At 41.1% G+C, this 72,089-nt stretch overlaps 1 protein-coding gene across 2 annotated transcripts; it reads left to right on the top strand.

The window, feature by feature from the left end:
- The first annotated feature begins 12,803 nt into the window (after nt 1–12,803).
- On the top strand, nt 12,804–58,330 carry Lrrn1 (leucine rich repeat neuronal 1). 2 transcript variants are annotated; one of them, XM_032905997.1, is made up of 2 exons: nt 12,804–13,273; nt 55,096–58,330. In XM_032905997.1, exon 2 carries the CDS (start codon nt 55,352–55,354, stop codon nt 57,500–57,502), a length of 2,151 nt encoding a protein of 716 aa, XP_032761888.1. In that variant the 5' UTR covers nt 12,804–13,273; nt 55,096–55,351; the 3' UTR covers nt 57,503–58,330. The 2 variants fall into 2 exon arrangements, with proteins under 2 accessions (XP_032761888.1, XP_032761889.1); XM_032905998.1 differs by lacking the exon at nt 12,804–13,273 and adding an exon at nt 42,618–43,533.
- Nucleotides 58,331–72,089: the final 13,759 nt, after the last annotated feature.

Genomic DNA, 72,089 nt, shown 5'->3' with positions numbered 1-72,089 from the left:
CTGTGAGCACTACCAAGCCCTTTTAGTTAAGCCACACACTTCCTGGCTTCAATATCAAAATACTGTATTCTGGGAAATCACTCAGACTTGGTTTGAAAGAAACAAAAAATTTTATGTCTCAGATAACCCCTTGGTCCCAAGAAATCTAACACAATCAATTCTACTATATGTGTTTTATTTTTTTTTACTGTATTTGTGAGCACAGCTGAGCCTAATGCATACTTCTTAAAAATCATTTCCTATTGTCCTAGCTGATGCCAAGAGCCAAAAGAAGTCCTTAGAACAGAATACAACTTTAACAAAACTTTTTTGAAATTTGTGCCTTTACTGGCCTAGCTTTCCATTTCACATATGTGAATTTTACATATTATTGATACTCCTCAATGTTTAATGAATCAACTGTGGTAGACGAAAACCACTCATAAAAAACAGCAGGGCAGATGTTTCAAAGTCAAGGAAGACTCAAAGGGAAAAACATAGTATGTCTTGTTGGTGGCCAAGAATAGGAGGTTGAGGGAAAGCAACATGTGTCTTCTCTCAAAGGACAAGGGTGTGGTTATTTTCCTCTCCTCAGCAGTAGCTTTCTAAAACCTCTACTCATCTGACAACATCATTTGGGTCCCCAAAGGACCAGAAATCAAAAAAGACTTCTTCTAGAATTTGGACTCCCCCAAAAGTCCATATAAAAAAAGGTTGATGCTCAGAAAAATGTTCCGGGAGGTGGAAGAACTTGTAAGAGGTGTGCCGTGGTATCTTCAAGCTACAGAAAGCATGCCCTAGAGGGGAACAGAAGAAGCCCAGACCCATGCCATTTCTTTTTCTTCCTGGCCAACAGATGAGTCATTTTGTCTTTCCATTATAAAGTCCTGACTTGCCCCAGTCCTACCAGCAACAAGGTCCATCGATGGTGAGCTGGAACCTCCTCTAAAACTGAGACCCAAAACTAATTTTTCTTTTTACAAATTGATCACATTAGACATTTGTGGTAGCATAACATGACTGACAGGGTGCCAAGTGACTATTACATATCAGCTGTCATGTCTTGGCATGCACTGTCATGACTTATCCTTGCAGAAACATGATACAGTTACCATTGCATGATTATTCCCATTTTATACATACGTTATCAAAGCCTCCTAGAAATCAAGTGATTGAATCTAGAGCCCAAGGTTGTGAGCATAGGAGCATAGCTTATCTCAATTTATAAAATAACTGACAGATATGCCATGCCTATGATACCTTGGGACTACTGAATTGCTCAATCTGTAAAATGCTTTCTGTGAAGGTTGGATGGCCTGAGTTGGATCCCTGGAACCCAGATGAAGGTAAAAGGAGAGAATCAACTCCAAAACATTGTCATCTATCTCCATGTCTATGTATGCATGTGCCCCAATACAATAATAATAAGCAAAGTTTGGGGCCAATGAGATGGCTCAGTGGGCAGTGTGCTGGCTTGCTGTACACTTCCTGGCACACCAATGTGCTTCCTGGTGACAGGAACCCATGTGAAAGTGGAAAGAGAGAACTGACTCCCCAGAGTTGTTCTCTGATCTCCACACATACATCATACACACATATGCAATAATAATAAATAATTTAAGTATCTTGAATGTTTTAATATTATGTGTATAGGTGTTTCACCTGCATGTACATCAGCGCATCTCCTGCATGCCTGGTGCCCAATGGAGGTGAGAAGAGGATTCAGTTTCCCAGGAAGTGGAGTTAGAAATGACTTAAAGATGTCATGTGGGTACTGAGATTTGAACCCCAGGTCCTCTGGAACAACAGTCAGTACTCTGAACCACTGAGCCAGCTCTCTAGCCCCAACGATGACTATTCTAAATTTACAAGATGGAGGACTAGAGAGATGGTTTGGTGTGTAAGAGCACTGGCTCCACTTCCAGCAGTTCTGGGTTCGATTTCCGGCATCCATCCGGTGGCTCACAACTAACTGTAACTCCAGTTCCAGGGGATCTGAGCTCTCCTTTGGCCTCGATGTGCACCAGATTCGCAGATGGTGCTCAGACATACATTCAGGTAAAAATACCTGTACGCATAATTAATACATAAATAAAGATAGAAAATAGAACGTTGCTGCTTTCTGATGTTTTTGTGCCTTGATGATAACTTCAATTATTATTATTTGACGATTCAGAGACATTAAAGAGTGAGAGATTATATAAACTTATCTGTATAACTCAAGGTAGCTTACATTTGCCTACTCTTTCTTTTGATCTTGAAGCTTTGTGTTTGGAGCTTATAAACTTGAATCTCTGCCAAACCCTGTGAGCAGTTTTCTTTTAACTACATCTGCAAGTATGCTCGCCTCAAAAAAACGCTTCTCTTGAAAGGCCAAGATACAAGCTTCAGAAAACGATAGCCTATTCAACATCTTTGTTAAGTGTTCCTTCCACCTCTTCCCCTACCCTACATTCTCTTTCCTGTAGTTTGAGTTGGGTCTTCTACATTGATATACGGAAATAAAGATTTCAACTAAAATGTAGATGTAGATAAAGCCCGTGACATTTATGAATACTGAAAATTTCAGGGGATGTATTGGAATTAGCCAAAATCTATAGGGAAATATTCATTTAAAAACACCTCAACTTTAACCTTGGAAATGCACAGCATAGAATCAATGGATGTTAGCATCAAAGAGAACTTTAAAATTTATCTAGTTTGATGATTTTCTAACTTGATCTTATAAGCCTATTCAGGGAGTGATGAGCTACCCCACTGAGACATGATCAACACTCAAAGAGCCAGGAAAGAACCAAGTAAGGGCTACTGCTTTGAGCTCTTTCAGTTAACATAGAAGGGGGACTGTGGGTCAACCCCACCCAGTGCTGCTTAAATATCTTTGTGTCCAGCTCTGCTCCTTCCTAACCGGATTGACTCCGAGCAGAGAGGCTAGGTGTGATCAAGTAATACAAAAGGACAGGTGAGCTGCAGTAGCAGATGTCTACAAGGACAATGGCAGCATCTGTTTGGTGACCTGGGCACAGTTTCTGTCTACCTAGTGTGATAAGCACAATGTCATGGTCAACAAGTGTACCTGGTGCAGCAGTTTGCTTTCTCGCTGCTGGTACAGCTTGAATGTTGCTTAACATAGCCTGGTATTTCCTTATGAGTTAATGTAACCAATGAGACACCGGGGAAAGAATAACGAATGAACCCCACAAGAGTTTATGCCTTATTTTATGCCTAGTTTTGGGGACAAAAAAATGAAGCTATTAACTGTAAGGGTAAGTCTGGCGTCCAGTTCTTATAGTTCCACAGATAATGCTCCAAAACATGGCCTTGGCCAAGCAAGTGCATGCACAAGCTTATCTCTGAAGAATTAAACAGGCTGTAGATGACTGGCCCTTCATACATGCTAGTGTCACAAACTGAAACTGTGCTGCCTCTAAATTAGAAATTTCTCCAAATCCCATGCTGCTGACTTTCAAATCTTGCTATTTTTGTAAATGTCACCATTATTGTGATAAAATATGACTGCAATTCCTTGAAGAAAGAATTCAGGTACCTGGGGACAGCTTCTAGGGTACTAATTCAGTCTGTTTTGGTTTTTGAGTTTATAAGTTATTTCCTCACCAAATGCAGTATCTATGTCTACATAAGCAAATGGCACGGGATTTCCAGATGATAGCACTAAAGCAGAAAGCACCAGAGACTGTAGATTACATCATGGTTAAGTGACTAGGATCTTGAAGGGATCAGACTGGTGACCTGTGTCAAGTCCTCACTCAGATCTCTGTTAGCTCATCTGATCTATGAGGGTGATAATAATACCCAGTTCATGGGATTGTTGTGAGAATTATGTGAAACCTATAAAAAAAAGTACATGATTAGCACACACTGAATACATGTTGTTAAATTGTGGTCATTTTTGTCATCATTATTAACATGAAACTTGATCTATGGTGGGGAAAAAATGCCATAGGCAATTGCTTCCAGCGCTCTACTCCTATACTCCTTTCGGGCATCTGAGTCTACAGAGCACTTGGTCATTTTCCCTAGGCTCTTTGGTAGTTTTATGCCCAGGAACTCAGGTGAAATGGAGTAGGCAGCGTTGACCAGTACAGACTCTGTTAGCCATCATCCCCACGCTGTAGGTGGTCAGAACCCTTAACAACCTCATTCTGGAAGCCCACTGCTAGGACAATTCAAAAATTTCCTGACATTATAAAAAATTTCATCTTCAGATTCCGTCATTTGTATAGTGCTTCCTTAGCCTGTTAAAAATTGTGGGTACAGGCTGAGCAGATATTCATTCTGACTTTTCAGGGGGCCTGTGTGAGCAAGAGGTAACTGCCTGATCAAAGACATCTTGGTCCCTGACTCTAAACATTTGTGCACAATACAAAGTGTGTAAACTGTGTTGGCTAGCTTCTTGTTACTGTAACAAACACATGAGAAATTTAATTTTTAATGAGAAAGTGGTTGTTTGAACTCATACTTCTTAAGGATTCAGTCCATGAATGTGCCATGTTGCTGCAGGCCTGGGGGAGGCAGCACATCGCGACAGATCTTGTGGTTGAGCAAAGCCATTTACCTCATGGACAAGAAAGAAGAGGTTGGAAGAGGCTAAATCCTGCTCCCTGAGGCTGGGTCCTATTCCTCCTCTTGCCTTTGATGACCAGAAGACCTCTCACTGACCCCATCTTATAAAGCATTTCCTTTTAACATATGTGCCATTGGAGAGACATTTAAGATCGCACCTTTAGCAATAACATATTTGGACCATCACTCCTAAACACTTTATATGACAGAGACTGTACGTTCAAACACCCTTGAAGGTGACTGCCTTTACAAACAGAATTACCTTCTGTTTATACACTCATTGGCCCCATTGCTGAATCATATGTTTTTCTTTTTTCTTTTTTCTTTATCTTTATTAACTTGAGTATTTCTTATTTACATTTCAAGTGTTATTCCCTTTCCCAGTTTCCAGGCCAACATGCCCCTAACACCTCCCCCTCCCCTTCTATATTGGTGTTCCCCTCCCCATCCTCCCCCCATCACCACCCTCCCGCCAACAATCACGTTCACTGGGGGTTCAGTCTTGGCAGGACCAAGGGCTTCCCCTTCCACTGGTGCTCTTACTAGGCTATTCATTGCTACCTATGTGGTTGGAGCCCAGGGTCAGTCCATGTATAGTCTTTGGGTAGTGGCTTAGTCCCTGGAAGCTCTGGTTGCTTGGCATTGTTGGTCATATGGGGTCTCGAGCCCCTTCAAGCTCTTCCAGTCCTTTCTCTGATTCCTTCAACAGGGGTCCGTTCTCAGTTCAGTGGTTTGCTGCTGGCATTCGCCTATGTATTTGCTGTATTCTGGCTGTGTCTCTCAGGAGAGATCTACATCCAGTTCCTGTCGGCCTGCACTTCTTTGCTTCATCCATCTTGTCTAATTGGGTGGCCGTATATGTATGGGCCACATGTGGGGCAGGCTCTGAATGGGTGTTCCTTCTGCCTCTGTTTTAATCTTTGCCTCTCTATTCCCTGCCAAGGGTATTCTTGTTCCCCTTTTAAAGAAGGAGTGAAGCATTCACATTTTGGTCATCCCTCTTGAGTTTCATGTGTTCTGTGCATCTAGGGCAATTCAAGCATTTGGGCTAATAGCCACTTATCAATGAGTGCATACCATGTGTGTTTTTCTGTGATTGGGTTCATATGTTTTTCTATTGTTAACTTTTTGAGGGATTTCCGTACCTGCTTCCCATAATGGTTGTAACAATTTAAATCCTATCTGTGATGTATAAGGGTTCCATTTTCTTTGCACTCTCATTTATTTGGATTTTCCCTCATAATTAAAAAAAATTCCATTTATTTATGGGGTCAAGCATACCACCTCATGCTTGTGGAAGTCAGAGAACAGCTTAAAGGACTTGATTTTCACTTTCCATCACGTGGGTCTGTAGAAGTTAGGTCTGATTCTTCCTCCTAGTCACATGCTCCCAGAAATAAGACTCAGGTGTCTCAACTTCTATTTTCTGCCTAAGCCATAGGACATAGACCTTTTTATTAACAGGTGATGCATCCGTACATATTCTCTCTACATGGGTCCAAGGATTGAATTTGAGTTCTCTCTCAATCTCAATCTCTGTCTCTGTCTCTGTCTCTCTCCCTCCCCCCTCTGTCTGTCTGTCTGTCTCTGTCTCTGTCTGTCTGTCTCTCTCTCTCTCTCTCTCTCTCTCTCTCTCTCTCTCTCTCTCTCTCTCTCTCTGTGTGTGTGTGTGTGTGTGTGTGTGTGTGTGTGTGTGTGTGTGTGTATGGATGTTTTGCCTGCATGTATGTCTGTCTAGCACATGCTTATCTACTGCCAGTAGAGGTCAGAAGAGGGCATTAATTTACCCCGAAACTGGAGTTACAGAGAGGGTACTGGGAATCAAACCCAGATCCTTTTAAAGAGACCCTAGCACTCTTAACTACTGAACCATTCCTCCAGCCCCCTTACCAACTCTTCCTTATTTATAGCCATTCTAATAGCCAGAAAGATAGGTCATTATGGTTTTAATTAATCTTTCTTCAATAGTCATATACTTTTGGCCATTACATATCTTTTTAAAAACACAAATTCAGATCCTTTATTCATTTTCTTATTATTAAAATCATAGCTCCTTGTATAGATTAGATCTTAACCTCATCATATGTATGGTGTATATCAGATGTGTCTTTGTTCCCATTCCTTTTGTGTCCCTTTACTCAGTTGTTTGCTTGGCTATGTGTAGTACTTTATAATTTGGAATAGTCCGATTTGTTTGAGGTTGTTGCCTAATGTATTGAGTTCACATATAGCAATTTAGCAGACTATATGTATAGTATGAGAATTTTTAAATATTGGGAAAAAACTTAAAATATAACAATTATGGGGTAAATTTTTAAGCCAAGAGGGTTGAGGTTATATGTATGAACATTAAAAAGAGTTAAGGATCTAGTCAAAGTTCTGGAAATAAGCCAGAAAGATCTCCAATCTGAAACTTCAGTCTCAGGCCTGGCTCTGCTACGAACAGACTTATAGAAAGGTTAAGTACAGCCGAGTTTCCTAAATCCTCTGAGATCACAAACGCAGGAACTTCCTGAAAGCTTCAGTTGTCCAAGTATAAAACAAATGGGTCAAGGTGGACAATATCTTAGGTTCTTTTTAGATTCCAAATCCTATGGTACTTGCTGAATTGAAATACAATAACCTTGCTTCTTTTTCTTAATTGGATATATTTCTTTATTTACATTTCAAATATTATTTATTCCCTTTCCTGGTTTCTTATCCATAAGCCCATAAGCCCCCTATCCCCTCCCCTTCCCTATAAGGGTGTCCGCCCCACTGTCTACCCCCCTTACCAACACCCACATTCCCCTGCACTGGGGGTCCAACCTTGGCAGGACCAAGAGCTTCCCCTTCCACTGAATAACCTTGCTTCTAAATCTAGCTAAGTTACGATTTATACATTGCATGTCTACTCGGAGCTTTTCTTCATATTCATAAAACTCAAGTACTAAGTCTTGGTTCTACATGACAACTTGCACATAAAGGCAAGGTTTGAGCAGGGACAGTCAAGGGTAGAATGTGAAGTGAAGTCAGGAGAGGGAGGATTTCCACAGATGAGGTATTGGTTATTTATGACATGGAATGCGGTTAGTGACTTTTCAGAAGACACTGTTCAAGTGCTCACAAGTGTTTTAAAAAAGCATGAGAGTCCTTTTTCATAAAAAGAAAATGAGGTCCAGGAAAAATGGGGACAAACTTGGCAGACAAACTACATGAAATAAAGAGGAAATTTTGTGAGCATGTTTATAAAACTTACATAAAACAAGTTGTCTGCTCTACCTACCTGGCAGTCTTTCTGTTATAGCCTCATAGGCTCCAGGTCTCAAACTAAACATGGATGTTTGGTTTATGAAATTAGGGGGAGTGAATTTCAGTGCAGTGATTTCGAAGCATTTTCTTAGAGGAACTAATGTGAACTGAAACCAAAAAACCTAAATGAAAGTGTACAATGGTGATGTCGGTACCAGAACACAGGTATGTTCAAGTAAATAGAGATATTCTCAGAGGCCAGAAGAAGGCATGAGATCCATTAGTGCTGGAGTTACAGACGGCTGTGAGTACTCTAATATGGGTACTAGGAACTGAACTCAGGTCATCAGCTTAACCACTGAGCATCTCTTAAGGCTCAAGAACAGTTTTAAGAGAAATCCTGCGTGGTAAAGCCTAAGCCAATTTGTGTTCTATCCATGCCATCATTGCCACAAAGGCATTGCTTTATTTGCTGTTGATTTGAACTATCGCTCTTTCTCTTCCCAAACTTACTCTGGGGACTAAGTAAGCTAATGAGCTGTCTTAGAAGTGTTTACATTTATGATATATCCTGTTATATTTCTAGTATAGATTACTATATGTTGTAAAAAAAAATCTCTTAACTTCTAGACACATTACCTAGTGAACATTTCCTTTTCTTTATCATCGAGTGTGGCCATTTAAATGATAATTTGCCAATGGAATCCACATAGAGGAGCTTGGAGTCATTTCTTACTGCAGACCACAGAATTTCCTCGATGATTCTTTATTTATTCTTTCCCCTTCCTCTGTGTGAAGGTGAAGGATTCTGAAGACTTAAAAGAAAGTTACAATGTGGAAATCTCTTGTGCCTGGATTGACCGTGAGGAAGTCACCAAGACAGGGACACAGTTAAAAGGAGGGTGAAATAAACCTACCTTATTTAAGCCACTAAGATTCCTTCATTTATTTGTTCTAGTAGTTAGAATTACATTAATGAATATCTCAGTATTTAATGAAGTTCTACTATACGCTAGGCACACACAAACCTCTTCAGTCCCCACAAACTCCACAGTGTAAGTGTTGTGACAGGCACAGAGGCTTAATCACCAATGCAAATGCATACTGGCTCTGGGTCTTAACCATCTTGCTTTACCACCTCTCTCCATACAGAGCGTACTTCTAGGTGTACTGCCTGGCAGAAATTACTTCTTAATTTTTGATAGCCATCCTTATACAGCTGAAAGATAATACTAATGAAAACCAAGAAATATGTTTCTAAAATCCTAACTAAAACTTACAAATGTAAAGACAAACTTTTACTTTTTTTTAACTAAGAGATAAAAGGTAAAAAAAAATTTTAAATTAGTCTTAAATTGGTAATCTAAATCATCATTAATTTTAGCTCATTACCAAAAAAAATGGGGTTTCCAGTTGAGAATGTGTGTTGTAACACGGGTCATAGAAAATAATTGACAAAGCTGTTATTTCTCACCAAGAGAAGACTTGTGGAAGTCTCCAATCGTTAAATATCCAATCATGGAAAATGTTCTAATGACATGAAGAAAATGCCCATGATACAATGAGATTCAATTATATAACTACACAGGTTTATTAATTAATGCAAATCAAGTATTCAAAAGTGTTTGCTGGGTACCAATTACATGCTAGGTATAAGCCTAGCATCTGGCCATATGGTCCTTGCCTCCCTGGGTATATGGTGTGGCTTTCCAGTATAGGCATTCTCAAAAGACTGACAAAATTGCTTTCCTGGGGCTTGGGTTCTTTATGTACATAATAAGGATGTTAGTAGAGACCATGGCTATAGTCTCTAAGGCAATTATATATTCTGCATGTGGAACTAGAATCTTCTATAAAATGGAGCATAAGATTCCAAATGGTAAATATACAAGCTTTTGACTTAACTGAACCTGTAATCATCACCATAAATCCTTTAATTCTAGTTTTACTTCAAGTGATTAACTATCTTCATTTAACCAAGATGAAGGGGATTTCTTGAAAGGTAAGACTCTCAGATCTAATACAAAGAGAGTTCTGAGCAAACTGTAGATGGTCAGACTCCATAGCTTCATGTCAAATAATTATCCTTAAATGCTAAAACTAATTATAATCATACAAATTTCAATTAGTGACTTTTATGTATTAGAATGACTTCATAAGCAGTTTATAAAAACAAAAGAACAAGGGTTGTGTATGTGTAGCAAAAAAAAAAAAGAACTCACTCAATTGTCCAAAGTTTTTAGACAAATAATACACCTGTCATGAAAGTTAATGATGATCACAAGAATTACATACTTCGAAGTTTCACATGCATAAAACTCTGAAAACTTAGTGGTAGTCATCTTAATACTGTATGTAGTACTTGTCTAGAGATCAGAAGGAATAGAATCCTGTTAGAATTTTTGATTTCTAAAAAGTGGTAGTTTTAGATGTCATATACCTATTTTGTTCTCAAAAACGCAGTGTTCACTAAAAGAATATTCTAACATGGCAGCCCTCTACAGAGCCATCTCTGCATTTACCACATAGATTAGCATAGTTGGGGTGGGGATACCAAATACATTGTTCTTCAAAGTCAAGTAGCGAAAACTCAAGAAGGACTAAAGGAACAGCAGGGAGGTTGCAGTGTCTCAGCGTAGCCAACTCCAATGCAAGAGCAACTGCTCGCATTAACATAAAGACTCAGTTCTCAAGGGAATGCTCACCCCTATGTCTGCAGTTTCATTCCATCTCAAAGACACCAGTCTTCATCAATGACCTACAAGCACTTATCTGACCAACAAATAAATTCTGGCCCCCAGAACAGGATGGATTCACTAAGGCTTCATTTACGGATGTACTGGAGGATTTAAGTGAGAAATAAATTAGACCTAGTCATGTTGTACTGTCTCTGTGTCACTCATCTCAATGGCCAAAGGCTTTTAAGTGGCAGCACGTACAGTATTTGCCAACACCCTTTGCACAGTTACGAGATGACAGTTTGTAAAATGTAGAGCCATTAACAATGTAAAGAATCCACGAAATATCCAATAACTAGGTCACATTCCCAGCTTTTATCATCACCATGCTTTATTTGTCCTCAATAATCTTTCCCTCCCTTCACCCGCAGTCACCAATTCCCCAGCTTCGAGTTCCTGCTCCCACGGTTGACACACACGGGTCTTCCTAGGGTTCCTCTGATCGGAGCCAAAGAAACGCTGTGATCAAGTAGAAGTAGGTTAGGCTTCCTTTCTCACTCTTGCTTTGGGGAAGGGAGAAATTAGTTTAAATAGATGATATGCTAGTTTAAAAGAAATGACTTGAACAGCAGGGAGCGAGCATTTCTCTTGCTGGCTCTGCCAGTTCCTCGGATACGGAGCTGTGGAATGAGAATCCCCCATCTGACCCGATGTCTGATGTCTTTTTTTGATCTATTAAACCTGGCTACACAACGCCTACTTGTTATGTCTGTCAATTCTTACTATCTGCCACATGGTAAGATAACTAAGAATTATTCCCACTTAAGCAGCACACTCCCTTGGGATTGGTACTGTGATTAATCCCACTTTAGAGCCAAGGAAACTAAGGCTTAAAGAGGCAAAATGACTTTCCTGTGGCGACCTGGACCCTAGTTGTGGTTCTGGGCTTTAAAACAATATTGGTCTGCTTTCGAAGGTCATACTTTGGTGCCGGATTCACACCATCTTCATGAAGTCTTCTGGATGCTGTTACAGGTCTTTGGAGTAAGCTCTCATCCTCAGCCATAGCTTCGGCTGTCTTTTCCAAGCCCTAGCTCTCTGCGGCTGCATTCATTATCTATCATTCATAATCTAACCTGCATCCTAACATGGTCTTTCCCTAGAACCTGTTAAGGTACCTCATTTGACCTACCAGTGACTACAAAATACTACTGGGACAATATGAAGCAGATTGACAAGTGTAAGCAAACATTTCCCAGATCTCTATGCAAGACATCAGGAGGGAAAGCCATGGATCAAGAATGTAAGATTATTGTTATCGAATCTCTCCCCTAGCATTAACGAATTCAAACGTAAATTCTGTGATAATGCATTGTTCCAAATTCCCCAGAATTTCTTGGCTTGAGTATCCTGGGGAAATAAAATCAGGTTCTCTTTCTCAAAGTTGTTCAACGTTGACGATTAATAATTTATTCTCTCTCTCTCTCTCTCTCTCTCTCTCTCTCTCAGCTGATTCCCCCAATAACATGTATCAAAAGCTTCTCCTGAATCTTGCTTTGAACTGTAACTTTGAAATTGAGAGCCTGACTCAGGTATAGTCTTCGACTATCACCGCCATCACTTCCATATTCCTGCCTGCCCTCCACCACCCTTGCTCTCAGACCCCTCTGCAAACAGTCTGCACTTTCAACCATCTGCTAATGTGAAAACAACTTCCACACCTAACCAAACAGTTTCAAAGTTTCAGAATTGTTTCCCGAAAGCCTCCAGAATTTCGCAGTGGCTTTGCCATGCAGTTAAGGGTCTCAGAACTACCCTGGTTTCTGCAAGGGCATGAACCAATTCCACCGCGGGTCTGTATGTCTGCACCACATAGCCACCTATCTCCAATGGATGGGTCAGATCTCATACTGAAACTCCATTGCAGTCCCATTGTGACTATGGCGTTCCTACAAGGGCTTTTTTCCTGTCCTTTCCTCCCTCTCCCAGTCGCAGCCTTTCGTCCCTATTTAAAAAAAAAAAGAAAAAAGAAAAGAAAAGAAAAAAGAAAAAAGGAGCGGCTCTCTGCTCCCTGCAGCGGCTGTAGTGGCGTTGCAACGATCTGGCAGGCCCAGGGTGGCGGGCCTGAGCTGCCCCTTTGTTGGGCGGGCTACAGATGGTGCCCCGGCGCGGGACTGCGCCTAGGCGGGCTTGGGGGCGGGAGGCCGGGAGGGGGAGGCCGGGAAGGGGGTCGGGCGGGAGGGGAGGAGACGGCTGAGCAGCCAATCGGCGCGCAGCCCATCAGCTGACCGCTTTTGCTTACACCAGGTGCACGCCGGCTGCGGGGAGCACAAAGCGGGGCGCACGGAGGGCGCGGGCAGCAAGCCGTGGAGCGAGGCGAGGCCCGTGCGCCCCGGTTTGCAGCGCTTGCCGGGCGGGGACCGGGGCCCGCGGCGTCCTCCCAGGCAGCGGCATCCTTGCCACCGCACCCCGAGGCGCCTAGGGCGCCTTCCTTGAGACCCGATCCTTCGCTGCCCCGCCCTCTGCACCCCATTTCTTTTACCCCCTTTCTTAATCCCGCCAGTCTCTACCACGACCCCCAAGAACGCGATTTAGCCCAGCCCCGCGCAGCAGCTGTTGCTCCTGCTGCTGTCTCGCCTTGCATCTTGGTGCTCTGCTGGGGGTCCCCCAAGGAGCCAGTGCGCGCTGCGGGCTGGGTGGAGGCGCTGCTCTGCCGGTCCTCATCCTCCGGCTGGCTGCTGCCGCTGCCACCACCACCCTCTCCGTGCGCACCCCAACACCCCTGTCAGCCCAGCCTTAGGGTAAGTGCCCGGACCAACTGGGCCGCAGCAGGAGGTGTGGGAGGCAGCGGGAGGTGCGGGAGGCAGCGGGGAGGAAGTAGAGACAAACTTGGCAGCTTGGCGGACCCTACCGCGTTTGAGAAACCCTGGGGTAAGATCGCCGGGCTAAGGGGAACAAGGGGGCGCGGCTTCTCCAGCTAGGGTGGAAAAAGTCGGGAAAGGAGAATCTACTGGTTACCCCCTTGCCTTCAAAATGAAGCAGGGCGGGGGAGAGCAATAGTTGAGGAGGAAGGCCAGACATAAATGGGCAAAAGGCAGTGACTGGAGCTGAGCCCCCAGGATCTTAGGGACCCATCAGAGTGGGAAAGAGAAGAGAAGGCTTGGGGCTGTAACCAGGGGAAAGACGCTGGAGGCCTGGAAAGGACGCTGACAGAAGACCCGGGAAGTTGGAAATGGGGTCACAAGGAGAGAGAGGAAGGTGGCAGGTTGTGCGGAGAGGGAGAGGTCTTGGCAATGGCCTCGATGTTAAGAATAAAGAGCAAGGAGTGTAATTACTAAAACACCGAGGATACTGAAGTCAGACCATCGGGGAGAACATACTCAACTATTATGTGGTCCAAGAAGGAGAAAACTGTTCTGAGCCTAGAAGGGGTAGCCCCTTAAGGAGGCCTGCTATGGATGTGAAAATTTCAGGGGAAGTCTTGATCTTTTCCAGGCATTCTGCTCCGGGGTCAGTGGCTAGGAAAGTTTGCCAGCGAGTGTCCTTTGTGCTGCATGGAGAGGGGTGTGGGCTGCTGCTGACTGATTCGGTGCTTCCTAGGTTCCTGCGGTGACCGCTGCTACCTCAGGCTCAGGGGGAAGTCCTTGGCTGGCTGGGTTCCCTCCTCTCCTCTCCTCTCCCGGAAAAGCCTAGCAGCCAAGAAGTGCCCTGCACAACTGGGCAGGTTGGAAAGTTCGTCCTGGGTCTTTTGCCGGACAGCAGGCATGGATGCGCAGGCTGAAAGATTCCGTGGTAGTACTTGCTCCAGAGGGACCTTGCCTGCGGTATCCACAGCAATAGAGTGAGGGATTCAGAGTGTAAACGCCTTTGAGTGCCTGAACCGGGTAGGCAAAAGCGCCTAAATCCCATCCTGTCTGTAGTGTGTACATTTGCAGACCCAGATAATAAATAAAACAAATGTTGATGAATTCAAATTTGCCGAGGGAACAAGAACTGCTGACTTGGACTTTTTTCTGTAGGATCTTCTAGTCAATCCGGTTATCTTGTTTCGTAGTTCAATTTACTACAACCATCCAGGCAATTAATATTACTCACGTACGGTCATTACTTCATTTTTAAAAGCCGGAACTTGAGGAGTGTAAAGTTCACGAAGATTTATACTTTGACCTGTATAGAGCTGGAGTCGAAGTGGTGTTACTGGCTCCAAGGCCCTGTGTGTCATGAAGTCTCTAATTTGCATGCAAATGTAAGGGGATCCTGGCAGATGTCTGGCCTCATCCATTCACATGAAGGAATTTGAAAAGACAAGGAGTCTTCAGTTAACAATAGACCTTAAGAACATGGAATAAAGGCGCAGTGTGAGTTTCTCTGTTTGGGGACTCCATGGCTTGCTGATACCTTTATTCAAGAGCCAAAATTGTAGTGTGGTATTCTATGGAATCTACTGGCTCATACCTGACTGTGGCTGTGCCTGCTACATATAGGGACTGTTTCTCTGCAGGCAGGAACTTGAATCAATCCACTTCCAGCGCTTTGAAGTGATTTCTTTGAGGACTTCCCAACTTTTAGAGTTCTTTTTTCTTTTCCTTGGAATAATGTTTTGCCTTGGCCAGCTTTTGCTCCCTGCCCTGTAAAATAAGTAATATAGGAAAAGGTAGTTGTCACTGGTCATCTGGAAGATCTCACTAGAAAGGTCACTGTCCTTTTGACAGCATGTGGGTTCCATAGGTGCCCAAGTTACAGAACTGCAAGTGAAGAGCGTCCTATTCCAGCAAGAGGAATAGACCTAGCTCTGTGTGTGAGGGTCTCTCAATACAGAACAGTGAGCAGGGGAATTCATTCAATGGACTCCCAAAGCAAGGTCCTTTCTGTCTTGTATAGTATTAGCCAGTCTGCCATGCTGTTCACCTCCTGATGTTGTTAAGACCAATGGAACAGAAGCTGGGCAGCATGGTCCACGTGTGAGGTTTGCAGTTCTAACCCCTGACAGGCTAGCACCAGAAACTCTTCTTTTGTCAGTCCTAAAAACTGCTAAAGGGAAAAAGAAGCTTTTTTACTGAACAGTGTTTGGCCCAAGGAGAAATTAAATAGCAGAAAGACCATATTGCTTTGAGGGACTTGGTTGGGAAGAGGAGTGGACAACAATGTTAGCAGGTGTTTCCCATGTTTTCTGAAGTTGTTGTTGTTGTTATTGTATTCTTGTCCAGTGTTTTTTATCTGTAAAGCAGTCTGCTCCAAGTAGGAAAAAAAATGAATCAAATCCAATCTGAATAAGAAGTGTTATAGTCAAGGTGCATTTTGTGTCTTGAAACTATTCAGAAGTCAGAAAGTAACATTGGTGTGGTGAGCTCTTCTGGGACTCTCAAACCTGGCATTTTTGACTCCATGATGGAATTGAGGAATGACTCTTAAAACAAAAGATGATAGCATTTCCAAACTAAGCCCACATGCCCCTTTGTTGTAAAAATTATCCCAGGGTAGTTTTGAAATCAAACTGAGATGGCACCGCACCTTAGTTTTGAACTCTCAACTGTTGGCCTCCCTGGACAAGATCTTTATTGCACAAGTCTAATGCAGGAAAAACTGAGTGAACATTCCTTTGTAAATAAAAGTAACAAGGTACTTATTCGAAAAGATTAGTCTGTTAAATAAAAGAAACACTAACCAGATCTAACCAGAGTTGTGACAACGCAGTCACAGGTAGCCCCTGTTAGAGTCTAGAGTGGTGAAATTAACAAGTAAGACAAACACGAGAAAACCTCCCCTCAGCTGCTCTGTAGTCTCATGTTGCTGGGCTCTTGACCTGCACTGCTCTTCCGTCTATTACAAATCTTCTCTCTCGATAACATATCCAGAGAAATACTACTTCTAAGAAATAAATCTACTATTGCAGTTATATTTCTATTTCTCCTCTCGTCTAACTATAAATGATCATCAGTTATCTTATTGGAGGCCTTGATGTCACCTCTATAGACGTAAACTGTCCATAAAGTACGGTGCATTACTGAGGGGCCATTTTCACCAGGCTCGCTCAGTTCCATTTGCATTTCAACTGCAAATGGTTATTCTCTGATTCATGCTGGCACTCATATAAGGCTGCTCCAATATTGTATTTAAGTTTTTAAAATTATTATGCTGAACGTCTATTTTGGGTTAAACCAATCTGAAGATAAAGCAGCTTCCATTTTAGAATCGTATTTTGGTTTCTGAGAACAATGGAAATATCTTTAACTCATGAATAGAGCTTTGATTAATATTTTATTCAGAATAAAATTAAAATTATATAGACGGAGTCAGAAAAACATGTAGTCTCTTATTTTGGCTCAAAGAACAAAGGCTAAACTCGGTAAATTGCAAGATTTTAGAGAGCACATTTGAACTATTCGTCATTAAAGTTTTAAATAAAGTTTACTTTAAAACACTCTCCCTCTCTCTCCCTGTCCCTCCCTCCTACCCTCCCTCTCTCTCTCCCTTTCTCTCTCTCATTTCTTTCATATCACCATCCTGGGCATGTATCTGAGTTTAGTTTCCATATTTCAAGGAAGAGATATAGACATAATAAATGGTTTATTGACCTAATATTATTTTACCAGTTACTTGGTTGATAAATAGGCTGTTACCAACTATACCGAAGTGTTCTGGTGTGTCTTTCTTAACCTGCCAGCTTTGAGATTCCTCGGTTGTAACATAGAGTGTCTGGGCCAATGTGGCCGAAAGGACTAACTACCACCATCAGTCAGAATGATTGTAGAAGTTTTGCGCCCAGTGCCATTACCACCATAAAACATTCAACTTGGGTGGAATCCTCTTCGCCCACCAAACTGAAATATGGCCCCTAAAAAGCAGAGACAATAGGTGCTGACTTGGAATACGCATCAGAGGTCCTGTCCACCCTAATTTTGGAGCACCTGTTAAAAAGACAAATGCATTAGGTTAAGATAAGTCACTTAGTTTTGGGAGCTATGGAGTAGAGCCTGCTTTTCCAGTGCCTTCCTACTTTCCATGTACATTCCGTATCTCAGAGTCGAGATGTTATTTGGAAGCCCTGATTACTGTAAATGAGTCGTAATCTCTGACCCAGGCTGTCTTTGCTCACATCTACTATAGTACAGGCAGACATGGACTCCACAGCTGTCACCTCATTTGTGTATGAAACAGACACATTGGTGGCATTTTTGGAGGTTACCATAGTTACATTAACAATATACATGTGACATGACATCCTTCTATGTGAAAGGTTTTTTGTGGCGCATATTTTGAAGCCCTGGAACTAAAGTACAACTATTTAAAGTTTGAGGAACACATAAATTAGTCTCCCATTGTTCTCTGGAGCCACCTTGTCAATCACGGGAGGACAGCCTTCCCAAAGCTATGTTCGGGAAAGGGCAATCAAGACCCTTTACCTAATAGAGATTTCCAAGAGCAGCGTTGCTGGACCTCTGAAAAGGGATAAACTGTTGAATATTCATTTCAAAATATTTGGTTTTCCCATTTGGTACTGCCTTTTGTGAGCTAGCATATTAACATAGTCATTTTCAACTCAGAAGGGAAAACCTGGACAGCCCCAATATCCGTGCCTACCTCAGTAAAATCTGAGGAAGAAGAACAAATTAGTCTGTCCTTACTAGCAGTAAGCCCTATGTGAGGATCTTCATTTAGGACAACGAAAACAGCTTTGCAAAGGAAGAAAGGTGGCTTAATTGGTTTCGTGTCTGTAATTCCCCCCTCTAGGAATAAAGAATATCATTAACCCGCATTGTTATTTCACAATAGTAGTGAGTCTCCATTTGTATCCATAATAATCAGCATAATCAAGTACAGTGCAGTCAGGAAAGCTCAGAGCAGTTCCCAGCTCTGAAACTAATGCCCGGATGCATGACCTTCCTGCTGTCCTGCAACCAGGAATCCTGATGCTTCCTCTCCCTGTCAGAGTGCTGTTGTAAAAGACCCAGGGAAGCTGCTAGGTGCTTCTAGGATTGTTGCTGCAAAGAACTAGATTTCTGCTCCAAGGCTGTGATTCTCTGCATAGCTAATGTTCAAGGGAACAACCGCACCTTTTTTACAAGGTGATTTTTCTGGTCTTCAGTCCTACAGCTAAGCTTGTTGTTGTTGTTGTTGTTGTTGTTGTTGTTGTTGTTGTTGTTGCTCTTGTTCTTGTTCCCTTTGAAAGAATTCCTTGGGGGGGGGTGTGGAGAGATGGTTCCAAGGTTAAGATCACTGTTTGTTCTTGAGGAAAACCCCGGTTCTCTTCAAATTAAGTCCCCAGAACATATGTGGTGACTTACAAGTACTTATAGCTTCAGTGCTAGGGGATCCGGTTTTTGTGACCTCCATGGGTGCCAAGCACACAGATGGTGCACATATATACATGCAGGTAAAATATTCATAAGCACAAGTTAAAATAAACATAAAATAATCTCCCCGATATTGATAGCTTCATACTTCCTGGTCTGAGACACCTTTTTGGGGGAAAGAATTTGAAGAAGAAAAAAAAAACCAGGAAGCTGCTTCTGAGACCTAAACATGTTTACCTCCTGAGTACATTCCGAACACGAGGTACATGCAGGATTTCACGTAAGGCCTTGAACCCAAGTGAAGTTAGCTTGATTTGTCTGCAGCTCCTACCAAATCCGGCACAAGCGTCTTGTGTCCATCAGTCATTGTACCCTTTGGTATTTTTCTGTGCCCAGAATGAAAAAGATAGTCTTAGCAGAAGATTTCCACCAGTGGCAAACTCCACACATATACACGGGGTATTTAGAAAATTGTTCAAACCTATATCTTCAAGACAGTTGAAAGCATTTAGTGTGAAGAAGCCAAAGGCCATAGAAAGCACCTAAAATTCTTAGGTTGGTCTCCTTCAATGAAGATTTATCTGATCCAACATCAATAGGGCCCTAAATGTGAAACCATCTTTTCACAGACTTTGCCACTGCCTTCACCAAGATTATATCCAACTAGGGTTCAGGAAAGACAAGAGCGAAATGTACTGTGGAAACACAGGATGTATTTTAATTCATGTAGTTGCAGTCAGAAAAGGCTTTTCGAATCACACCAGTTAATGTGAAGGGTGAGCTATCAACAGGAGCAGAGGTTTGAGTGACAGTTTGAAGTCTAGTTCCATTGAGAGGCCATAGCACGGGTTTGCTTGAGGAAAGGGTTTGCTTAGTGTGTGAACAACTGCAGACTGGAGACTACTTGTTTGTTCCTCATATGACTCTAAGTACTCAGTGTGTCTTGCAGACACACAAGGTGCCAAACAGAAAGTCTATAGTAATAAGTAATAAGTAATAGTAATAAGTAACACAACACGAGCTTGCACAGAGGGGAGATGTGGCCGAGTTGGCAATGAAAGCTGACTATGCCTCATGTCTTCGAACTTTAAACTTTCCACGATCATAAAATACATCTTACTTGACTTGTGACAGTTGGAGATGGTATCATCCTTCTTCTTTTCCTCTAATGACTAAAGGAACAAGAACCATGAACAGTTTCCTTGTGACACTGAGCAAGTCACTTAACATATCTCTATGGTATTTTCCTTAAAAGAGCAGGATTTGCTTCTTAGCCCAGGTAGAAACTGTCTAAGTGAGTAAAGGAAGTGAGAAGAGACAGATCCAAGGCTCTCTGCTTCCCTCATGCCCACTGCCTCTTCCTCTCCTGACTGTAAGGCAGGTAACCCTACGATGATGACTCAGCACTCTAGCTCCTGGGTTACCAAAGTCAAGAGCAGGGATGCCCCAGTGAAGAGGAATAATGCAGAGGAACGTAAACTGGGTTACCACCACCTACAGAGGAATCCAGGGCCCACTCATAAGCTGACCACAGTAGCTTAAAATGTACCAGGGACAAACTGGGAAGAAAGCTTATAGGAAAGTGACAGTAGGGTTAGAAAATGCGGAAAAAACACAGAGAGGATGATCTCCTGAGAAAATGGGCAACAATGTAGGGTGTGTGTGTGTGTGTGTGTGTGTGTGTGTGTGTGTGTGTGTGTGTGTGTGTGTGTGTGTATGACATGCAAGTACGTGTCTGCAAGCATGCCTTCATGGGTACCCATGCCATGGCATGTGTGGAGGTTAGAGAACAACTTTCAGGACACAGCCCTCCTTCTATGATATAGACCCCAGGGACCAAACTCCATCCAGCTGCTAGAAGAACTGCTTCACCTTGTCGATGACAACCTGAGGAAAAGGTCAGAACTTTGGCAGCGGGCACCTTAATTTGCTAGGCCATCTTGCTGGCCCGAGTAATGTAACTTTCTGGATTTGATTGTTTCTTTTCCAGGGCTGGAGTAGTTCAGCTTTCTTATGAGAAAATGATGACCACCAGGATGTGTGTGAATGCACGGTGTGTTCATATGTGTACACAGAGACAGAGACAGAGAGACAGAGAGACAAACAGACAGAGAGACAGAGATAGAGATTGCATACTGAGAAGCTTATGCCTTTCCATTTCCTGTTTGTAGGACTAGTGCATCAAAGTGAATTTTTAAGAGAGCTTTCTTTCGAGACCATAAAGGTGTATTGACCCTTTGCTTCTCTTGGATACGGTAACATTTTCTTGAGAAACAAGAGCTAAGCTATATGGCCACCCAAAGCTTTATGCATTCTCTGTGATACGCACAGTCCCAAGTAGGAGTTACATAGGAGTTCTGTCACATCCTGAGAGTTCCGAGGCACTGCTACGGGAATCTACATTAACTCATCAGACATGAGTTATGGAATCTGCATTCTCATTAACTCACTTCACCATCACGGAACCACCGAGGACAATGAACTAACCATTACTGGATTTCTGTGGCTTGTTATTGCTGATTAGGGTTTGAGCACCGAGGACGTGCAAGGCTCAATCCTCCAGAGGACCAGTTAACTTTGCTTTACTCTGTGGGGACACAGCTAACCTCCTCCTGCACTCACGAGCTCATCTTTTCTCACCCGGGAGGCCAACTGAGACTGCAGAGATATTTTCAGGAAAGCATGAAGTTTCATGCACAGATTTTCCATATGGAGTGTTTTTCTTTTCATATATGAAAGATAGCACTGTCAAAACAGACCCTTCGTGAAGAAGTTTCCAAATGGTTTCACTCTCACAGCTGAGCAATAGAATGAGAGATTGGGTCTATGCAAATGAGATGCTTAGTAATTGGAAGGAAAATATTACATAGGGCTCCTAAATTATATCCCCAGAGTCCATCATTTTCCCCAACACACCAGGGTAGTAGGAGAATGATAATAATCTCCAATATTAGTTCTCAGCTTTCTGAAGTGCACCAGGAGAAACCACAAACACTTTATATACATTAACTTATTTACAACTGTCACAGACAGCGTTTGACACTGTCACATAGATCCACACTTTAAGGCTCTTTTGGGAAGAAAGGCAGAAAGGACTAAATAACTTGCCTGAATCCACACTGGAGTGCAGTCTTCATACATATTTGTTGGATGAGGGGAGGAGGGAGGGAGGAGGGAGGGAGGGAGGGAGGAGGAGGAGGGAGGGAGGGAGGGAGGCAGGAGGATGCATGGATGGAATACATGGATGGATGGCTGTATGGATAGATGGATGGATGGATGAATAATGAATGAGTGATTTAGGTTTCTGAGGAGAATTCTTTATTACAATTTAGCATTTCTTCTTTCTAGCCTAGGCATTTTAAGACCCCCTTCTGTGACTTACAGAGCTGGTGAGAGACAGAGTCAAGATGTGAACCTGGCTCTGTCTCACTGTAAATCTTCACCACTGAAGCTCTTGCTATATCTCTTCCTCTTTAGTTTGCAGATCTAGAGCAAAACACTGGGTTAGATGAACTCTAGTAGCCTTTCTATAGTCTACAAAATTCCATAATGTCACATAAAGTACTATATAAATAAAATAAAACATTTTATTGCTTTTAATTATCAAATCTGTTTTCATATTTTACCTACCTAACTAGTGAACTTTCTTTTAAAATTATATTGAGATTACTAATCACGTATTTTTTGAACTACATTTAAAGTAATTTGAGTGGATAAAAGTACCTTTTTGAAGATTATGTTCTTCTGGTCATTATTATCACCATGTATATTATTATATAATTACTGGCTCAGTTTTCAAAAATTGGCAACTTAGGGGATAGGGGATGGCTCCATGAGCCATGTGCTCTCTGTTTGGATCCCAAACTTCTGTATTATAAGGGAGACAAGATGTTGGATGTACTTGTAATCCCAGAGCTGGGACAGCTAAAACACCGGGATACCTGGAGCTTGTTAGCCAACCATTCTAGCTCAGCCAGTGAGCTCCACACTCATTGGAAGAGCTGCCTGAAAAACTAAAGTGGAAACCAATAGAGGAAGATACCCAATTCTGACCTTTGACCTCCACATTTATGTGCACTTCACATGTGCATATATTCTCCCACACATAGGCACATACACATGACCATGTACCAACAACCAAACAAATGATAGGCACCATTCTATTACACTTTGAAAAGGCAGATGTAAAGTGTTTAACACTGAAAAAAGATTACTGTCTTTAACATTTGCAGTGGTAAGTTGCAGAATCATGAGGGAAAGCGTTAAATGATTTTTCCCAGATCTTCAAGCTGTGAGCAGTGTTTAAAACAACTACTTGAGCTATTTCTAAAGATTGTATTCATTTAGGGTGTCCCACAGCCATGGTAGTGACACATCAGAACAGCGTGCCAGTAAGTGCCGCAGTGTTTCAGGATGTACAGCCCAAAGTCCGTGGGGTGGGTGCAATAACAATGCAGTTTTTAGAATTAGGAAAAAAAATTAGTTTCAAACAGTCTCCAAGGTTTGGCAGTATCTCCTTGAGCCTGAGTATCCCCATCTACAAAATTGGGATTATAATGGTAAAACCTGCCTTATGCCACCAACATGCATACAAAGTCCTTCATTTAGTGCACGGTAAATGGTCCTTAGTACATAGTAGCAGTGCATAGAAGAGGAATTATGCCAGCAACTGACCTTTCTACTTGCTATATGTCTGCATTTCTAGGATGCTAATTCTAAGACAAGAATTTAAGGGACAAGAAGATTCAGAGTAGATGTTCCATGAAGTCACTAGCTCACACGGATGGCACCTTTTGTCACTGAGCATAAGAGAACTTTGCATTTAAGAATTGGCAACCAGATGCGTGCATTCAAGTCTTTGTCGTTATTTCCAGATCATATCTTGTGCTAGTCCATTTCCTGTAGTTATAACAAAATACCCGGGGCAGTATATTTAACAAAGCTTATTTGGCTGTGGACACTGCTGACTAGAGAGTCATTTACCCCACTGTGGTCCCCTCGTTGTGTTCTAATATGCAGGAAAACCTCCATGGACACGGTTATAAGTAAACAAAGACATAGGACAAGTGGGGCAGTGAAGTGAGCCTGCTTCAGAGCAGTCATTCCTACTGGAGTCTCTCCCCTGATACAGCTAGCAGAATTTCATGGGCACCTGAAAGGGAAAATCTGGAATATCATCTTTGAACTCTGTGTGGCAGGGAAAGGAAGGTCACTTACAAAGAGCCTCATACACGTTGTCTAGTTTATCTCAAACATGTCTGTTTAACAGTGGGTAAGTTTACTGGTTATCGGTAAAATTCATACATACTCTTAGTTCTTCTTCTTGTTCACAGATGGTGACTTGCCTACCTTTGGAGGCTAATGAGTAGGATTTTCTAAGCGTATAGAGAGGAGTGCGTAGCAACACTGAAAGTTAAGTATTGTAGATATGGGCGATGGGGGGAGGAAAAAGTAAAACAAAAACATGCCCAGCGTGTGTCAGTTAGTAAATAGAGAAGAACAGGAGATCTTAGCCTTGTTTCCCACCCAAGCCTGAGTTACTCAGCTGCCTTTGCTTTTCTGGAGTCTCCTCCCTGTCCTCACCTCAAGTATAGAACATGCTGCCTTAATTTAAGATTATTTATTTATATCACTATAATGCCATCACTACCACACAGCTCCATAAGGGAAAAGCCCACAACTTAGTCTCTGGTTCCTGGCACCCGTAAGAGTACTTGGCATAGGGAAAATGCGCTCAGCAAATATTCAGTGAGTAGGAGAAGAGATGTCCGTCGTGTGTCTGTTTCATTTTGCCAAGGCTGCATCTTCTAAACAATATTTAGTTATTTCCTCTGTACTCGGATAGAAGATAAGTCCTTCACAGGCCTGCATCACACTCAGATGTTAGTGCATGTCTCTCTCAGAGAGGGTGTCATAGAACATTGAACTCAATTTGAGAAAGCTTTCATAGTATTATTCCTAAAGAATGTTATTAATCCAAATATTCATTACATGAACGTAGAATTCAGAGTTTCTCTTAGAAAAGCAATGTGAGGGATATGTAAAATTACACGGTATTATTTCCATCCTAAATGAGCTTGCAGACACGGTGAGATATGGTGAATGGAAGCAAGGGAAAATAATTAAGTGACCCTCTGTCGATGCTCTTGAGCAAATCAGATAAAACAGAAGATGAAGCCAGATGCATTTAGGGTTGACTCTCTGCTATCAGGCATACTGGCTGTGCAATCTCGGTTGGTTTTAAAAGACTCCTTTTTTTCCCCCACCCTTTCTCATCTGCAGCTAGGAGTATATATGGGAAAGAACTTGGCACAGTTCTCAGAGCATGACAGTCTGCAGTTCAGTCATTTGGCAAACAGTGACAGCACCATTTGTGAGCAGATTCTTTTTTCCCCCATAAGCTGGGGATACAGTGGCAAGCAAAGTGGTTGATACAGTCTGCCTTCCCGTGCGGAGTTTGCGAGCTGCTGGGAGAGAAAGGCAACAATCCAGGCATCACATATGTAAATATGAAATCATGACTGTATTAAGTCCAGTGAACATGGGGCCTGAAGAGTATGACCTGGCGATATTTAAGAGAAGACCTCTCCGAAGAGGTGATCTTTGAACAAGAGCCTGTAGGATGATTAAGAGCTATCCAGGCAAAGCTTGAGAATGAAATCCCAGAGGTGAGAAGGAGCTTGCTGGGCTTGAGGAGCAAGAGACAGAATAGCATGACTGAAGACCAGAGTCAGCAGAGTTAGCGCGATGAACTGGGAAAGAAGGGTTTGAAGTACATTGAGAAGAGGTGGGACTGGAGAGATGGCTACATAAGCATGGGAACCTGAGTTCAAATCCCCAGCCCCTATGAGAGGCATGGGACAGCTGTGCACTCCTGTAACCCTAGCACTGGGAGGCAGAATAGGAGTGTCTTGTAGGCTTTCCTTGATAGCTTAATCGGTGAAGTCCAGGTTCAATTGCTGACCCTGTCTCAAAATCCAAAAGGTGGAGGGAGAGTTGGGGAAAGACACTCAAATGTCAGCCTGGACGCCAAAGTGCATGCATGAGTGTGTGCATCTCTGAACATGAATGTACACATATAATAATAATAATAATAATAATAATAATAATAATAATAATAATAATAAATGCATGATGTATGGTCTTGGGAAAGGAAAGAACAGAAGATTTAAGTTGCTTACTAACAGAACAGCATAGAGTCCTTGCTGGCTGTGCAGCATGCCAGTGTCTCACATGTTTGTTATGTTGTGTGTCCAGCTCTAAGAATAATGGTCACATGGTTTGGGGGTTCTCTCCTGTATTATGTATAGCCTTGTGTGTATCAATTAAGTAACCTGAATCTTATCAGAAAACAAACCATAGGATTGAAAGAATGAAAAGAAAAATGAGTGCCAAAATAGCAGCGTCTTATAAGTTAGATTCCTTCTTTTGACTTATTTTCATTGCCTTCTTACCCCTTCTACCATGCTTTCCTTTTCTTATCGCTGGGTTAACTGACAAGCCATCACCTATGTTGCCTATGAAACATAATTTCTTAATACTGATTTGGAAGTATCTTGAAAGACTCTCATGCACATGACTCATGTATGGGATGTCATTCTTGCCTATGACCTCCACTTATGGAAATCATACTTCCTTGGCTTCATCTTACAATAATCAGAGAATGGAGCCCAGTGGGGAGGCTACAAGCTCTTCTGTGAGAGTTGCATGCTGACTACCTTCCCCTGAGGACTAATGTCTGACAGGTATTCGTTAGTGATTTGTCCTTAGGGGTAAGATCTACTCCCCTGTCTAATCTCTGTCACTGTAGCTCATAGCTCTCATCGTCCCACTGAATGAGGAAGATTCCTCTTGTAATCATTTTATTTTCACTGTTGTATCTACTTATAACTATAATCAGATAATGTTGCCAAGTAGTCTAGGAGATGGCAGAGGTATAATCCGCACGCGCACGCACACACATGTACATGTATGTATAGGAGCAAAACTTGGGAGGAAGCTGTGCATACACATGGGTGTGCATGTGTGGGTACCTACAGAGACCACAGGTCAACCAGTACTCTCTCAGGCAATGTTTTATATAGAACCTATAACCAGGTTGGCTAGCCTGGCTGACCAGGGAGTTCCAGGAATCCACCTTTCTCGGCCTCCCAAAGTGCTGGGATTACAAATATCTACCAACCACTGGCTTTTTAAACACAAAAGTATGTAGTTCAGGTGGATCACACTCTAGTCCTTGGGATTACAGTTCAAACACTTTGCTGACTGAGTTATTGCCCGGTCTTTCCACTCAGTTCTTTTTAAGCAATGCTCAGTTATATTTCATATTTTCACTGCATGATCCCTTTACTACTCACTTTTTCTTTCCTTACACTTTGAGATCTTAAGGGACCCGCTAGATGAAGTGACCTCCTAGATTTCAATCTCAGTACTGGAAGTGAGAATAATTTCACTCCAAACTCGTGGTTGTCTACATGCGAATGTCTGCTGGATCTCTTCACCCTGACAAACGAGAGGAGATAATGTGTATATCAAGAATTAAGTGCATCTGTGTGCTCGAGTTTGCTTTCTGCCTAAGAAGGAAGCCACGGTGAACGGGCCCAGCAAGGAGGGGTGCCAAGCAGGAGAAACCCAGACCTTCATTTCCCACAGTCTGTCACCCCAGTGGAAACCCACTTGACTTCCAAAAGTGCACTTGCCTGGCTGTCTGCTAGCCTGGGTACCAGCCTTATCACAGGTGGCCTCTGTATTTAATAACACCCCCTTTATTCATATCTAGTTAGCTGTAGTGCCTAATAGATGCTCCTAGAGTTGTTGTTCCCAAATATTCCTTAAATGTGCCCCTTCTTCATTATTGTCACTGTGATGCCCAGGCCAGGTCTCCTTACAATTTTATGTAGCTTGTGTAGAGGCTTATTAACCCCTTCCCAAAGGTTCCTGTTTATTCTTAACTCCTTCCCTCTACCTTGCTCATAGATAGTGGATTGATCTTTATTAGAGAACTGACCCAGTAAGAAGTAAGTGAAAATACCTTAGCAAATCTTCAGAGCCCTGTATTTACTTCCCTGTCTGGATTTCCATCCCTCTCATGGCACAACCTAAATCCCGCTCAGATGTTACGTAATTCCTATGCCACACACTTGTTCCAGGTGTCTGCTGTGGACTTTAACCAGTAAGTGCTATTCACTGGTGAGCAGCTGACTCTCTTTTTAGATGCTACAATATGTAGGCCATTAGGCCAGCAGTGTGTCTGTGGACTAGATTTAGAGAAACACACTTAGCCCCAAGTGCCGGCACTTTACATATAACTTCCCCTCTATGCAGAATGCAGTGCAGCTCCCTCCACTTCTCTGCCCCAGAAGCATTGCTCAATAAATTGGAGTGCATGAAACACCTAATACAAGCACATGTTGGTGGTCATGTTTATCATCCCCAAACACTACACTAATGTGTGTGCTCCCTAGGTTTTCAGACACAAAATCCACAAAGTTGTATGCTTGTATTCTTAGCCATCATGGTGGAATCTGATGCTGTATACTCCGAGAAAGTGACTGATTTTCTGGTTTTGTTTTAAAAATCCATTGTTGTTATCCAATGTTAAATACAATGTTGACTAGTAATGCAGGCTTGTAATCCCAAACACTTATGAGTCTAAGGCCAGAAAGATCACAGGTCCAAAGCCAGCCTGGGCTACAGAATGGATTCAAAACAAGCTTGGGGGACTTTTGTGTAAAATCATTTTAAACATAATGGACTATAGGTGAGTGGCAGAGCATTTGTATATCATATGCAAGGCTTCATGTGAAATCCCCAGCACCAGAGAACATATACATGTTCATATTTATGCATGTGTGTATTCCTTCATTGTTATAAACATTTGAATTATTTGAATATCCCGTAGTTTAGTTTGACCTTAAACCTAAAATCCTGCAGAAAATTTGTAAGGCGCATAGTTTTCTTGGACTGTATCAAATGGCAATGACGGTTTTGTCCGGTGCAGAGCACCAAAACAAAGAGAATGAATTTTTGTAGTTAAGACATGCCCAACTGTCCTAATGTAACAATGTTTTCAACTTAATATGGCTATGAAGGAAGGGACAAAGGGACGGAGGAGAGAGGGATGGGGGGATGGAGGGGAAAGAGAGGCAATATAAATGTACGTGGTTTCATACACAATTCCTTTAAAATTCTTCCCCATTGTCTCTCCTGTTGGAGTTGTGCCTGATTTTATTACTGATTTTCACCCAAACCCACTGAGGAACAGGGTGTTTTGGTGTTTCTTTTCCAGTCATAGCTTGATCCACAAAATCTCAAGAGATGACATGGTTGTTTCAGAAGAAGAAAGTCAAGTACACATTGAGAATAGCAGAGAAAAGGAGATGGTATATATTAGTCAAAATTGTATGTTATTCAGAAAGAACCATTATTTAAGAGATAACTTTAGTGTTTGCATCATTCCTAAAGTGACTTTTATTTTTAAAGTTCAAAATGTTAACTATAATTTCTATTAGAAAAACCATGGGCCGAGTATATAATAAAGATGATTTTCTAATAACATTGTGTTACTTTATAGTTTAATGGTTAAGAATTATACTGTGGATATTCAAGGATGGTTATTCTTTTTACTTAGAACTTAATAAAACTCATGAATTGAAGAAAAAGCATGATTTATAGTACCCGTGGGCATGTTAATGTTTTCAGCTGTTCCCTTGTACCATTCGATTAGATCAGACCTTAGCTGCATAATGAAGGACCAGCCACTAAAGTGCTCCGGTAGGTTTATGGTGCCCAGGTCATCTGAGCTCTGAGCACATTGGAGTACTGGACCATTAGTTTCAAATGCATATAAAGATGGGGGACACATCATTATCAAGGAAATGCTATAATAAGAAATGGTTTCAAATTCATGAAAGTAGTTTCCACCTTATTGTAATTTGCTAAAAAAACAATTTAAAAACCTGATTAACAGAAATTCTCATTAACTAGATACCCCTTCCACACACACCTATCCCAAGTATACTTTTGGAACAAAAAGGGAAACTTGTAAGAAAATAAATTAATAACAAGGGCTCTGGTTAAAATTATATATCCATTAAGAATTAATTATCATAGTTTTGTGGAAAATTATGTTAAAAAGTAAACTTAAAAGGGGAAGAAAAATATTAAAGTTTGAAACTACAAGCTTTCTAGGAAACTTGAGCTAACCAGAATTTAAATTTGCAAATTTTCCAAGCCTACCATTTTTGTGGATTTTTACACCGAAAGTTGGTTTCGTTTTATGTAATGAATAGAACACTGCAGTGTATCCCCGTGTGCACTGAAATCCAGGCAAGCAGTTGAAGCAAGTATTTTATCAGATAAAATACTAAAAACTCAAAAACTAACAAACCTGGCTTAAACTCAACCCTTGTCCTATTTGTTTCGGGAATTCTGACACTTCAGTTAGTCAGGGTTCTCTAACAAACAAACGAACAATAATTGAACCAGCAGGTAAACAGGCAGATAAATGGTAGATAGGTAGATAAATGGCAGATAGATAGATAGATAGATAGATAGATAGATAGATAGATAGATAGATGGATGGATAGATAGATGGATGATGGATGGATAGACAGACAGACAGACAGACAGACAGATCACCCAGTCAGGGTTCTCCAAAGAAACAGAACTAATAGAGCATATGGGCAAGTAGATAATAAGTAGGTAGGTAAATATAGGATTGATTGATTCATTGATTGATTGACAAATAAATGTTAAGTGAGAGTTTATGAGAATTGCCTCATGATTCGGGAGGAGTCTACAACAGACATATGGCAAACTAAAAGGTCCTGAAACTTACACAGGCCCAGTGTGATGGGCATATATCTCACCCCCACCTGCTGCCCCATGTCCCTCCACCCCAACCTCACTCCATGGTTTGGGCCCTGCCTTCTGGCTTTGCCCATTGCAACACACTTTTCCTCAGAATATAGGGATAGTGTTTTCTTTATTCTCTCAGTGTGGTAACGTCACACAGTTCTTCACATCCTATTAGGCAAGTTATATAAAAATAGTTTAGAAGAGGCATTGGAAATCAAGTTTATTTTAAGAGTTCAGGGACAGCTGGCTTTGTTTTGCTGCTCTAAAATGTACAGCTCGGTGTGCTGGCTTCCTCCCAAGCCAAAGGACAACTGACATTTGCCAAATATCGCTATATTATATCTTGACCAATAGGAGAGTTTGTGCCACACATGCATATGATTTCATACATTTGACTCCTATCTATCTATCTATCTATCTATCTATCTATCTATCTATCTATCTATCTATCTATCTATTGTATTTCCTTACTTAGAAACAAGAGCCAATGTGTTGCAGGCTGGCTGTGAACTCATTTCACAGCCAATGGCTATGAACTTCAGGCCTCCCTGCCTTCACCTCCTCTAATGCTGGCATTGCTGGTCCATGTCAGCATATCTGCTTAATGGAGTGCTAGAGATAGAACCCGGCTTTCATGAACACAAAGCAAGCAATTTGTCAACTACCCCAACCATGCTGGAGCCAAGGCACTTCTTCAGATTTTAAAGGAGCACTGACATGTGGAAGAGATACATTCTTGACATTTTTCTAAAGTTTGGAAAGTTGAAAATTTCATGCAGCCAGACTCTTTAGAGAACGACACTACCTCCGAGATATAAGCTTCCATCTCATCGGAGATATCATTTTTTTAAAAAATGTAAAAAGTTAAAATGTCAGATAACTGCTGGATTAAAATGATCAGAGACAGTGCGGAACCCTAGTAAGGCAAAGAAAAAAAATGCAGTGAATATTCTAAAATAAATATAAGACTGGTGTATTTTGGTGGAGAGTGTATTTCCATTACTATAGGCCAGTCTTTAATTCTGCCTCGGAGAGAAGTCAAGTCTGCTATAGTCTAAAGGAGGTGCTCAGCTTGGTGAGCATGCAGAAACCTATTCTTTGGCGTTAGCAGTCTATTCACAACATTTTCTGTCCTGACCGTGGTGAATCTTGTATTGTCATAGGTGCTCCGATAGTGTTGAGTGTCCAAAGTTATTGTAGCAATCAGCTCCATTGTCCCACTTAGTTAGCACAACACAGCGGAAGCTGCACCATATCCAAAGTAAAACTTCTAAGCACTATTCTATGAAGAATTTAAAGTAATGAACCTGGACCTTCCAGACGCATTAATGTGGCCGCACTACAGATATAGCATGCATTTTACATTTACTCATGCTACTAATTAGAGGACAATTATTTCATGTAGACACATTACAAGATGAAAGTTAAAATAATCTATAAAAGACTAAAATTAGTCAGTTTCACGATAGTTTTTATATCATTGTTCTTGCTAAAAGCAGCAATAAAAATAGTACAGTTGTTGTTTGTAGTTCTGTTTAGCCTCCTGTCAGTTTCTCAGTTCGATAATATTAAATTCAAGATATGCAAATGGCCCATTTCTTTCAAAGGAAAAGAAGAACTTAATTGTACAAGTGATTTAACCAGAAAGAAAAATAAAATATTCTTTTGCGGTCCTGATTTCAGAAGTTTCCAAGTTATATCTGGTATGTGGCTTTCAAAATGTTGGAAGAATGTGGTTTCAGCATAGACTGAGATGGCTCATAAATAATTCCTGGTTTAGCTATGAGGTCCTTGGAAATGAAGGGGCGAGGTCATTGAGTTTACTGGAGCTCTTGAAATGAAGAACTGGGTTGCCCTGTCTGCATCCATGAGAACCTCAGAAAGTACAGAACACAGACTGCTTTGCTAACCCATAGTGTGTATTGGGAGTGTGTGGGGAGAAGGCACATAAGGACAGTTGGTGCCTTAAGTATTAATAAAATGAGTATTATAGAAGAGTAATTTACATAGCCTCAGAGTAATTATTATGTGTATTAAAACCACACACTTTATTGGTTCCCTAAGGCCAAAGGACCACAAACTGGATGGTTTAAAACAATAGAAATTTATTGTTTCACAGTTATGGAGACTAGCGACCAAGATAAAACTATTTCAATGTCAGCAGGCTCAAGCTAGCTTGTCCTGCTCCAGCTTCTGCGGATTTGGCTTGCAGATCCTCAGTGTTAACATTGCATTCTCTGGCCTTTCCAACCTCGCTCTTCCTTCATAGCACCCTGGGCTCAGCAGGTGAATGTCCTTGACACCAAGCCTAACCAACCTGTGCTCAGTCCCCAGTGCTCACTTGGTAGAAGGAAATAATTGACTCCATAGAATGCCCTAGCTATAGACTTGTTTTTTTTTTTTTTTTTTTATTATTAACTTGAGTATTTCTTATATACATTTGAATGTTATTCCCTTTCCTGGTTTCCGGGCAAACATGCCCTCCCCTCCCCTTCCTTATGGGTGTTCCCTCCCAACCCTCCCCCATTGCTGCCCTCTCCCCAACAGTCTAGTTCACTAGGGGTTCAGTCTTAGCAGGACCCAGGGCTTCCCCTTCCACTGGTGCTCTTACTAGGATATTCATTGCAACCTCACGAGGTCAGAGTCCAGGGTCAGTCCATGTATAGTCTTTGGGTAGTGGCTTAGTCCCTGGAAGCTCTGGTTGGTTGGCATTGCTGTACATATGGGGTCTCGAGCTCCTTCAAGCTCTTCCAGTTCTTTCTCTGATTCCTTCAACAGGGTCCCGTTCTCAGTTCAGTGGTTTCCTGCTGGCATACGCCTCTGTATTTGCTGTATTCTGGCTGTGTCTCTCATGAGCGAGCGATCTGCACTCACATTTTGATCATCCGTCTTGAGTTTCATTTGTTCTAGGCATCTAGGGGTAACTCAAGCATTTGGGGCTAATAGCCACTTATCAATGAGTACATACCATGTATGTCTTTCTGTGATTAGGTTAGCTCACTCAGGATGATATTTTCCAGTTCCAACCATTTGCCTCTGAATTTCATAAAGTCATTGTTTTTGATAGCTGAGTAATATTCCATTGTGTAGATGTACCACATTTTCTGTATCCATTCCTCTGTTGAAGGGCATCTGGGTTCTTTCCAGCTTCTGGCTATTATAAATAAGGCTGCGATGAACATAGTGGAGCACATGTCTTTGTTATATGTTGGAGCATCTTTTGGGTATATGCCCAAGAGACCTGTAGCTGGATCCTCAGGCAGTTCAATGTCCAATTTTCTGAGGAACCTCCAGACTGATTTCCAGAATGGTTGTAGCAGTCTGCAACCCCACCAACAATGGAGGAGTGTTCCCCTTTCTCCACATCCTCGCCAGCATTTGCTGTCACCTGAGTTTTTGATCTTAGCCATTCTCACTGGTGTGAGGTGAAATCTCAGGGTTGTTTTGATTTGCATTTCCCTTATGACTAACGATGTTGAACATTTCTTTAGGTGTTTCTCAGCCATTCGGCATTCCTCAGCTGTGAATTCTCTGTTTAGCTCTGAACCCCATTTTTTAATATGGTTATTTGTCTCCTTGCTGCCTAACTTTTTGAGTTCTTTGTATATTTTGGATATAAGGCCTCTATCTGTTGTAGGATTGGTAAAGATCTTTTCCCAATCTGTTGGTTGCCGTTTTGTCCTAACCACAGTGTCCTTTGCCTTACAGAAGCTTTGCAGTTTTATGAGATCCCATTTGTCGATTCTTGATCTTAGAGCATAAGCCATTGGTGTTTTGTTCAGGAAATTTTTTCCAGTGCCCATGTGTTCCAGATGCTTCCCTAGTTTTTCTTCTATTAGTTTGAGTGTGTCTGGTTTGATGTGGAGGTCCTTGATCCACTTGGACTTAAGCTTTGTACAGGGTGATAAGCATGGATCGATCTGCATTCTTCTACATGTTGACCTCCAGTTGAACCAGCACCATTTGCTGAAAATGCTATCTTTTTCCATTGGATGGATTTGGCTCCTTTGTCAAAAAATCAAGTGACCATAGGTGTGTGGTTCATTTCTGGGTCTTCAATTCTGTTCCATTGGTCTATCTGTCTGTCTCTGTACCAATACCATGCAGTTTTTATCACTATTGCTCTGTAATACTGCTTGAGTTCAGGGATAGTGATTCCCCTGAAGTCCTTTTTTATTGTTGAGGATAGTTTTAGCTATCCTGGGTTTTTTGTTATTCAGATGAATTTGCAAATTGTTCTGTCTAACTCTTTGAAGAATTGGATTGATATTTTGATGGGGATTGCATTGAATCTGTAGATCGCTTTTGGTAAAATGGCCATTTTTACTATATTAATCCTGCCAATCCATGAGCATGGGAGATCTTTCCACCTTCTGAGGTCTTCTTCAATTTCTTTCTTCAGTGTCTTGAAGTTCTTATTGTACAGATCTTTTACTTGCTTGTTAAAGTCACACAGGGTATTTTATATTATTTGGGTCTATTATGAAGGGTGTCGTTTCCCTAATTTCTTTCTCGGCTTGTTTCTCTTTTGTGTAGAGGAAGGCTACTGATTTATTTGAGTTAATTTTATACCCAGCCACTTTGCTGAAGTTGTTTATCAGCTTTAGTAGTTCTCTGGTGGAACTTTTTGGCATCACTTAAATATACTATCATATCATCTGCAAATAGTGATATTTTGACTTCTTCTTTCCCAATCTGTATCCCCTTGACCTCCTTTTGTTGTCTGATTGCTCTGGCTAGAACTTCAAGAACTATATTGAATAAGTAGGGAGAGAGTGGGCAGCCTTGTCTAGTCCCTGATTTTAGTGGGATTGCTTCAAGTTTCTCTCCATTTAGTTTAATGTTAGCCACTGGTTTGCTGTATATGGCTTTTTACTATGTTTAGGTATGGGCCTTGTATTCCTATTCTTTCCAGGACTTTTATCATGAAGGGGTGTTGAATTTTGTCAAATGCTTTCTCAGCATCTAATGAAATGATCATGTGGTTTTGTTCTTTCAGTTTGTTTATATAATGGATCACGTTGATGGTTTTCCGTATATTAAACCATCCCTGCATGCCTGGGATGAAGCCTACTTGATCATAGTGGATGATTGTTTTGATGTGCTCTTGGATTCGGTTTGCCAGAATTTTATTGAGTATTTTTGCATCGATATTCATAAGGGAAATTGGTCTGAAGTTCTCTTTCTTTGTTTGGTCTTTGTGTGGTTTAGGTATAAGAGTAATTGTGGCTTCATAGAAGGAATTTGGTAGTGCTCCATCTGTTTCAATTTTGTGGAATAGTTTGGATAATATTGGTACGAGGTCTTCTATGAAGGTCTGATAGAATTCTGCACTAAACCCGTCTGGACCTGGGCTCTTTTTGGTTGGGAGACCTTTAATGACTTCTTCTATTTCCTTAGGAGTTATGGGGTTGTTTAACTGGTTTATCTGTTCCTGATTTAACTTCGGTACCTGGTATCTGTCTAGGAAATTGTCCATTTCCTGTAGATTTTCAAGTTTTGTTGAATATAGGCTTTTATAGTAAGATCTAATGATTTTTTGAATTTCCTCTGAATCTGTAGTTATGTCTCCCTTTTCATTTCTGATTTTGTTAATTTGGACACACTCTCTGTGTCCTCTCGTTAGTCTGGCTAGGGATTTATCTATCTTGTTGATTTTCTCAAAGAACCAACTTTTGGTTCTGTTGATTCTTTCTATGGTCCTTTTTTTTCTACTTGGTTGATTTCAGCTCTGAATTTGATTATTTCCTGTCTTCTACTCCTCCTGGTGTATTTGCTTCTTTTTGTTCTAGAGCTTTTAGGTGTGCTGTCAAGCTGCTGGCATATGCTCTTTCCTGTTTCTTTCTGCAGGCACTCAGCGCTATGAGTTTTCCTCTTAGCACAGCTTTCATTGTGTCCCATAAGTTTGGGTATGTTGTACCTTCATTTTCATTAAATTCTAAAAAGTTTTTAATTTCTTTCTTTATTTCTTCCTTGACCAGGTTATCATTGAGTAGAGCATTGTTCAGTTTCCACGTATATGTGGGCATTCTTCCCTTATTGTTATTGAAGACCAGCTTTAGGCCGTGGTGGTCCGATAGCAGGCATGGGATTATTTCTATCTTTCTGTATCTGTTGAGGCCTGTTTTATGACCAATTATATGGTCAATTTTGGAGAAAGTACCATGAGGAGCTGAGAAGAAGGTATATCCTTTGCTTTAGGGTAGAACGTTCTATAAATATCCGTTAAGTCCATTTGGCTCATGACTTCTCTTAGTCTGTCTACATCTCTGTTTAATTTCTGTTTCCATGATCTGTCCATTGATGAGAGTGGGGTGTTGATATCTCCTACTATTATTGTGTGAGGTTAAATGTGTGTTTGAGCTTTAGTAAGGTTTCTTTTTACGTATGTAGGTGCCCTTGTATTTGGGGCATAGATATTTAGGATTGAGAGTTCATCTTGGTGGATTTTTCCTTTGATGAATATAAAGTGTCCTTCCTTATCTTTTTTGATGACTTTTTAGTTGGAAATTGATTTTATTTGATATTAGAATGGCTACTCCAGCTTGCTTCTTCTGACCATTTTCTTGGAAAGTTGTTTCCCATCCTTTCACTCTGAGGTAGTGTCTGTCTTTGTCTCTGAGGTGTGTTTCCTGTAGGCAGCAGAATGCAGGGTCCTCGTTATGATCCAGTTTGTTAATCTATGTCTTTTATTGGGGAGTTGAGGCCATTGATGTTGAGAGATATTAAGAATAGTGATTATTGCTTCCTGTTATATTCATATTTGGATGTGAGGTTGTGTTTGTGTGCTTTTCTTCTCTGTTTTTTGTTGCCAAGATGATTAGTTTCTTGCCTCTTCTTGGGTATAGCTTGCCTCCTTATGTTGGGCTTTACCATTTATTATCCTTTGTAGTGCTGGATTTGTAGAAAGATATTGTGTAAATTTGGTTTTGTCATGGAATATCTTGGTTTCTCCATCTATGTTAATTGAGAGTTTTGCAGGATACAGTAGCCTGGGCTGGCATTTGTGTTCTCTTAGGGTCTGTATGACATCAGTCCAGGATCTTCTGGCCTTCATAGTTTCTGGCGAAGTCTGGTGTGATTCTGATAGGTCTGCCTTTATATGTTATTGACCTTTTTCCCTTACTGCTTTTAATATTCTTTCTTTATTTTGAGCGTTTAGTGTTTTGACTATTATGTGACGGGAGGTGTTTCTTTTCTGGTCCAATCTATTTGGAGTTCTGTAGGCTTCTTGTATGCCTATGGGCATCTCTTTTTAGGTTAGGAAGTTTTCTTCTATGATTTTGTTGAAGATATTTACTGGTCCTTTTGAGCTGGGAGTCTTCACTCTCTTCTATACCTATTATCCTTAGGTTTGATCTTCTCATTGAGTCCTGGATTTCCTGTATGTTTTGGACCAGTAGCTTTTCCGCTTTTACATTATCTTTTTGACAGTTGAGTCAATGATTTCTATGGAATCTTCTGCTCCTGAGATTCTCTCTTCCATCTCTTGTATTCTGTTGGTGAAGCTTGTATCTACAGCTCCTTGTCTCTTCTTTTGGTTTCTATATCCAGGGTTATTTCCATGTGTTCTTTCTTGATTGCTTCTATTTCCATTTTTAATTCCTTCAACTGTTTGTTTGTGTTTTCCTGGAATTCTTTCAGGGATTTTTATGATTCCTCTCTGTAGGCTTCTTTGTTCTCTAAGGGAGTTCTTCACGTCTTTCTTGAAGTCCTCCAGCATCATGATCAAATCTGATTTTGAAACTAGATCTTGCTTTTCTGGTGTGTTTGGATATTCCATGTTTGTTTTTGGGAGAATTGGGCTCCGATGATGCCATGTAGTCTTGGTTTCTGTTGCTTGTGTTCCTGTGCGCTTGCCTCTCGCCATCAGATTATCTCTAGTGTTACTTTGTTCTGCTAATTCTGACAGTGGCTAGACTGTCCTATAAGCCTGTGTGTCAGGAGTGCTGTAGACCTGTTTTACTGTTTTCTTTCAGCCAGTTATGGGGACAGAGTGTTCTGCTTTTGTGTGTGTAGTTTTGTCCCTCTACAGGTCTTCAGCTGTTCCTGTGGGCCTGTGTCTTGAGTTCACCAGGCAGGTCACTTGCAGCAGAAAAGTTGGTCTTACCTGTGGTCCCGAGGCTCAAGTTAGTTCGCTGGGGGTACGGGCTGCTGCCCACGGGGAAGATCTCTCTGAGGTGGCAGCAACCCGGGAAGATCTGTATAGAAACTGCCTCTTCCGGGAGCCTCCTTCCAGGCACCAGGGTTCAGATGGCCTCCGGTGTTTTCCTCTGGAATCAGCAATGTGTGTAGAGAGCAGTCTCTTCTGGTTTCGCAGGCGTGTCTGCCTCTCTGAAGGTTTGGATGGTTGCTCTTAGGTAGGCTGTATCCGGGCTTCTTGGCGTCTTTAAGATCCGAAGAAGCTCACACAAAAGGCAAAGTTGTGTCTAGACTTGTTTTTTGTTTTACACACACACACACACACACACACACACACTAGTAAATGTAAAAAAAAACCCATTATGTTTAAAGAAAAGTAATCATATTGAGTTTGTTGTCTATCCCATTTCAGTCCCAGCTTTTCTTAACTAATTACATCTCAAACCCAATTTCCAAAAACAGTCATCATACAAGATCTTGAGATTCCTACTTCTCTTTCACAACACACAGTTCAGCCTAGACCAATCCTAGACATGTGTGTGTGACCTGGGCATCTATATATGTGAACTCACTGCATTTTTTTACAACCCCCTAGTTTGTAAAGACTGCTGCCACACCCAAAGGGAGCCAGGAAGAATAAGACACCAACACAGGTACAGAGTCAGATTTGGATCTCAATCTGTGGTTCAAGTCTCTACTGATTTTTTGTGAAGAGCTGCCCTCTCTGGTATATTTTCCCAACCCCTCCCTTTTTTGGTTATTGGCAAATTAAGAGATAATTTCAGGAGTTCCCAAGAGTAATTTCCACCTTCCTCACAATAATATGGACGTGTGTGTGTGTGTGTGTGTGTGTGTGTGTGTGTGTGTGAGAGAGAGAGAGGGAGAGAGAGAGAGAGAGATTTCAGTACATGTTTGAGTGTCCATTCTATGCACAGCCTTCTATTAACCTGTCTCATGGACACAACATCAGAAACAACTTGTGAATAGCTTCAGGAAGCCTTGCCTTCAGAAGTACACCAAGGCATGACACACAGTACAGGGCTCCATGGATTTTATAAGGGATATTTTCTATTATTTTCAATTATAGCCTCAGGAAGAACAATGGTGGTCTATAGTTCTTGACCTGAGAATACCTCAGTTGTAGTGAAGACTGGCACTTTCTTCATCCCAAGAGTCTGGCGAAATAATTCTTTTCTTAAGAGTTTTAATTTCCTTCTAATTCCAAATGTGGCCTTCTCTTTGGAGAATTTCAAGTGTGCATATTTTGATCAAGTCTGAGTCCTGCTCCATCTCTTCACTCCCCACTCCCACTCCTGGTCCCATCACTCCCCCACCACTACTCCTGCCCAATGTCTTGTGTTCTGTTTTAAAACCCATTGAGAGTCCACTCAGTACTGCCGGCGAGTGCATGGCTACAGGACCATCACTGGAGCATGGATAAGTTCTCAAGACCAACATCACTGGAAAATGTGACTTTCCCTCACCTGCTGGCTACCAACTATCAATATATCTCCTTAGCCTGGGGGGTGGATGGGGCATAACGAGCCCCTCCCACCTCATTCTGGGTGTTTGTCTTGATCTTGTGTAGGTCTTATACATAGTAGTCCCCACCACTGTGAGTTTCTGTGTACCGTGGCCCTGTTTTGCCCAGAGTACAGTGTTTCTTTGTGATCATCCACTACCTCTGGATCTTACAATCTTCCCACCCTCTCTTCCGCAAATTATCCCTAAACCTTGGGACAAAGGGCCATGATATAGATGCCCCATTTAAGGCTAAGCAGTCCTTCTCCCTCTCTTCCCTCTCCTCCCCTTTTCTTTCTCCCCCTCCCCAGCTCTGTCCCCTACCAGTTATGGGTCTTTGTGTTAGGCACCATCTTGTGAGTAGAAAGATGAGTACCTCAAGGGCAGTGTTAAACTATTTCATTCAGCAGAGTGTCTCGGCTTTCCTAGTTTTCTTCTATGTGCTTGCCCTGACATCTACCAATTCCTTGAGCCTTTGTTCTTCATTGTATAGTAGAGCCAGAAAGTCTAATCCATGGAAGACTGTCTAAATATATTTTGTGACCCCTTGTTTGCTTGAGCTTACATTTATCAAACATTTGCAGACCAGACACTCTGTTAAGATCCGTGTCTACTGTGATGAATAAACACTACCTTGGACTTCTCTATCATTCTGTGAACATGAAGTCACCTCCGATTACATACAGGATAGAAACACACAGGGCAAAACCAAGCCTAGCTATGTCTTTACAGACACCAGGACCCAGCCAATAGCCTGTAAGCTCCTCTGGGCCTGTGTATGTTATCTGGGTGAAGTCAGACCAAGACAGAAGAAGGTTGAACTATCTAAACTTAGTCCACATGTCAGTCTTCGGTGGCACTTTTCCAAATACACATGCATCTCCAGAACCCATCTGGATGTAGTTGATCAAACTCTCAAGAGGCAAAAGAATTCACAGCCTGTATAATGATCCCAGGTCAATGAACAGCTGGTTTTGGAGAGTGATAGCCATGCTGTCTGCAGTGGTAGTTGCTGGTTCACATCTGGCTATTTAAACCTAATTGAAGTCAATCAAAATAAAATAAGGCATAAACAATCCATTCCTTGTTCCCACCAGACACAATTCAAGTATGAAATAAGTACTCAAGAGCTGCCATGCTGGGATATGTGCATACAAAATGTTCCTGTCATAGCAGGGAGTCATATTGGGTGGCACTGATGGAGCAGGGTGGTCACAGGACGGCAATTCTGATGTCTGCTTCACCGCTCTATTTTGACATATGTTGTCTTCTCATATGTTGTCTTCGCGGATTACTTGTATATTTGTCTTGTTCTCTCTCATAAGATTGTAAGCTCTTTAAGGGCAAGATCTGGTTGGTGTTCCTGGCCCCTTAACATCATAAACAATGAAGATCTTTTTAACTGAACTAAGTCAGCCAGATTCAGTCAGTACCATCATATTGGATGTACTATGTGCAGACCAACACCAGATTTTTAGCAGAGACTGGAAGAAAAGGGTGGATTAGAGAGTAGATATCTCTCAGTCACAAGTATGTGCAGATGGGATGGAGCAGATCTGTTCTAAATTGAAAGATGAACGTTTGTTTGTTTGTCTACTTTGTAAGAAAAGGTTTTAAGAGTGAAACCTGTGAAGTTAAAAAATGAATCATTACTTCAAAAAGATTCATCTTGTCTTCGTTACAAACTATTAACTTCATCCTCTTAATTTACTGCTTCCATCTACAATAGCTAAGATGTGGTAGGAAAAAGGGTGGATTTCCATCTCTGGCTTCTGTTTCTGGTTTTGTTTTGTGTTTTGGTTTTGTTTGGTAGATGGTAGAGAATGAAACTTGCTGAGAATATTATTTTTAACAACAACCAGACAGGTGAATGGTTTGTCTGTCATCCAAACTCTCTTTCAACAAAGAGTCATATAAAGGCATTTTAACATAGTGCACGCAGAGGACACTTCTTTAAAGCAATTTCCTGTTGGTCTACAAAGCTGAAATCCTAAGTAACTAAAATGTGAAGATTTAATTAACATTTTATGACTTATTTCTTATCTTCAAAATAATGGCACATTTGCAAATGCATTCTGAAAATGAATTGGGAAGGGGAGGGTTAGGCTTTCAAGAGGCAATCTTTTTCTTTTCTTCTTTTATAAATAACAAATACATTTTATATACACCACTAGCAATTCAGTTTAATATCAAACCCCATAGAACTACAGGATTTTTAATATTTCTAATATGAACCATTATTACTGTTTTTTGCGTGCATTAGTGCTTTGCCTGAGGGATATCTGTGTGAGGCCTCTACTCCATTGGAATTGTAGTTACTGACAGTTGTGAGCTACAGTATGGGTGCTGGGAATTGAACCTGGGTCATTTGGAAAAAAGCAGTTACTGCTCTTAACCACAGAGCCAGCTCCCCAGTCCCCAAGATGCAATCTTGATTCATGGGAAGTTAACAAGTTGACCTTTTCTGAGACCTGCCCAGGAAGATACTGGCTTATTCCTGTATATTGTGATAAAGTTGGTTTAAATTCTGGGAGCCGCCGTGTCGTCAGCTTGAGTTCTGTGGAAACTGAACTGGTTATGCTCTACAATTTTACTATTCTAGAAGTTTCTGGGGATAGAGAGCACTCCAGTTTTCTCTGTGGTTTGTTAAGATAAATCATTTGGGAGAAGGAATCTGCATTGTCTTCAACACCTTCCCCAACCCCAATGCAAGAAACCAGTCTGTTGTTCTGATACTTTTCAATTTGCCCATTCACCTGACTCAAAATTGGGGAAGGGGTCCTTTGGGAACATCAAATGCCCATAGGAGCTGATGTCAGATGGCAGGCTTTAAAGTCAAATGACTCAGTCTTAATTCTGCCTCTGTCATGTTCTAATTGTATCTATCTGAAGAGACCCCTTCATGCCCATGCTTCAGTCAGTTCTTCTGGTATCCCTACTGCCCTACAATGTTATAACAGAAAAATATGTGCCAAATAAGTGTCTGGTAGAAAAAGAGGAAAAGCTGTTCCACATAAGTTTCAGAGACACAATAATATGTTTGTAGGAGGAGCAGACACTAACTTGGATCTTCTGTAATGGGAACGCTAAAGGAAAATATGTTGTAGAAACGTGCTTTGTTTCAGACCCTGCTTACGACATGTTCCTTCATTAGGTTCTCACAACCTGCACATGAGGCATAACTACACATGAGCTATAACTGTGTCCTGCTAACAGAGAAGGAAGCCAAGATCCAGGAAAGTGAAGTAATTTGTCTCTTGTGCCAATTCGTAGTGCTAGAATATGAACCTCGCTGTGACCTCTTCTTGAGACTTCTTTGGATTTTCTTTAAAAATAAGAATAAACAACTGAGCTCAATTTTTTTCTTAATAAGCCGAGGCCAAGAGCCATAAGGGGCTGCCCGTGGGGTCAGAATCTGAAAGAATCATTGCTCATCTAGAATCCTAGAGCGGACAAATCCCTCCACATCACTGCTTTTGGCTGAGCTGAGCATCTGCAGGAAAGAGATGTGCATACTCAGCCCAGAGATGGAGTCAAAAATGAGAGGAAAAGACAGATTGCTTAACTTTGGTCCAGTACTGGAGTCTCTACTGCCATGTACCTGAGAACTAGAGAGGATCTGGGGCTCCAGTAGCAGGAGGTCCTAGACCCCCTATTCCATGACTCACTGATTCCTTAGACTTTGTAAGAATGTAGACTGTAGACAGTATACTTTGGTTGCTGTTTCAGAACCTTGTTACAAAAACAAAGAGATTTCTATATCTTACAGATTTGGAGGATAAAATTTCAAGACTGGCTGACCCATTGGTTTAGCTTCTATTGAAGACTCATGATGGATCACTATAGATGTAAAGGACCATGTTACTGCTATGGGATTAATGGATGACAAACAACATCGGAGCTGACGCTAATGTTTTCACTCTGTGTTTGCATTTTATTCACTCCATACCATGCAAGTCCCTGAGTTAAGACTATTATTAAAGTTAGCTATGATGTGTTATATTTCTTATGAGGTTCTGCAATCTTAAATCCATGATTTTCACCCCTCCTCATTTTTGTATCATCCTCTTTACCCATCTTTCATTTGAATTTCTATGTCCTTATACAGTTTACAACACATGGTCAGTCATCAATACGAAGGTTTTAATTTATGCATTTTGAAGATTAAACTTGTGGTCTGGCTTTCCTTTTATAAAACAGATCAATAATTATGATCAATTTTTTGACATGTTTAAAAACAAAACAGCAATAAACATTGTTAGCTGACCTGACTAATGTTTGTAAATTGTTGGCCATCAGCATGATTAACTATATTCCTGATTTTCCTAAGCAAAGATTAAAGGGGAGATTATGGTGGGAGGGTTCAGAAACCACAAAACAATTGCTAATCTGAGTGTGGTTATTTTTCCTGTACTACTAATACATGGTTGGTTTGTAGGACACTAAAGACCAGTGACCTTCAAGATTGAGAATGAAGGAGAATGAAAAGATCGCTTACAGCCTTACCTAAACAGCCCAGACTAAGTGAAGAAGGATAGAATCCGGGGCCAGTGAGATGCCCCAGTGACATGGGTGTTGGTCACCAAGCCTGAAATCCAAGGCTATAACCTGAGTTCAGACCCTGAGAATGAACCAACTCCTATAGATTGCCCTCTGACCCACACAAATGCAGGATGGCATACCCATGCCAAATCATTAAATGTAATTTAATTGTTTTTAAGAAATCAAGAGGGGGCAGTATTCTATAAAAGACAGGTGGCTGGAGATTTAGAATGAAGTCAGAATTGTTATCCGAATATGTGGCCCGAAAGTGAAAGGTTGGTTGAGATGCTCTTGGCTATCTCTGAAGCCTTCCTCCAACTTGGCTTCACCAGATTTTGCAGGGAAATAGCCCACTTGCCTTCAATTAGTGGGAGCCCAGTCACAGTCTGAGGCCACTGCTCTATCCGCATAGCTCTTCTCAACCATGCCAAGCCACCCACGTGGACTGAACTCTTGCCATCTGGCACTGGACTATTGACTTCTCATTTTTCTTTTGTTTTGTTTTTGGTTTTCTTTCTTTCTTTCTTATAATTTTCTTTGGTAATTCTTCAGTCCACCCAGACCAGCCCTGCCCTGTTTACCATGCCTGGCCAACACTCCTCAAAGGACTAATGTGCTGGCCATGCCCAGTTCCTCTTACGAGCTGAATGAATTGTGACCCCAGCTTTTATGCTTAGCTTGGAGACCAGCTGCGCCTTTGAGCTTTTCCCAGAGACGGTGGCTGAGGCTGCACCTGCAGGGTGATGAATTTGCCCTGGCCTGAAAGAAGAAGGAGAGAGACAGAGAATCAAAAGATCACTTGTGCCCATCCTCTCTGCACACTGGTGTATTTATACCACTCACCCACCCAGAGAACTTTGGAGTCCGTTAAATAATAATTGCAGCATAAAAAAATAAAATGTGGGGAAGAACAATTATATTTTGCTTTGCCAGAAAGAAATGACCACGGATATTTAATGAGAGCTTTGGAAATGCTGAATTGAGGCATTTGGGATTTGCTTTGTCTCTCTACCAAATAACTGGGTCATTTTGATCACCTAGGGAATATCTACAGTTATATCTGCATACCTTTTTAAATAGGACCTTCCCCCTCCAATAAAAAAAAAAAGGAAAAATGGGGCAAAGTGTCTTTAAAAAGAAAATCTACTGAAGTTTTCCTCATAGCAAAGCTTCACACCTTAATGTTTATAATTGTGGGTTTTCACACATGCAGTCTTTGCAGATAATATCCAGGCATTTCTATCTAATCATTTAGCTATCAAGTTTTCCCCGTAACTCAGCAGTATCAGTGGTCATGTTGGTCTATAACTCAGATGTTTCAACATGCCTACATGCTACAAAAGTCCTCAGAGAGCTGATGCTGTGCAACTTGCACAGCTGAAATGTGCTGGATTGGCTTACTCTCTCATGCACTGTTTTCTACTATGTTAGACCCACCAACCTTAACGTTCCTGATCCTGGAGAGCCAAGAAATTCTAAATTGGAGAACACTGGAATATTAAATTCTATGTCTCCATCATAATTTAATAACAAAAAGGGAAAAGAGGGCAGAAGGAGGAAGGAACAGTTGTTTCACTGGAAAATAGCTGCGAGTGTAGTTTTCCAGGGCTTCAGAAGAATGGGTAGATCCAATGGATCCTGAGGCCCCTTCTGGCCTGGGAAGTGAGGAGGACTTCTATTCTCTATTTGGTTATATGAGTTGTTCAATGTCACCTAGGAAGTTTGTGGTGGCGACAAAATGAACCCTTTCTCTGGCAGGCATTTCACTGTGCCGTTTAGCCCACTCAGGCATACTGCTGCATTGCTAGCTGATGAATAATGTGGACTCTCAGGAGAGTTCTCTATGCAAAGGAGTCCCCGCAAGCTCCCTTCAGCCCCTGTGATGGGATAGGCTTTGTTGTTTGCTAGCGCACTGTAGAGACAGATCTTTTCCTCCTGTTTGGATTTAACATCTGTGATCACTTTTAACAGGACAGAGTGGTCCACCTTGGACAATGTCTGAACCAGGAATATTACTATGAAAAATGGCTAGACAAAGAAACCTAAGAGTGAGAAAGGGTCAAAGATGAAATAAAAAGTCCGAAAAATAAATGTCTAGCCTACGTGTATTAGCCGTTCAGATGCACTTGCCAGGCCCCCTTTCCTTTAGAAAGGAAATAAGGTGAATCCCCCACAAGCAGTTTGCTATCATCTCTTTCTTGGCTCCATCTGCTGTATCCATCCACATTAGGTTCCAAACTTCAATGGGCATCATCTGCTGGTTCACCCACTCACTGATTCCTTCTGTCCTCAATGTCAAAAAAAAAAAAAGATTTATATTCAATATGAGGCAACAAACCTGTAAATATAACATCTAGCATCTATTGGGCACTTGCGTGCTATGTGCCAGGCTTTCTGTCAAAAGCGTTACATCTGCTCTCTCAGTTCTCACTATGCTTGCAAAATAGATTTTATGATTTTCATTTTTAAAGAGAAAAAGAAACCGAGACTTAGGAAGTTCTAATAATTGGCCCAAGGTCACAGGGCTGAATTGAAAACCAAGCCTTTCTCAAAGCCACACTTCTAATTCTAAAGAGAGGTTCCCGTTTGGTTCAAAAGCTTAAAGGCCTTGAGAGGGTTAACAGCAAGCAAGCACTTGTGTGTGCAGCACAAGTCAGCATGGACTTCAGGTCCAGGACACATCCTTCTGGAAGGTCATTCCACAGGGCTGACTTCATAATATCAAGTTATGGCTACTTCCATGTGGGCAGGGCTACTGGGAAAATTTGTATTGATATAATTATTTTTAACCCTATATGGCTAGAGTAAACCTTGAATCTGGACAAAAATCACACTTCAGCATTACTGAAGTTTTTTCTTAAGAGAAAATGTAAAGGTCACAGTCCAGTGGTCCAGATTTGCACTCTTGCGAAAGCCAAATGATGTTTAACTTTAATTTTTATGTGTATGAGCATTTTGCCTGCATGTATGTACTCGTGACATGTCCATGCCTAGTGCCTATGAAAGTTTCTCGGGGTTACTACTGCTGTGATGAAACATCATGACCAAATGCAAGTAAAGGAGGAAAGGTTTTATTTTGCTTTTATTTCTGTCAAGAAGGAATTCATGGCAGAAACTCAAGCAGTGGAGGAACTGGACATAGGAGTTGATGGAAGGCCATGGAGGGGTGCCTTATTCCTCGTGGCTTGCTCAACCTACTTTCTTATAGAACTCTGGACCACCAGCTCAGGGATGACCATACCCATAATGGGCTGGACCCTCCCACATCAATAACTTACTAAGATAATGCTCTACATGGTTGCTTGTCTACAGCCCAATGTTTTGCATGCATTTTCTCAGTTGAGGTTGCCTTCCTTTAGATGACTGTGTCAAGTTGACACAAACATAGCCAGCATTCTCTGGCACTAGAATTATAGGCCATTATGAGCTGCCATATTGGTGCTAGGAAATAAACCAGGGTTGTCTGGAAGAGCAACAAGGAGCTCTTAACTGAAGAATCATCTCGCCAACCTGCCACAACTATATTGTAACAATCTGTCCATCAGAGAAAGAGTGCATATGAAAGCAGATGTCTTTTGCCATTCTGTCTTCATTTGGGGATCAAATTTAGTTTTCCATTGTTGTAACTAGAGTGCCCAGGGTTACTAATAATTCCAAGTTGGAGGTCCAAAAGATTTGAATTTACAGTTTGTTTGTTTGGGGGAGGGGGAGGGATCACCCTTGGATGTACTACGTACACGAAACAATCACTTTTACACTAAGCTGCATTCTTAGTTTACCATGGGTACTTTATTTGTTTGCCCACACAAGGCATTCATTTAGGTCTGGTGCAGTATTTGGTCTGTAGCTTTCTAGCTATTAATTCTAGTTAACACTAGTTGAAAACAGAAGTTATAAATTATTGTTGTATGGATGCTCCCCGCTACCCCTCAAGCCTTACAAGCTTTGCCGATTCTTTACTTCCAACTCATGAGCTGAGAATGGGATGAAACGACTCAATGAAATGCCAGATTCAAGTAAGTTTTGAGAGCCCACCATGAGCGGCGCTGTTTCTTAGACCTTAGGCTAAGTAGTTCTTCATAGGTTACTTTACTTACTTAAAATAATTTTCATGTATGTGGAATATATAAATGGCCTTAATTTTAACTAAGAACAGGGATTTAAAAAAAAAGAATTCAAGTATTTTGCATCAGGCAGTACATCTATAAAATGGAGAAGTCGGTGTTTGGATATAGATCAATTGACCCTCCCAAAGAAAATTCTTTCTACATTCCCACAGTCTTTGTTTGCTTAGCTTTTCCTGAATCAATAGAGATATTTGTAGTCACAATTCTATGGCAAATGTGTATTTCTTTTTTCTCAAATCCATATGAACTTAATGTATACATTAAGCATTACATCCAACCACATATTATCATTTTGCTTCACATCCAAACTAAAACAAATAGGGCAGGTGAGAGTCCAGGTCCTTTCTATCCTGGTGATTCCTGTCACTCCATCTCCTTTGGGATTTTATATTCAGAGCAACGTGTCCCAAACATATCTCATTGAGAGAAAAGAGCATCAAATGTAATCATCTAATTGTTTTAAAGACCTCTATTGAAATGTGTCCCTTGCCAACTTTAAGTCTTTAAGGCCACAGTTTGTTCTTTAAGGGATTGTTTCTTGCAACTGCCAGATTTTGTTTGTGGAACATTATTCTCATAATTAGCAGAACATTTTCTTCTCACATCTGACAAATTTAGCCAGCCAGTCCTAGAATAAAGCTGCTTTTTTGTTTTGTATTTTTATGTCTTTAACTAATCTGCACCAGCCATTTTTATTTTTACGGAGTTTAAAATAGATAATTCATATATGTGATAAAAGTTAGCCTAAATTCAATGCACGTACTGTCATTTTTACAGCATTCAGTTTACTCTACCCCATTTCCAAGTTCAGTTGAACTCAGTATCTTAAGACTGGTCCGCATCTGTGACGGAAACTGTCACTCAGACACTAATCCCTTCACCTGGTTCTCGGTGTTATCATTCTGCTTTCTAGTTCTATGATTTTAACAACACTAGATACTTCTTCAGAGTGGAATCATACTGTATTTGTGACTGGTTTGTCAATGTCACCAAGATCCATCCATATTATACCATGTATCTGGCTTTGTAGTGACCCTCCTAACTTGCTTTCTAGAAGAAAGGGTATATTTGGCATACATGTCCTGATTACAGTCCACGGAGAGTGTTGTTTACTCTCTTACTCCCCACGACGATGCTCAACAACCTTTCCTATCCTCTGAGAACCATCCGCCCAGGAATTGCACTGCTCGTGTGGCTGTCCCACATCAATTATTAATCAAGAAAATGCTTCTACAGACTTATCTATAGCCCAGTCTGTTGGAGCCATCTTCTCAATTAAGGATTCTTCACAAATTACTCTAGCTTGTGTCAAGTTGACAGAAGAAAAAAAACCCAGTGACTTATTACCTGTATGTTAATCCCCCATCTTTAGGAGATTGCGTCAGAGGATGACCCAGCACCCCACATACCAAGATATATGCGTACTAAAATGCCTAACATAAAATAATGGAGTGTTTGCCTATAATGTTGTACATGTTTTCCTGTGAGGGTTACTTTAAAACATTTGTGTATTACTTATAACACTCAAGTCGTTTGAATTTTATGCAAATGATACATAATTCTACGTAACGAATGTTAAGCATCTGTCCTTCCTCAATACAGTCACGCTTTTTCCTGACTTCTTTCCAGCCAATGTTGAATGAGTTCATGATGTGAAACCCATGGACGCTGAGAGTCAGTCGTTTGTTCCACATTTTCTTTATCCAATAGCCTTGTTGATCGACCTAGATTACCACCAACTCCTGACTCTTACAAACAATTTTGCAGTGAACAATGGGTAGGCAAATTGCACGTTGATATCTCGCCTTTGATTATTCTGTGTCCATAAATATAAGAAGAATTGCTGGATCACATAATAATATAGTTTTTCAATACATATATTTTTAATTCTTGAGAATTTCATATTGTTTTTATAATTTTTTGAGGACATCCTACATTGTTTTCTATAATAGTCACACTATTGTACAGCCTCACCAATACATAAAGGTTTCAATTTTTTATGTCTTTGCCACCACATCCTATTTTCTACTTTCTGACAGTGACCGTTCAAACTGTGTGTTTTAGTCCTCTAATTAGGTTATGGTGTTTGTTTGTTTGTTTGTTTGTTTGTTTGTTTTTACAGCTATTGTTCTATTGCTGGACTTACTAATACTGTTTTTTAATCCCTTTTCCCAATAGATGACTTCAAAGTATTTTCTCACAAATTTTAGGCTGCCGTTATATTTTGTTGATTTATTTCATGCACAGAAGGCTGTAACTGTGAAACCATCCTACTTGTCTATTTTTGCTTTCATCCCAAAGCTTTTGGTGTCATATGCAACAAATAACTGTGAAACCCAACACGGGAATTTTCCTCTATGTTTTCTTCTTAGAATTTTATTATTTTTTATGCTACACTTAGGCCCTCAACGTTATCTGAGTTTGTTTTTTAAGACGATGTAAGCTAAGGTCACTGCCTTATTCTTCCCACATGGATATCCAGTTCAGCCGGTGTTTTCTGTCAAAAGAACTGTTCTTTTCCCATTGTGCAGTCCTTGTCAGAGATTGTTTTTATTTCTGGGTTCAATGCCCCATTGTTCTATATGCCTTCATCTTTTGTTCCTTTGTATCTTAGAAGTTTCATTGGCATTCCCGAAAGAGCCATATTCAGAGTTGGGCAACGTAGTTCATATGAAATCTGAACTTCTGGTTTCTGAGGTTCATGGCTGTTCAATTGGTTGAGGCTATGTATGCGCAAAGACAAATTTGAACTCTTAAATATAATTCTTATGCTGTAATTAAAACTAAATGATGTGTTTTTCATAACACCAGTGAGACTATAGACCCATTATCACTCTTTTCAGTAGTAATACACTATTTGTAGAGTTTCTAAAATAATTTTAATGCATATTTTGCTTTCTAACATCTTTCTTTAAATTCAATCAAAAAATAAAAGTTGGGGTTGGGGATTTAGCTCAGCGATAGAACACTTGCCTAGCAAGCGCAGGGCCCTGAGTTCGGTCCCCAGCTCCGGAAAAAAGAAAAAAAAAGGAAAATAAAATAAAAGTTTGCTGTAATTCCATCCAAGAGTTCTGAAAGATAGGTTTGTACATTTGCCTCCCTAATGTGAATTAAGATTGAGGAAAAACTCTGCCAGATCTTTTGTAAAGTTTATAATGCCCTTGAACTTGTGGAATTGATCTAAATCAGTATTTCTCAACCTGAGAGTCACAACCCCTTTGGGCATCGCATATCAGATATCCTGTCCATCAGATACTATCATTATAATTCATCATGTAGCAAAATTACAGTTATGATGTAGCAACAAAGTATTTTTATGGTTAGGGGTTCACCACAACATAAGGAACTGTATTAAAGGTCACATCATTAAGAAGGTTAAGAGCCACTGATCCTAACAGAAACAAGCAGAGGATGAACTTGTTGAGTTTATATTTGAAAAATATTATTCTGCATGTTTGCATTCTATCGAATTTACTGATAAACATCCAAATCAGGTAGTTTATTGCTATTGAAAAGTTTCAAATAATAAATGGCAAAGTAACCAGATTTGCAGGTGAACGAGAGACCAATGCTAAATGTGCTTTCCCCACAGACCAGCAAGCATCAAAGCCACACAAATTAATTTCACCTCGGACTTGTCACAATCTAAATGTCATGATACTCTCTTGTGAGACTAGTAATAAGATTTACATAGTTAATAAAACAACAGTAAGTTTTAGGGCTTTTTATAATTTTTGTACTGAAACGTTTGTGCTGGCTATTAGTAAGTATTCTTATGGTTTTTGCTAGAGTTCAAGCACATGCTTTACAGACATGTAAAAACACAACACAGGGTACCATATGAAGTGAGGGCTTAGGCTCGCCGCGCTTCTGAACTCTGGAGTTGCATACATCCTTCTTAATTTTTCTCTAGAAAACATCAGTCATCAAATGTAAACGTTGCTTTTATTTCCTCAGATGAAGTGAAGAGATGAGAGTTATACACAAGCTGTGTGGATACTGGTTGGAGCCCAGATTGTTTCTTTCTCTGTTTTAACTACTCCTAGGCCAGGCCTAGAAGCTACCAGCCTCCATACAATTTAATCTTCCAAGCTGACTGAATAAATCTGGCTTTTCTTAACTTCTGACTGAATTGCTCTGCCTGGCCTCACACTATCTTTGGCAATATGCTCTAATTTTCTGGCTCCTTCTCACTCTCTGGCTCATCATGTCTTCACCTGTGTCTAGCATTTTTTCTCTGTAACCTGTCTCTGTAAGACTGTCCAGTAAAACTCACCACACACACACACACACACACACACACACACACACACACACACACACTCACCACATTCACTCATAAACACACCACACACCCCCTTTTCTCTCACTCACTGCTCTTAAATAGTTTCTCTCACCTGTGCTGTTCTCGTGAAAGTTGGGCGTATTTTATCTCTGACTCATTTTGTCAAATATTGCTCTGATTTGACACTTTGTCTGCCCCACAATTAGACATCATTTTCAAACATGACTGCTTTCTTCTACAAAGGAACCTTACCTTCATTGTTAGGGATTAAAGGTGTGTACTAAGGGCCTGTCTGTATTCCAACCAGATCATACTGTACTCTAGGGCAACGCTTCATTCTGGCAAGATCATAGACTTAGAAGAACTTTGGATGTGATCCTACAACCAAAATTCTTCAGTACTCAAAGCTGAAGTGCATTATAACAGAAAAATATACAGAAATATATAACTATACTTAGTATAACTAAGAAGTGGCCAGCTGGGGTTGGGGATTTAGCTCAGTGGTAGAGCATTTGCCTAGCAAGTGCAAGGCCCTGGGTTCGGTCCTCAGCTCCGGGGGAAAAAAAAAAAAGAAGTGGCCAGCCTGTTCTTAAGAAAGCAAAATTACTGTCAGTTAGTTATATAGTGACTTTTTTGTACCTTGTTGGAATTCATAACGCTAGAACCAGTAACCACTGGTATTATATAAACTAGCAAGACACAGACTCTTTCTACCTGGTATCTTGTTAAAATCCATACTTAAGTCAATAGTTATCAGTATTTGTATATATCAATAATAGCGTTTGTCCTCTGAGAAACTACTATTCAGCTAAGACCACATGTGTAGAATCACAATAACATGACAATACATGACAAATACAACTTTTACGAGCATTTAATATGTACCAAATACTGCACAGAGTTTTATATAGATTTCTAGTTTTTGTTTTGTAACAGATTCAATTCTTCAATAATAATGTAAGAGTCCTTTATGAGCAACCCTATTTTGTAACTTGGATAAATTGAGAGATGATATAACATATCCGTGGCCTGTGGCTGTTAAGTAGCCAGTGATACTCCAAGTAGTTAATTAAAACATATATATATCCACACACATACACATTTTCAGTGCTAGGGATTGAAGTTAGAGTTTCACTCACGTAGGCTAGTGTTCTTCCATACAACTGTTTCTTGCCTGAAACATATTTTCACATGTACATCTTGAATTATTTGTGTGTTTATAAAAATTTGTAGTGAGAGAGAGTCTCACTGCTTTACTCAGCCAAGATCAGATAGCTATTAGAATATAGGGGAATATAATAGAATATAGTTGCTATTTTTCCTCCATAGCTTTGCTAAAATAATTTCTTACATATAAGTATTTAAGCTTGGAACACTCTTGCCGAACATGTCTACAGACTGTAGCATTTGGAGAGGAAAGAATGTCTGAAAACAAATGTGGTATTAATGGAAATATCACAGATAATTTCAGATGCATAGAGTCTTTCATAAACTACCATCCATGTTTGGGTTTTACTGAAAGTGACTGTTCATCTTTTTTAGAAGCGTAAACATGCACTTTCTAAAATAATCTTCGTTTTTGAATAAGTGGTATCTTTAGGTTTTCCTGGGTACTCCGAGAATGAGTGTGTGTTTAAGGCCTATTCTGAAGTATGTGCAGTTCTGATTATCAAGGGAAAGGAGCTCTAGCTAGTGCAGAGCATAACAAGAGCATCCTAAGGCTCAGAGTCTGCCTGGATACTCTGAAAGCATTCTGAACACATTTCTTCAGCTATGCGAGTGCCTATACCCTGGTAGTAAACAAAAGACCGTCTACAGAATAAGCATAACATCTCCCCTGATCTAATTTTCAGACACGTCTCCAGACTTTGATTTGGCCGAAGTAACTCCCGCAAGGACCTGTGCACATGCCTGGAATTAAGTGACACGGTTCAAGGACTTCAGATTGCCTCGCGCCTCTTGGGAAGTTCTGAAAACCCTATCTTCAGACTCTGGGATTCTGTTCAAATGAGACTCACTTGAATGTTTACACTATCTGCTTGCTGTTCTGCTTGCCATTGAATAGTGTTCAGATCTTGGTCAGGAACTGGGTGTGGTTGGCAAGCCACCATGGCCAGATTGAGCCCTGGGAAAGCAGCTTGCTGGATGGTGCTGGGCTTGCTGATACCTTTATTAACTGAGTCTTCCATATTGAATAATGAGTGCCCCCAGCTTTGTGTTTGTGAAATTCGTCCTTGGTTTACCCCACAGTCCACATACAGAGAAGCCACCACTGTTGATTGTAATGACCTCCGCCTAACAAGGATCCCTGGCAACCTCTCTAGTGACACACAAGTGCTTCTCTTACAGAGCAATAACATCGCCAAGACCGTGGACGAGCTGCAGCAGCTTTTCAACTTGACTGAGCTGGATTTCTCCCAGAACAACTTTACAAACATCAAAGAGGTAGGGCTGGCAAACTTGACCCAGCTCACCACCCTGCATCTAGAGGAAAATCAGATTTCAGAGATGACGGATTACTGTCTTCAGGACCTCAGCAACCTTCAAGAACTCTACATCAACCATAACCAGATCAGTTCAATCTCTGCCAACGCCTTTTCAGGATTGAAAAATCTCTTAAGGCTGCACCTGAATTCCAATAAATTGAAAGTGATCGATAGCCGCTGGTTTGACTCCACACCCAACCTGGAAATTCTCATGATTGGGGAAAACCCGGTGATTGGAATCCTGGACATGAACTTCAGACCACTCTCCAACCTGAGAAGCCTAGTCTTAGCAGGAATGTACCTCACTGATATTCCTGGAAACGCCTTGGTAGGCTTGGATAGCCTCGAGAGCCTGTCTTTCTATGACAACAAACTGATCAAAGTCCCTCAACTTGCCCTGCAGAAAGTTCCAAATTTGAAATTCTTAGACCTCAATAAGAATCCCATTCACAAAATCCAAGAAGGGGACTTTAAAAACATGCTTCGGTTGAAAGAACTAGGAATCAACAACATGGGAGAGTTGGTCTCAGTGGACCGCTATGCCCTTGACAACTTGCCAGAATTAACGAAGCTCGAAGCAACCAACAACCCCAAACTGTCATACATCCACCGTTTAGCTTTCCGGAGTGTCCCGGCTCTAGAAAGCTTAATGTTGAACAACAACGCCTTGAATGCTGTGTACCAAAAAACAGTGGAATCTCTTCCCAATCTGCGCGAGATCAGCATCCACAGCAATCCCCTGAGGTGTGACTGTGTCATCCACTGGATTAACTCCAACAAAACCAACATTCGCTTCATGGAGCCCCTCTCCATGTTCTGCGCCATGCCACCTGAGTATAGAGGGCAGCAGGTAAAGGAGGTATTAATCCAAGACTCAAGTGAGCAGTGTCTCCCGATGATATCACACGACACATTCCCAAATCATTTAAACATGGACATTGGCACAACACTCTTCCTAGACTGTCGGGCCATGGCTGAGCCAGAACCAGAGATTTACTGGGTCACTCCCATTGGAAATAAGATAACTGTGGAAACCCTTTCAGATAAATACAAGCTGAGTAGTGAGGGCACCTTGGAGATAGCAAATATACAGATTGAAGACTCAGGAAGGTACACATGTGTTGCCCAGAATGTCCAAGGAGCGGACACTCGAGTGGCCACAATCAAGGTTAATGGAACCCTTCTAGATGGTGCCCAGGTGCTGAAAATATACGTCAAGCAGACAGAATCTCATTCGATTTTAGTATCCTGGAAAGTCAATTCTAATGTCATGACATCAAACTTAAAATGGTCATCCGCCACTATGAAGATCGACAACCCTCATATAACATACACAGCCAGGGTGCCCGTAGATGTTCACGAGTATAACCTAACACATCTGCAGCCTTCTACCGACTATGAAGTGTGTCTCACGGTGTCCAACATCCACCAGCAGACTCAAAAGTCATGCGTCAATGTCACAACCAAAACCGCTGCCTTCGCCCTGGACATCTCCGATCACGAAACCAGCACAGCTCTTGCTGCGGTGATGGGGTCCATGTTTGCGGTCATCAGTCTAGCATCCATTGCTATTTACATTGCAAAAAGGTTTAAGAGGAAAAATTACCACCATTCCCTTAAAAAGTATATGCAAAAAACCTCATCCATCCCACTGAATGAGCTGTACCCCCCACTCATTAACCTCTGGGAAGGTGACAGTGACAAGGACAAAGATGGCTCAGCCGACACCAAGCCAACCCAGGTGGACACATCCAGAAGCTATTACATGTGGTAACTCAGTGGGTATCTTGCTTCTGGTAGTAAGGAGCACAAAGACATTTTTGCTTTATTCTGCAAAAGTAACAAGGTGAAGACTTTTGTACTTTTGACTTTGCTAGTTGTGGCAGAGTGGAGAGGATGGATGGATATTTCAAAGTTTTTTTAGTATAGCGTATCGCAAGGGTTTGACACAGCTGGCAGTGACTCTCAGCTTCCAGTTTGTGTTTGGTTTTTATCCTTATCATTATTATGATTATTATTATATTATTATTATCATTATTTTATTTTAGTTGATGTGCTAAACTCAGTAATGCTGTCTTAACTACAATGTTCAATAAAAATGATTCATGACAGGTGGGGCCTCTCCTGTGCTTGACCCCTTTCTTCTGAAGCCATCAATACGAAGAACCGAAGAGCCGAACCGTGTCCTCTCAACAGCTAACATATGGTTTGGAAGCAGCATTAAATCTTTTGTAGCAATCTGGTCTACAGACTTTTGACTCAAGCTACGACTAAACTTGCTACTTTGTTGAATGATGTTAGTTGACTGTACTGTAATGTTGTATCAACTGAACTGAATGTTTGCCTTTCAGCAACAACTTTCTTTTTCCTTCCTCTTTGTTTTTTAATAGTTAAAGAGGCTTAGAACAAGCTAACAGGCAATAGAAATATGTATATCAGATTTTCTAATGTAATGAACTACATGTTAATTGTTACTATATTCTTTTTATCTTTAGTAGACACTTTTAAAGAAGAAAAGATAATTTTGTTGTGTTTAACTCACAGACTTGGTGTATAATGAAGACAGAAGTATAATAAATTAGTTTGTTCTGATTTTTTAGAACACTTGCAATAACGTATCATTTATTAGTCCCTGCTAGTTGCCTAGGTAATACCATTCCCACCAGTGCAAAGGACAACCAAAGCCCATGTGTGCATGCTGTCTTTTACAGTCAGGCACTAGAATCTTTTGCTTTCATTTTGTAAAGAAAAAAGTATCCATCTTAACTAAGACAGCCTGGGCCAGTGAGATGGCTCAGTGAGGAAAGGTGCCCACTGCCAAACCTGACCTGAATTTTATCCCCAAACCCCACATGGCAGAGGAAAAGACAGACTTTAGCTGTCCTCTCACGGCAATACATGCTTCACGATACGCACACTCAAGTGTATGCATACATGCACACACATACAACAAACAAATTCACTGGAAAGGATAAGTTAATGGATACATGTTAGTGAACAGGATTTCTATATTTTCAATACCACTGATAAAGGCTGTTCAAGAATGTGTTCATATAAAGAAAAAGTGCACACTACTGTAACCCAGGCAGGTGTCTATATCAAGAAAAAAAAATACATACTCTTGTAACCCAGGTTTAACTACACACAGGATGTATCACGCTCTGTCTTTCATTTATTTTACAGTATGACGTTCCCTAATGTTTTAAAATGTATTGTCATATCCCATTTAGTAGCTGTCTATGTGCTTATGGGGTATCAACTGCTACGGAGATGTCTTCTGGAGAAGATGGTTGATAGAAGGCAGAGTGATTTCCTAAGGTCAGCATTTGTCATCCAAACATTACCCACAGTTTACCTCAATTGACTGCTTCACGACTGCACAGGAACTGTGTCTGTGACGTTCAGAATAGGGGAGTTAGGTTTGCAGTGTCCTGTGGGTGTTAGAAGGAGCAGATTACAAAGTAAAGATAGATGACAGAAGATCCATGTGAACATCTGCATTGATTAGACAGAGAAAGAAAGAAAAGCTGTGTCCTAGGAGGCAGCAGCTGCTGTGGAGACACTGCTGTATCAGGAATGACGGTGCTAAGAGGAGACAGGTGCCAGATGAGAAGAAGAAAGGACAAGAGAACAAACAGAAAGTCCAGAGGAGGCAGAAAGGGACAGGACTTTCATTATCAAAAGCTTTGTTTTGTGAATCACCCTTTGTCAAATGAGCTTTTGCATTTCCAGGTGGAAGGGGATCAGGGAAGAGAACCCCAGATTCTGCAAGCAAACTGCACCCAAGATAGAGCCAGAATCCGAATGAAAGGCATTTCTCAGAGACTCCCTTTGCTGATGAGAAAAACAGAGGGCACAGAGAGGCTGTGGGACTCTCAGGGAGCCTCCCCTGCCCTCCAGCGATTCCTCTAGACCCAGTAGTCTTACAGCTCTTACCTTCTGTGCCCCTGCTTCAAACATGCAGGTTATCCATTAATACCCATTTACCTGGAATAAAGTCTAAAACAAACGCAGTCCGGGGGGATAGCAAGGTACCTTGCATTGCTTTACTGCCAAGTTCACCTGTGAGACAGAATGGAAGACGCTCCCTCTGCAACCGCAGGCATTCTTGGCTACAGACATCTGAGCAGCAGACCACCTAAGTTATGAGGCAGGTCGGCACCAAAGCAGAAGGCCTATGGCGGCTACATTTGTAAGAAGGCATCACTTACCCAGAAAGCCATATTTTGAGCTGGCACAGAACATGCCTACTCAGCCATTCTGAAAACAGGACAGGCACGGGGGAATCCAAATGTTCATCGGGAGAGTATCATTTCCCAGGCCAGTTTAGAGTAATTACTTCTTTTGCTAAAACAAACAAACAAACAAACAAAAAACAAAAACAAAAACAAACCCACTACAACCTACTTCACCCTCTCCATGTCACTGGGTTGGTTTTTTCTCTTGATGGAAAGCAAGATGGCAGAGCACTCTTCTCCTTAGTCACTTTTCCCCTCAGTTCAGGCTCTTTTGGTAAGTTAGGCAGCCAGTGACATTAGACTACAGGCTAGATCCCGATGGATAGGGGATTCCTCTGAGCTTTACCCGGGACATGGCTGCTATAGGTCATGTACTAGTCTAATATTTTCCCTTTTCTTCTGGTTGTCCTCTGACCTGGTTCTCCAGGTTTATTTTTGGAGCAATTTCTTACAATAAGCTTTCCCTAATCTGTTCATTTAGTTAATGACAAAGCAAAGTGGAGCCATGACTATAAAAAGAGACATTATGTTTGATACCACTGTTTCTAATTTGTCTATAGCAAAAAGAATCATTAACCCGTCCTTCGTAAACAGGACCTAAGTCCTGTTTCTCACTGTTGGTCTCAAGACAGCACAGTTTGTGCGTTTGCTTTCTAGCTTGGCGCTCACTTCCCGAGCAGTTCCCTTCCTTCCTCAATGTTTTCACCACTCAGGAAGTAAAAGCTCTCTGTGTTCCTGACACTGCTGGGAAACCCATATGCTCTGCCTTTTGGGACTTTAACTTCTGATACAGTCAAGGTACAACTGAGAAATGCTTTCTCACCTCAATTCTATCTCAGCCTGTTCCCAAATTGACCTTTAAAAAGTTTAAAACGAAAACTATGCTCAATGTTATGATACATACGATATGTTGGTGGATAAAATCTATAAGGTTTAGTTCTCTCTGCTGTTTCAGGGTATGGGCTCTTTTGAAATAACCAACATGGAGAAGGAAAGATTATTGCAGTATGGGCTATTTTCAGGACACACACACACACACACACACACACACACACACACACACACACACACAGCAGATTATCTTTCTATCAGACATCAGGGTTTTAAGAAATAAGGGGATGGAAGGGGAAATAATGTTTTTATTCTTGTTGCTTCAGCATAAGTTCACAGAACAAAGTGAGTTTCTTGTCTCATATTATTCATATAGAATATACCTCAAGTGAGTGTCAGCATATCTCACAGACCTTCCTGAACCATGGATTCTGAGAACATCCTTCTGAAATGACTAGGTAAATTGCCCATTATTCTTTCCAATTTACAGTCCATAGCACAACCGTTACAGGTAGGCATGCGTTAGAGGCTCACTTGCAGTTTTCTCTGTCCAGCATTCTTCTAGGATAGAAAGGGGGGGCAGCTCTTGACTGGCAGATGAACCATGTGGCTAACGACAGAGGCAGCACACAAGAGGCTCTGGTGTGATTACACTGATGAGAGTTCCATCCTGGGTCCTGACAGATGATCCCACATTCCTTATAAGCTAGTGTCGTAAAAGGTGACATTTGAATGTGCCAGAGCATATTAGTGCATCTCACTAATAGACACGGAGACATAATGAGCTCAGGGAAATTGAAGACCTTGTCATAGTGGACAAGAATGTATAATTTAGAGAAACACCTTAGGAAAGAAAATGTGAGGGAGGTTTGTTTTTTATGTAGGCATCTCTGAGATTATTTACTAAAACCTCATATCCTCTAACAAGCATTTGTGGATGTTCCTGAGAAGGTGGAACAATACCCTGAAACCGAGCAGCTTCTAAGAAACAGAACTGAGAACTTCAACTGCTAAACTACTACCTAACTGTCCATGCATTAATTCAAATATATTTGGGTACCTGAAGCTGAAACGGTGGATGTGAAGACAGCAGTGTCCATCAGGGAGGCCAGTACAGGGACTAATTTAGGACTCCAACCTGAGACAGATGGCCTTCTGAACCAACTAATTCTAAGGGCTTGATGCCCCTTGCCTAAAATGCTTGGTTAGCACCAGAAATGTTTGAACTTTCAATTTGTTTGGCTTTTAAAAAAATTATACAACGATGATTTATACTGGATGAGCATGCTTAACCTGAACCACTTGTAAAAGCTTGAGCAATCTTTCAGTGCTCAAAGCACTCTAATGTTACAAAAAGTTTCATTCGGCATTTTGGATCTGAGGGTCAGTGTATTTTTTTAAAGTATTACAAATGTATGAGGCACCCGACTAGACACATGCACTCTCTCAAGTACACGTGAGAATGTGCAATGCTTAATGCAAATACTGTGCCTTTTTATAGGATGGGCAAATAGCTGTGGAGTTTGGTGTCCACTGAGACGTAGAACCACTTCCTGAAGGGCATCAAAGTGAGCTAATGGGAAAAGATCAAGACATACTCAAAGGCTTGTGATGCTAATTTCATAAGAAAAGAAATGGGAGAAACAGAAGCAGCAGAGGTAGGGGGATGTGACAGAAATTAGAGCAAGAGACGTGGGCAATGCAAATAAAAGTAAATTCTGATAGTGGGTACCTGACCTTTGGTGTCTGTATCATGTGGAATCTTTCAACAATTGGAAGGAAATGGTCATTTCCTCATAATTTTTATATGAGGAAAGATACTCAGCTCAACCTTCATAAGTGACAAGGCCAAAGTTCCCACCTTCCATGTTAGCATCAAGGGTCCATAACTGCCTCTCTCTAGCTATGAAGCACCAGGGTCTGAGCTCCGGCATCTCATTTGCATGACTGAGTTTGTAAAGTGTAAAGTGAGTTCACGATCTTGAAAAGAATTTCCCACAAAAGCTCCCTTGATGTGGTATTTCATGCCACAGGAAAATAAGGAAAGGCAGGATCATTCCGTGAGTAAAGATGTTTACCATGGAAACCTGGCTACCTGAGTTCAGTCCCTAGAACCCATGTAAGGAGAGAGAACTGACTTCACAAAGTTATCCCATGTCCTACACACATATGCTGTGGTGCGTGCGTTCGTGTGCACACATACTACATGTGTGGTTGATAACATCATCCAGGGCAAACAACTGTTCTGCCTTTTGTCATCTGATCTTTCTGGACAACACTAGAGAGCATAAACTCCCTTGGGAACTCTACGGAAAATTTTATACCAGCAAAGTAGCTTCTGCCTATAATCCTGGAACACAATGAGACCCTGAGGGAAAACAGTTTTGTGATCTCAGCGCATTGGATTTTTAAACTCTTATCACCCTTTCTGCCTTTTAGAGGAAAATTGCTTGTAATATCTCCCACATCATTGATGAAACTACGAGCCTTAAGCTACAGGAATTTTTGTTTAAAATCCCACAGACTCATCAATAACACTTGATTTCACCGATTTCATTGTAACTGGTGTAGGGTATTGGTCTCCACTATAAGATAAATCCTTTCTGCAACTTATTTAAATTGGATACTGTCTTTCACTTACTTAAGCATGTGTATGCGCGGCACACAGGTGGAAGTCAGGGGACAGCTTGCAGGAGTTCTTTTTCTCCTTTCATGATGTGGGTCCTGGGAGTCGAAACCATTTAGCAGGTCTCTGTTTCTTCTCATTATAGCTCATGGCCACTGTAGAGAACATATTAATAATAATAGCATGTTATTCCATGGCTCAGAAATGAGCACTTGGTGCCATGCTTATTTTCTCTGAACACGAGTATATACATCTATAAGTACGTATACACATAGAGTTGTAAAATATGCACTCATAGGAATATAAAATTAGAATCATGGCATGGTGTCATATACTTCTGCTGTTATACAAAAAGCAAGCATCTTTTCATATAACAGATCTCTTGCAAAGCAGAGTATTAATGGTTATAGGCATCTCATACATACATATAGCATACAGACAGACAGACATATAAATACACACAAACACACACACACACACACACACACGAACAATTCCTTGCCCTGGCACTAAGTCCAGAGATGTGTCTCACATGAAGATCTAGGTGGATGAAAATGAATCTATGATTCCCGCATCCTTCAGTGGTAGTTGTGGAGAAAGATGTCTACCTAAAGGAAGATGACATACATACAAAACAAGATGCAGCCTGATCAAACTACAAACTGCACTACTGAAACTCAGAACTGAAACTTGTAGTAAAAATCCCATTAAGAAACATCCAGGGGCAGGACTGGGAACGCACAACCATATGCTCTATTCAGCTTCTGCCTTTGCCACCCACAGATGAGATTATCATCTTGGGTTCACAATTTAAAGAGGTTTCAGTCTGTTCCTCTGGCTGCAGCTTTCCTGGCTCTAAGGCAGAACCTGGTGGGGAGGGTTGTGTTATAGAAGAAACCTGAGAGCAGGAAAACTGAAGAGGAGAGAGCATGGCCCTTCTATTTCCTTAGAAAGGTGAATGCAACTTCTTTTAGCTAGGTCCTGCCTCCCGAAGGCTCCACCATCTCCCAATAGTGCCACTAACTGGGGACCAAGCCTTTGCGTGAGGACCTTTGGAAGACTATTAAGGTCTAAACTCTAACTCTGATCAAGGACATAAGGTGGACTTGGAGATTCTGTTCGCATTCTCAAGAGGGAGAAGAAAGGACTCAAAGTCGAGAGTGGCTAACACGGGAGATAACGGTAAAATTATAACAAGATTTTGTGTGGAGATGAAGAGGAGCAGGGTCATAATGACTCTGGTCCCAGGTGAACCTCTGCTTCCTCTTTCCCATCCATCACAATCACTGGTGGTATGCCCTCCTAGTGAGAAAAGAGATGCTTGCAAAAGCAGTTTGATTGACCTTTCTAAGCCCTAGAGCATCTGCCTGGAATCTCTGCTGTGGTAATATGTAAAACACGAGTATTAAACAGATGTGAGGCTTTTCTAATTGCCTGAGTCTGTCCCAGCCAGTGGCCCACAGAGTAAGTTTCCTTCAGTGTCTGCTCCCAGGGGTTGGGGGTGGTTAGATAATGTTTACTTGGAAAATTCAAACAAATGATCAGTGTGGGGTTGTTAAAGCAGGAATCAACTCTCTCCTTGACTTGCCCCTTGTTCGTTCAGAATTTCTGTAGTTCATTTGCTTGAACAAAATTCTTCTTTGTGGGTGGTGTAGTACCAAAGAAGGCCTGATCTAGGAATACTAATGAGGATCAGTGGGGGTGAGATGGTTCCACACGCAGGTCAGGACACTCAAGCCTGACAGCCTGAGTTCCACCCCTGGGTCCTGCATGGTGGCAGGAGAGAACAGTTCTTACAAGTTGCCCTTTGTTGTCCACATGTACAGTGCCACAAGTGCTTCTGCACACACACACACACACACACACACACACACACACACACACACTCAGACACACACACACACAGACACACACACACACAGGCAGACAGAAAAACAGACAGACACACACACATATGCAGAGAGAGAGAGAGAGTCAGTCAGACTACAGACAGACAGACACAGACAGACATAGACAGATATGTAACAATAACAAGCCATACTTTTGTATCTGCACCCCAACCCTGAATATTGCATCCATTTTATTTCAAAAAATAAAATAACTCAAGTACATTGTAGCATAGCCTACCAAAACATACTCTGATGCCAAACCCTAATTTTCTGGGCTTTCCTTATGTGTGTGTGTGTGTGTGTGTGTGTGTGTGTGTGTTTCAGTCTCTCACCTCTCTGTCTCTCTGTCTCAGTCTCTCTGTTTCTCTGTTTCTGTCTGTCTGTGCCTGTCTCTCTGTTTCTCTGTTTCAGTATCTGTCTTTCTGTCTCAGTCTTTGTCTCTCTGTCACTGTCTCTGTGTGTGTTTCTGTTTCTCTCTCTCTCTCTCTCTCTCTCTCTCTCTCTCTCTCTCTCTCTCTCTCTCTTTTTATTTTAAATGTTTCATTTATTATTTTTAATTCTGTCTCTGTCTCTCTCTCTCTTGCTCTCTCTCTCTCTCTGTCTCTCTCTCTCTCTCTCTCTGTCTCTCTCTCTCTCTCTCTCTCTCTCTGTGTGTGTGTGTGTGTCTACTATGCACTACTGTATGCGCTTCTGTCCACATACCCATGCACTCTCATGAGGTTGGCACGTAGCATTTTCCTTAGTCACACCTTTACTTTCTGAGATAGGGTCTCTGACTCAATCTCAAACTGGCTAATTCAGCTCAACCCAGGGATGCTCCTTGTCTCCTCCCCAGTGCTGGAATTACAGGTACCCCGGCTGGTTTACACGGCTGTGGACTGCCTCTCAGGTCTTCCAGCTTGCTTAGCAGACACTGTACCAGCTGAGCCATTGCCCCAGCCGCCGCCTCAGTGTTATAGTTGGATTACATCCCGATACTAAGAAATTATAACAGCAGAGATTGACAGAAATGTTGTGTCTCACACTGCAAATCTTAACAAGTGTTTTGTCAGCCATAATACTAGCTGATGTTTTTATCACCCAGAGAGGAATCCAAACCTTATTGCAGACTCAATCAACCCATTCTCTGAATTACTACATTCTCTTTGGAGAAAGATTTAAATAAATATCTTAATTCCTATCTATTTCTCTGGTTGGAAAGATAAGTTATAATTAGCTTCTTATTAACTACATAAGTCAAAACAAACCATTTGTACACGCACACATGCGCATACAGGCACACACACACACACACACACACACACACACACACACACACACACACACACTAGGGAACCTGAAAATCAAGGAGTTGGTTGGATGGGAGAGCCACTCATGACTTTGGCTTTGCAGTGAATGACAAACTTTGCTAGGAGCAGAAATATCTTTCTATTTTGATGTTGTGTCTGATAATAGATTTTTTTTGGACAGTTGCAGAGAGCATTCTGGCATTTGGTGATTGGGGATACATGCTACCGCGCTTGAATTTTCTTTTTCCCTCAGCCCCTACATTTTGAGGACTTGGAAATTCTGCCTGAACTATTCCCATATTGTGGGACTCATTCATCTAGAGCACCTTTGGGTCCGAAGAGGCTGCACCACTTGTGTGGATCAGGGACTATTCGGATTGGTGCTCAAGCCCCAAGATGCTATCTAAATTCAAAGCAAAACAGCTTACTCTTTCTGGACCATACTGTGGGTCTTGGTGAATTCTGCAGACGTGAAGACTCCCTCAGAAGATAAGTTTCCATCCCTTATGGTTCTGTGCAATATACTTAGTTCCTCAAACTCTGAAAGCCTTACTGAAAACAGTCAGCCATCTTTGTGATGCCAGCATTTCTTGGACTTTAAAGATGATTAGTATGAATTCATATACAATATCCTTTGTACTCTACAGCAGTGGGTGCCCAGGTCACTTATGGAATAAGAGTTTGGGGAAGAATAATGATAACAGGGAAGGAAGAGAAAAATAGTTGAACAACCAGTGTGGAAATCCTAAACAATGGCATAGGAAATCCAGAAAATGTCACATAGGGACCAGGCATCTCGTTCCCTAAAATTTCCAGAATATGAAATAGTGGCAACAGTGGATAAACTGGGTGGGGAGGAGCTCCTGGGGACTCATTTTCTTCCCTTGTGTCCTTTTTGTCCTTTTTCTTCATAAAAGGCCATTAGTATTTTGGACGAGGCCCAATGTAATGACATCATTTAAACTTGATCACCTCTACAAATAGAAGCGTGCTTTTAGGTATTGTGGATCATGAGTTGGAAGAGGGCACAGTTCAGTTCATAACTGCCCTATTCTGGAAGCTTGCTTTGACCTCTGGGGAGGATGTATTCTTTACACTGCCAAGGAGAGTTCTGCTTCTTCATTTACTGTGGGAGGTTATCTCATCAAGGTGTGTTAATAAGTGATTAAAAAGAGTCTATGCAACGGTGCAGTTCCACAGCTTTCTTTTACAGTAGATTGAAAGACCACGGCCTTAAACAAAAGAATTTGATCAAGTCCTCCTAGCCATGGAGCAGAAGAGTTTAAACTAGAACTGAATTCTAAATTCAAGGAATAGGAACGTTGAGAATTCCACCTGCCAAAAATCCTCTGCCACACATGAGGAAAGTTGTTTAAGCCTTGTTATCGTTAGTCCTGGGGTGTATAAACTATGATCATATATAGTGTTGGCTATGAAAGTCCTGCTCTGAGTTCTTATACGATGTGTGAGAAGTTCTTTTCCACTTTAACCCCACCACTCTGCCTAGATCAGTTGTGCTGAGTAACGCCAAGCGGTATCACCTTCCCAGCCCACTCTGTACATCCAGGTAAAGGACATTTTCCCACTTAAAACATGGCAGACTTCACCTTTTACTTGTCATCTTTTGAGGGTGGTAAGATAGATGTAATTCCTCCCAGCCTTTTCAAATACCAAACTCTGCTGCTTCCTGTGCAATTATTTTTTAATCAAGAAATAACTACAGGTGTTTATTTTAAAATATGTTTACATTGAAGAATGATTAAATCAAGCAAATTAACACACACAATAACATGTAGTCATATTTTAATCTCTATGATAAATAAGCATGATAATGACCTGAAGGAAATAATTAGATCGATATCTTCATACAGAATTCCCCAAAACTAACTTAAATTTTTGAGTCATAAAATATATGTGACATGCAATTAATCTTCCACAGCCCCAAAGCTCACAGGATTTCAGAGTCTCATTTCTACATATCTGGTGAAGTTCCATTTAAGGTGAAGCCAGATTCTCAGGCTGTGTTGCTGAATGTTGCAGTCACCCACTTATTGAACACCTACTATGTGCAGTACATGACCACAGGGTGGATCTGTACTGGTCAAGATGAGTGGTGGAGAAAATAAGCTGGCAGACATTACTTCATCACAGAGGTTCATAGAAAAAGAAGAAGAAATTGATTGCAGATGTCAGCCACATATGCAGGAGTCCAGAAGAGAATTCTCAATTCATCTGGTTGTCACATTGACCTCAGAAAAGGCTTTAAGGAAATATAGAAAAAAATATCACTTAGAACAGTGAAGAGCAGAAAGGTAGGGTGTTTATTTTTAGTTTTGTGAAAACAACCATAGAGGAGGGAATACTGCAGTAGGGACTCAAAAATGAAGAAATGATGACCTACAGAAAGTGGAGACAGGGTGACAGACAGCATAAGGCAACAGATGCTTAAAGGAGAATGAAAAGTATCAAGTACTCTACAGTATTTATACAAGGAACTCAGTTTCTGGACACGGAGACATGTGGCAAAAATAAATATTAAGATTCTTGTCAACATTCTGTGCACAACGATGGGTGCTTTATGCACAGAATTTCATTTTATCTTCAAAGTAATCCCAGGAGATGGATTTTACTCACCCCTGCTACCATTTTATACAGGAGAAAATGGGAGGCTTAGCAAGTTAAGCCATTTTCTCAAGGTTACCCAGAATGCAGAGCATTTGTTTAACCCTGCATCCATGCTTCTAACACTATGCTGCTTAATAATTCAATGATGAAGCAAACTACGGGCCAAAATGAAGGCTGGAGCTGTATGTATAGAGGAGCTACAAAGGGGGGTTGAATGATGTTATTCTTCAGGAAGGCAGGGGCTCAGTACCTTTTAAAAATAAAATGGATGCAATTAAAAGGACATCAGGGGGAATCACTATCCCTGAACTCAAGCAGTATTACAAAGCAATAGTGATAAAAACTGCATGGTATTGGTACAGAGACAGACAGATAGACCAATGGAATACAATTAAAGACCCACAAATGAACCCACACACCTATGGTCACTTGATTTTTGACAAAGGAGCCAAAACCATCCAATGGAAAAAAGATAGCATTTTCAGCAAATGGCGGTCAACTGGAGGTCAACTGGAGGTCAACATGTAGAAGAATGCAGATCAATCCATGCTTATCACTCTGTACAAAGCTTAAGTCCAAGTGGATCAAGGACCTCCACATCAAACCAGATACACTCAAACTAATAGAAGAAAAAGTGGGGAAGCATCTCGAACACATGGGCACTGGAGAAAATTTCCTGAACAAAACACCAATGGCTTATACTCTAAGATCAAGAATCGACAAATGGGATCTCATAAAACTGCAAAGCTTCTGTAAGGCAAAGGACACTGTGGTTAGGTCAAAACAGCAACCAACAGATTGGGAAAAGATCTTTACCAATCCTACAACAGACAGAGGGCTTATATCTAAAATATACAAAGAACTCAAGAAGTTAGACCTCAGGGAGACAAATAACCCTATTAAAAAATGGGGTTCAGAGCTAAACAAAGAATTCACAGCTGAGGAATGCCGAATGGCTGAAAACACCTAAAGAAATGTTCAACATCTTTAGTCATCAGGAAATGCAAATCAAAATAACCCTGAGATTTCACCTCACACCAGTGAGAATGGCTAAGATCAAAAACTCAGGTGATAGCAAATGCTGGCGAGGATGTGGAGAAAGAAGAACATTCCTCCATTGTTGGTGGGATTGCAGACTGGTACAACCATTCTGGAAATCATTCTGGAGGTTCCTCAGAAAATTGGACATTGAACTACCTGAGGACCCAGCTATACCTCTCTTGGGCATATACCCAAAAGATGCCCCAACATATAAAAAAGACACGTGCTCCACTATGTTCATTGCAGCCTTATTTATAATAGCCAGAAGCTGGAAAGAACCCAGATGCCCTTCAACAGAGGAATGGATACAGAAAATGTGGTACATCTACACCATGGAATATTACTCAGCTATCAAAAACAATGACTTTATGAAATTCATAGGCAAATGGAGGGAACTGGAAAATATCATCCTGAGTGAGGTAACCCAATCACAGAAAAACACACATGGTATGCACTCATTGATAAGGGCTATTAGCCCAAATTCTTGAATTACCCTAAATGCACAGAACACATGAAACTCAAGACGGATGATCAAAATGCGAATGCTTCACTCCTTCTTTAAAAGGGGTACATGAATACCCTTGGCAGGGAATAGGGAGGCAAAAGTTAAAACAGACACAGAAGGAACACCCATTCAGAGCCTGCCCCACATGTGGCCCATACATATACAGCCACCCAATTAGACAAGATGGATGAAGTAAAGAAGTGCAGGCTGACAGGGACTGGATGTAGATCTCTCCTGAGAGACACAGCCGAATACAGCAAATACATAGGCGAATGCCAGCAGCAAACCACTGAACTGAGAACGGGATCCCTTGAAGGAATCAGAGAAAGAACTGAAGAGCTTGAAGGGGCTCGAGACCCCATATGAACAACAATGCCAACCAACCAGAGCTTCCAGGCACCAAGCCACTACCCAAAGACTATATATACATGGACTGACCCTGGACTCTAACCTCATAGGTAGCAATGAATAGCCTAGTAAGAGCACCAGTGGAAGGGGAAGCCCTTGGTCCTGCTAAGACTGAACCCCCAGTGAACGGAATTGTTGGGGGGAGGGTGGTGATGGGGGGAGGATGGGGAGGGGAACACCCATGTAGAAGGGGAGGGGGAAGGGTTAGGGGGATGTTGGCCCGGAAACCGGGGAAGGGAATAACATTTGAAATGTAAATAAGAAATACTCAAGTTAATAAAGAAAAACGGAAAAAAATAAAATGGATGCATTTTATGCAGTAACGAAACACAATATAGTGTTACACACAGACTCCATTTCAAATATAAGAATTAACTTTCTTCATATGTTTCTCTTCTACCAAACCACATTGTATTTCCTGAAGAAGCTCACATTCACATATAAGATTTCCTCTTACAAAGTAGCACTTACAACTTGACCTGTCCATAACTGGCATTTTAAAGGACATTTTCATTACAAATTACCTGTTTGTCTATGGAACTACAAATATGTGTGGGTAATCATGATTAACCTAAAAATGAGATCAAATGTGTTATAAATAGTAAGATCTTGTATTTTTCATTAAGGTCTTTGATCCATTTGGGGTTGATTTTTAAAAAGGGTGAGAGATTATACAGGGATCTAGTTCCATTCTTTTGCATTTAAGTAGATCTGAACTTGGAACTTGTTAAAGGATAAAAATAGGGGGAAAATTTCAAGTTATGGCATAGGCAAAAGCTGCTAAACACAGTTCCACGTGCTCAGGAAATAGCACCAAGTGACAAATGGGACCTCATAACATCAAGAGGTTTCTGTACAACAAAGGAAACAACCAATGAAGAAACAAACTAAAGAATGAAAGAAAAATCT

Source organism: Rattus rattus, chromosome 6 (genome assembly GCF_011064425.1).
Source record: "Rattus rattus isolate New Zealand chromosome 6, Rrattus_CSIRO_v1, whole genome shotgun sequence".
In the NCBI taxonomy this organism is placed as follows: domain Eukaryota; kingdom Metazoa; phylum Chordata; class Mammalia; order Rodentia; family Muridae; genus Rattus; species Rattus rattus.
This window is presented reverse-complemented; position numbering and strand designations above follow the sequence as displayed.

Bases quoted from the DNA above. Each gene is read 5' to 3' on its own strand.
- Lrrn1 (XM_032905997.1), top strand. From the start codon at position 55,352: ATGGCCAGATTGAGCCCTGGGAAAGCAGCTTGCTGGATGGTGCTGGGC.